The sequence below is a fragment of the Lactuca virosa genome, chromosome 4 (assembly GCF_052849685.1).
Source record: "Lactuca virosa cultivar CGN04683 chromosome 4, Lactuca_virosa_CGN04683_v6, whole genome shotgun sequence".
NCBI lineage: Eukaryota > Viridiplantae > Streptophyta > Magnoliopsida > Asterales > Asteraceae > Lactuca > Lactuca virosa.
In genome coordinates this window covers 4784523-4856611 of record NC_136429.1, presented here as the reverse complement: position 1 = coordinate 4856611, position 72089 = coordinate 4784523, and positions in this window count along the sequence as shown.

The following is a 72089-nucleotide window of genomic DNA, read 5'->3' as shown; positions in this document are numbered from 1 at the left end:
GACAGGGATAAACTTGATTCAAAGACCAAGAAGTGTACATTCATTGGTTACGGGTCAGACAAAATGGGTTACAGACTTTGGGATAGTGAAACCAGAAAGTTAATCCGAAGCAAAAACATCACCTTTAATGAAACGGAGTTATACAAAGACAGAAACAACAAAAATACAGAAGTTAAGAAGGAATATGTTGAGTTTGAAGGTGATGAAAAGAAGAAAGAAGCTTCAGTCGAAATCCCTAATTTTGGGGATGATTCAACTAATAGTAGGAGCTCAGGGGATAATTCAAGTAATGACTCTGAAAATGAAGAAACCAGTCCTCCAACTCCAGAATCCCCAGTCACACCTCAAGATCAACCAAGAAGGTCTTCCAGAGTCACCAGACCACCAGAAAGATACTCACCATCTGTCAACTACATTCTCTTGACAGAAAATGGTGAACCCGAGTGTTACTCTGAAGCTATGGGTTTGAAAGACTCATTGCAGTGGGAGCTTGCAATGAAAGATGAAATGAAGTCGCTCGAGAAGAACAAGACATGGCTTCTAACAAAGCTTCCATCTGGGAAGAAGGCTCTTCAGAATAAATGGGTTTTCAGGGTCAAGGATGAACATGATGGTACTAAATGGTACAAAGCCAGATTAGTAGTCAAGGGGTTTCAACAGAAAGAGGGAATTGATTTCAATGAAATTTTCTCTCCAGTGGTGAAGATGACTACCATCCGGCTTGTTCTCAGTATTGTAGCATTAGAAGGGTTGCATCTAGAGCAGTTAGATGTCAAGACAGCTTTTCTACATGGTGACCTAGATGAAGACATTTACATGACACAACCAGAGGGTTTTAAGGCTAAAGGCAAAGAAAACTTGGTGTGTAAACTGAAGAAGAGTTTGTATGGTCTGAAACAAGCACCCAGACAATGGTACTTAAAGTTTGATAACTTTATGGGTAGAATTGGTTACAAGAGATGTGACAATGACCATTGTTGTTACATCAAGAAGTTTAAGGGTTCTTATATCATTCTACTACTCTATGTAGATGATATGTTGATTGTCGGCTCAGACTTGTCAGAGATCAAGAAGTTAAAGAGGCAAATGTCTAAAGAGTTCGAAATGAAAGACTTAGGAGCTGCAAACCAAATACTTCGGATGAGTATTTCTAGAAACAAAGATGGTTCTTTGACACTATCTCAAGAGAAATACATTAGGAAAGTGTTAAAGAAATTCAGCCTTCAAGGTGCCAAGATCCGAAGCACACCTTTGGGAAGCCACTTTAAGCTTTCTAAAGCTCAATCACCAAAATCAGATGAAGACAAGAAGGAAATGGCTAAAATTCCTTATGCATCTGCAATTGGTAGCCTCATGTATGCAATGGTATGCACGAGACCATACATAACTCATGATGTGGGGGTTGTTAGTCGTTTTATGTCAAATCCAGAAAGAGAACATTGGGAAGCAGTTAAATGACTGTTAAGATACTTGAAGGGAACTTCAAAGATGGCATTGCGTTTTGAGGGGAAAGATGTCATTCTAAGGGGTTATGCAGATGCAGACCTTGGTGGTTGTAAAGATTCATACAAAAACACCACAGGGTATGTCTTTACAGTGGGAGGCACTGCAGTGAGTTGGATGTCTAAACTCCAAAATAGTGTTGCTCTTTCAACCACAGAAGCAGAGTATATGGCAGTTGCTGAAGCAAGCAAAGAGCTTATATGGTTGAAGAACTTTCTCGAAGAACTTAGCAAGGAACAAGTTGATTGTGCACTGTTTTGTGATAATCAAAGTGCAATAAACCTTGCAAAGAATCCCGACTTCCATTCGAAGCCAAAGCACATACAACTGAGATATCACTTCATCAGAGAAAGAATTAATGATGGCACTCTAAAATTGAAAAAGATCAAAGGAACTGAAAATCCAGCTGATATGTTGACTAAGGTTGTTACCTTAGAGAAGTTGAAGCTTTCATAACTTCAACTGGTCTTCAGGTTAATTGAAGAGAAGGCCAGGGTAACTAGGAATGAGCTAAGATCAAAAGTGTTTACAAAATACAGATACGGAGTTGAAGCACTGGTGAAGATTGTTCTGTGGCTTCAAGTGGGAGATTGTTGTGTGTGAAGCCATTTATTGGGTTGGTCAAGAATAAAGATAGTGCCAGAAAACAGGTAGCCATAATTTAAGGGCCATATCTGTTTTTTGTGTTTGGTGAACAACCGTATTGATGACATGCTTTATGGTCCCCTTATCTTTTTGTTTTGACCAGTTATCATTTCAATCTCTCTATATATACGAGACTACTTTCTATTTGTAAAGTGTAGACACAAAAAGAAATAAAACTCCTAGTTACCTGTGTGTGGATGTAGGTCATCAGACTGAACCACCTTAAATCCTTGAGTTCTTGGTTGTTACAACTTAGTAGAGTAATGTTCGTGTGTTAACTGTCTGACCATAACAATTATGGTGGGGATAAGCTAAAGAAGCTAATTTTGAAAAGCTTCCCCCCTTGCTTAAAGCTTATTGCTTATTGCTTATAACCTATTTCTAGTCATTTTACTCATATAAGTTGTTTTGTTTGCCAAACACTTAAATGTTTATCACCTTATTGCTTATCCCACCACTATAAGCTAATCCAAACACTTTTGCAAAAGCTGCTTTCTCACACTGCTATAAGCTAATAAACTATAAACTAATTTATCCAAACACCCTCTAAGATTGGGTTCCCTAGGTTTTATCCAGATCTAATTTTACTATTATTTGATTTTTTATCGTGGGGTAGCTTTAAAAGTTCCAATAAAGTCGATGGTAGTGGTGATTGTTAGGATTTGATTGTTTTGAGATTTGTATCATCATTTGTTATGGGTTACGATAGATTTTAAAGCTTCAAAATTCTTTAATATTTTTCAATGGTATATTTTGAAAGTTTTAAAATCTAGGATTTGTTACCCCTCTTTTGTAATAATAAATATGGTCTTGCTTGCTTACACGAGCTGTTGCATTCTTGAAGGAAATTAAGGATATGCAATTGCATATTTGCTTGTGACGGGTTTTGAATTATGCATTACTCTTTGTTAATGGACTCCAAATGGCCATTCAACATCTTTCTTTGTCACTTCTTGTGCCACCTTGAAGGTTAATAGGTTAATGACACCTTCACAAAGTGTAAGTACATTCTGGTGCGGTTCTGTTAAACATCTTCAAGTAATCATCCATTGCATCAACAGTGGTACTGTATGCATTAAAACAGATTAAATTCCCGTCAAAGTAGTTGTGGACTAAATTAACATTCGTCTACAGCATCCTGATCTCCGTTGAAGGAGTTGTTCCTTTTCTTGGACACAAACTTTCTATTTCCTCTTCTAAAAGCACCGATGCTGCTTTGAGAAGAAAACGCCATAGCCTAAGGGGGGGGGGGGGGGGGTGGGAGGGGGGGGGAGGGGGGAGCTAGGGTGGATTCATACCCGTGAATCCACCATTTCAGCATCACACCACTCGAGTGAGATGTATACCTGATAAGCTTGTGACAATCACGTGGATTAACTCTTGTATTTATCATATGACCTTTTTCAATCTACTTCTACAATATTAGCAAAGGTTACCCACATTAAGAAAAAACAAGAGTTGGTTGCTACACTGTTTTATTTGCCCTTTGGAAAAAATCGTATTCCCGTAAAGACCATTAAAGAACATGTCATGACAAGCAAAAATACAAGCATCAGTGGGTCCAAAAACTATCCTAGATATTTAATTTGCACAAATATCTAGCAGGGCATTTTTATATCCTCTTTTTTGTTGTGCACCTGCCATGAATCAACATCTATAAAGAGTAGGAAAAACTCTTGAGTTCACATAAGAAGCTTTTTCTTCCTTCTTTCTCTATATCAAAGGGTTGATTACAAGCTGAGCACTTTGCCTAATTAAAACCATGAAGGTTTGGTTCTATAGGACTACATCTATAGAAACTCATAAGCTTAGTATATATTAATTTACATAGTACCTAATTCTACCATGACTCATGCTTTATTGCTTATCCTATTGCAGTTGCTTAAAGTTATGCATGCCAAGTTCGCATGTCAATTTACAGATGGTGAACATATGGAAGACGAATCATCTTCTTCTGTTTCTCAACTATTTAATGGATTCCAGACGATCACAACTCTTGAAAAAGATGTATTCGTCACTGATCTAGCAACACCAAATTTTTCCACATATTTTAAGAGTACATCGAAAAATGAAACCGGGACAACAGAAGATGAAATGAAGAAGATGACGAGGGCTGTAAAGTATGAAAACGAAGCAATCGGTAACGCAACTATACTTATAAAGGACCGTAGAACTTCACTATGGGAGCTGTTTCAGAAAACTAAAACGGTAGAGAAAAAAAACGAACCTGTAATGAAAAAGATACTGAAAAGAAGATTGATTCAGCCTTCTTCTAAGGACTATACAGTGGCTCCTGTAGGAACCATAAATTTAGCTAATTCAGCTGATGAAAAACTCCACAAGGTACGCCTATTTTTTTGTAAATATTCTAGACTTTTAGTTTCCTAATTAGTATTAATGTTTAAGTAATACACGCAGATCCTACGTATACTACAGAGAGTTCACCCCGAAGCCTTAGCTATCTCACAAAAATCTCAAAACCTGTGGAAATATGTGATGAAAAGCAACTGCACAAATGAGGGGTGTAGAAACAAAAATCAAATGCTATCCGAAGATATCATTATATTCCCTTTTAGGGCTATTTCTGAAAAGAGTGAAAACCACACAAAGAGCAACATGTCCAATCATCTCATATATGGTGGGGGTGATACCAACTGGAAAACAGAATGCTGGATCAAATCAGATGCAGAATGTAAGTACACAAAAGTAAACCATGATTATAATTCCCCCTTCATATAAACGTCTATGTGACATTTCTTATAAGTCACTCATTCCAGCTATTTCCTATGTAGATCTGATATTGGAATTGTAGAAGAAGATAAACAATGCGTATGGATGATAAATTGGTCGGAAGCAGATCGAGCAAATCTGCAAATGAGGCCGCATAAATTCATCTATTTGTAAATAGTGTGCCTGTTGAAGTAAAGTAGTAACAATGACAATCACCAAACAACATTCAAACTCATCGTTTTTCCTTTATGTGGAAAAAGATTTTGATTAGAAAGAGAGATTATGAGCTAAACTAAACATGGTTATATAATGGTGGTGATGACTTTTGAGGGTTTACATAGATAGACTGCTCCCGTATTGTGCCATAATGAGATTGTGAGAACCGAGAAGTAGAGGATGAAGATGGCCCATCGTTAGTTATCCAAACTCACATGGCTTGAAAAATTATGTAGTAAATAGTAATTAATATATATAATATATTAATTAGCAATGCTTCCCAACGATTTCTTTAGAACGATAAAAATCTAATCTACTCCAAAGCTACTTGTTAATTCAACCAAGGGACTTGAACCCTCTATAACTGAAGGGAGGGCATCACGGGCGGTTCCACATAGTGTCCCACAGTGACACCGGCAACGCCTGATTTCCGTGTACGCAGTGCAAAAAATTTTGATTTTTTACTACTATTGTGTCAGTACGTAAAAAAAATATGCAACCACATAAAAATAAAAGTGTCACACCTAGTATGAAATCATACGCCTATCTCTGGATGACATCTCACCATACTCTTAGGCCAAAGAACTATCGGCTCTGTGCAGAAGATGAATTTAATTAGAAAGAATTTTAAAGCAACAGACTGCTGCTCATATGCCATCTAAATGTTAGGAATTTTTATGGCCCCTTAGATCAAAATAATACGCAAGATGTTCCACACATGTCCAACTCTTGTGAGACTAAAATATTTGAAAGTTCCACCATCCAAGGCAAAAGAAATATGGTAACTATTTAGGACCTTTAGGATCTAATTATAAAGGTGGTATATTTTGTTCATGTTGACATAAGATCGATCGGAGAGAAATAGAAAAAATGATTGAAAGAGATCTTCTTCTCATTAACTAACTGAACAAGTACACGACTATTACATATATCTACAGAGAATAAAATTACACATGAAAACCTTCTAACTTGTAACAACTAGTAAATAGAAAATGACGAAACTATCCTTGGTAGTTAAAAATGGTTAACTATCATATTAGCTAAGTTGTAATACTAGCTAACAACCCCCGTAAGCTTGGATCCCTCTTAAGAAAACCAAGCTTCAATGTAGCATCAATGTGTTTGTTTCCAGGAAGTAACTTTGTGAGAATGTCAGCTTTTTGATCATTAGTAGATACGTGAGATAAGCTGATAAGGCCAGACTGTACTTTCTCACGAACAAAATGACAATTTATTTCAATGTGCTTAGTCCTTTAATGATAAACAAGATTATAAGAAATGTAGATAACAGCCATATTGTAACACCGTAATTTTTCAAACAATTTTTTTTTTCATTTTAAAATCGCATACTTTTCATAACACATTGTATAGAAATCTCGTTTATTCAAATTACAAAATACAACTCCATTAATAATCCAGGATTCTCAAAACATAAGTCTTTCTCTGGTGTGTACAATCAAGCCGGTGCCTTCCCGCGATCCTCTGAGATACCTGAAACACATAACACATAACACGGTAAGCACAAAGCTTAGTGAGTTCCCCAAAATATCACATACAACCCATAAGCCACTCGAGGCTATAACTCGGTATGACCCTCCGGTCAATGTGTCTCAGCCGGACCCTCCAGTCCCGTAGCTCATTGGACCCTCCAGTCCGGTCTAGCTCGTTGGACCCTCCGGTCCGGTCTATATAACACATAGCATACATATATCACAATGCACATAAACTCCAACATACACATAACACATAAGACCCTCCGGTCTGCACATAGTTACCACTCTAGGTAATGTATAGTGAGAAGACTCACCTCGGCTAACAGGTGAGCAAATAACCTCGCGCTCGGATCTCGAACTAGCTTCCTCCTAACACAAAGGACGAATATCTCTTATTAATACTCTTTTCACGACTCAGATAATCGAAGGCGGTTCTTTCTCTTTCTAACTCTTTAAAGTGGGTAAAAGACCATTTTACCCCTCCAAGGTCTCTATCACACATGTTGACCAAAACCCCAAAGTCAACAGAAGTCAAACTCGAGTCAACAGTCCAAGTTTGACCCGACTCGTCGAGTGCACTCCTACGACTCGCCGAGTCCCCTCGTATCCTCAGAAGTCTCAAAAGTCCAGCTCAACTCGTCGAGTTGACCCCCAACTCGCCGAGTTATCGCACAATCAAACCATCAGGACAAATCCTCGTCGACTCGTCGAGTCAGTTCATGGACTCGGCGAGTCCCTTTGATCTGATTTCTCATTCAGACGATTTCAACCAGATCTATCACTCTAAACTATAGATCTATCATCCCAAGGCTCAATAATTACGTAAAGCTTCGATCTTTACGTTCATACATGACGCTATTGCTTCAAAAAGCCAATACATGCTCTTCATGAAGGTTTTTTGCTCATCAACCCTCATTTGGACCACTAAAGCTGAGACATCTAGACTCTAAGGACCTTACGAGGTCCAGATCTGAGGTTTCCAACCACAACCAGGTCTCATTCGACTCGTAGATTCAAAAGGATGGAAGCAAAGCCCTAAAACTCCCAAAATGAGATCTAGTACAAGGAATGAACAAGATGAGGACTTTGTACCTTCTCTTAGCAGCTGATGTTGGATTAGTGTCTAAGCCCGTAACTATATTTGGTAAGTACTTGACCCGGTTGTGCATGGTCCTTTTGGGTTGCCTTCACCATAGCAACTTGACAGGTTGATTTATATAGAGAGAAGAGATATTATTATATTAATATGTTATAAGAATAATATATTAAAGGAATAATAATATTATTTAATTAATATTAGTCATAAATTAATTAGGAATTAATTTGGTGACTAAAAGAGGTTAATTGAATAAAGGGGCTTAAACTGTCAAATGTGTGATAGTTGTGTTTTTGGGCTATGAATCCTTATGGATATTAGGGTGCCCGAATTTTAGGGTTAGGATATCTTAAATTCGTCCAAGCCTCATATCTAGAAGGATCCTTGGATTGCTTAGGGCCTAAGTTATTCAATTAGGGTTAAGGATGTAACCCTAGTAGCTCATAGTATAAATAGTACCTATGGGTGAGGGAAATCGGCCACTCTTGTAAGATTGAAACCCTAGAGCCGATTTTCTCATCCCTCATCTCTCTCCAAATCATCCTCTTGCTAGTTGGTGTTTGTAAGCCATTAGAGGAGTGACAATTGTGACTCTAAGCTCCAAGAACAAGAAGATTCAAGCAAGCAACCTAAGGTATTCTTCTAGATCTGATTTCATGTGTTATGTTTCAATTGTTATCTCTAGATCTAGCATTGTAAGCCTTGGAAACATTGCATGTTCAATTAGAGAAACCTAGATCCAAGCATTAGGGTTTGCATGTGCACATAGGAAAGTTCTTATGGCTCAAACCCATCAGTGGTATCAGAGCCTTGATTGATTTCTATTGAATTGATGCTTTGGTTGATTGCTTTTTGCATGAAAAAATCATTTTTTGTGTCCCTGACTGATGAACTCGGCGAGTCCCATTGTGGACTCGGTGAGTAGCACCAACTCGGCGAGTTCATAATGGAACTCGGCGAGTTCAAGCGTCAGTTAGAGTAGATTTCGGGATTTCTTGCTGTTTTGCTTGAGGATACTTGCCTTAATTGTTTTGGGTCATTAAAATCCGAATTTTATCATATATTTGAGTATATCCTTGACCAAACAAAAGATAATTACCATTTGATTGAATAATAATTTCCTTATATGATTATAATTGATTATTTGAATTAAATTGGTAAATTGTCTTGCAAGTAATATTGACTAGGTCAAATTTAGATAATCATTAAATTAATTAGTTGATTTATATTATTTGCTATTTGATCCTTTATGTTTTGAAAAGTTCAAAACTTGCCCTCAAGTTTTGAAATTTAAGTTTTGTGATTAAAAGTTTAATTTGAATAATTTAAATTTCAAACCCTAGAATTTTACAAGTTTTAAAATTCAACCCTATACTTATAATATTATAAGATTAATATATATATATGTATAACTTAAATGCTAGTCTTACCATTAGTAGGCCTCATTCACGAAGCCAATCTATAAGGAGGGTATAAGGTTATGGCCTATAAAATGGCCGTTTAATGGGTGTCCATTCTCACCCACCGCTTCCTTGATTGGTGGAGGGTCGTTAGCCGAACGGGTAGGATCGGGCAAACCTTTCCTCATTAAAAGTATAATGAATCTATATTAAGTAGCTAAATGTTTTTACAAAATTCCCAATCTTAGTTACTTTAGGCAAAAGTGAATTGATGCAATTCCATGAAATTACACTTTGTACCCTTGCTAAGACGTTAATGAAGCGCGTGTGGTTAACTGGCACATTAATTGGGTTCTAAGCAAAGGTGGCAAAGGGTGACTCGTTGTTTGTTATAGTTCAATGGTGCGTGTGTGGTTAACCAGCACATTGAATAGGTAACTGTAACAATGAGGGCACCATGTACATTTGCATGGTTATTCACACCCACTTTGTGATCCTCGGCATCCCAGTCACAAACGAGAGGGGCATATCGAGATTTAAACATGCCATTGAAAAGTTCAATGTATCTCAAAAGATCTAGGAGTTTTCAATACATTTAAAACCTAATTTCTTTTCGTTTTTCATGGTGGAGAATTAGTGAATCGACATTCACTTGCCTTCAAGTTATTTACTTATTAGATTACGGCATCCCTCTTCTAATTAGCGAATAATGTTGTTGGTTCCTATCCCTAATTTTTCATTTGGGTGATTAATTTGGGAAATTCATTTCTAATCAACTTTGTTCTTTTTTTCATTTCAGATGTCGAACGCAAACAACAACGCTTCTGGGTCAAACTCCTCTGGTTCATTCTCACTCATGAACTTGTGTGGGAAAGTGATCTTCGATGGGACCAATTTCAGTAATTGGATCCGCAACATTCGCATGGTCACTCGCTACGAGGACAAAGAGTATGTCCTCGACGAGAAGCTTAAGGAGATTGACATTGAAACTGCTACTGCCGATGAGATCGCGGCCTACGAGGCCCACGAGCGTGATGCCACGAAAGTCCATTGCATCATGCTCGCGACTATGACTGCTGAACTTCAAAAGTCCTATGAGGACAAGTACCCCTACGAGATGCATCAGGATCTGCTGGAACGCTACCACCAGAGCGCCAGGCAAGAAAGGTATGAGATCATCACTTCGATGATCACTACCAAAATGGGAAATGGAGAGTCTCTTACTGCCCATCTGCAAAAAATGTAGAGATATGTTGATCGCCTGCTGAAGTTGAATGTGAACTTCGATGAAGAGCTAGCAATTGACAGTATCCTTGACTCATTGCCTTCCTGCTATAGCCAGTTCCGCATGACCTATCACATGAATAAGGAAGAAGTATCCTTGAGCAAGCTTCAGGGCTTGTTGAGGACTGCTGAGAGCAACCTCAAGGATAAATCTGTTGCATCACCTCCCACTCCAGCTGCTGCCCCTTTCTTGGCAATAGGGCAAGGGAAGGGTAAGAAGAGGAAGGCCTCCTCAAGGGGCCACCACAAGGGAAAGTCTCAAGATGGCACCTCTTCTAGTGGAACCAAAGTTGGTTCTGCTAAACCCAACTCAAACCCCAAGGAGGCAGAGTGCCACCACTGCCACAAGATAGGGCATTGGAAGAGAAGCTGCCCAGAATATCTGCAGGCCATCAAGGATGGAAAGATCAAGCCATCTTTCGCAGGTATTTACACAATTAAATCTAATAGTTTGTCACATGCTACTTCTTGGGTTCTTGATACAGGATGTGGTTTTCACATATGTTCTAATTTGCAGGGACTAAGAAGAAATAGGGATGTGGAGCGTGGAAGGATGAATCTGATCATGGGAAACAGAAGATCGTCGCCTGTGACCAAGATTGGAGTTTATTCCTTAGTGCTTAGTAATGGTTTAGATTTAAATTTGAATAATTGTTGTTATTCGCCAGGTATGGCTAGAAACATCATTTCATTTCATGGTTTATATAAACAAGGCTTTAGATATTCATTTGATAATGAAAAGGGTTCTATTTATGCTTATTTTAATAATGTTTTATATTTTGAAGCATTGCCTTGTAATGGAATATATGAAACTGTGATGGTTGTAGACAACTTAGGAAATGATGTATTATGTGTGGATTCTTCCAATAGTATGGACAAAGCATGCTTGTGGCATTGTCGCCTTGGCCATGTTAACAAGAAATGCATAGCCCAACTCCAAAAGGATGGAGTCTTGGAGTCATTCGACCTTAGGGACGATGACGTATGCGAATCTTGTTTACTTGGAAAGATGACCAAGTCACCCTTCACTGGCACTTGTGGGAGGGGTGAGGGTTTATTGGATCTTATACATACAGATGTATGTGGACCCTTTAGATCCACCACAAGGGATGCAAATCGCTTCTATGTGACTTTCACAGATGATTATAGCAGATATGGGTATATCTACTTGATCAAGAACAAGTCAGAAACCTTTGAAAAGTTCAAAGAGTTTAAACAAAAAGTGGAGAATCAATTGGGCAGGAAAATCAAGATGCTTCGATCTGATCGAGGTGGAGAGTACCTAAGTCTTGAATTCCACGACTACCTCAAGGAATGTGGAATAGTTTCACAATTGACGCCACCTAGGACACTACAATTGAATGGTGTAGCTGAGAGGCGTAATCGAACCTTGCTAGACATGGTTCGTTCCATGATGAGTCGTGCTTCACTACCTATCTCATTCTGGGGGTATGCCTTAGAGACTGCCGCCCATATCCTTAACTTAGTACCTACGAAGAAGGTTGCCAAAACACCTCACGAGATGTGGACAGGGAAGGCTCCCTCGTTAGCACATATCAAGGTTTGGGGTTGCGAGGTTTTCGTAAGACGGGAAACTCACGACAAGCTCGAGCCTCGTAGTGAGCGATGTATTTTCATCGGCTACCCACAGAAATCCTTTGGATATCTCTTCTACAGACCGAGTGACAATGTTGTCTTCGTTGCGAGGAGAAGGGTTTTCCTAGAGCGAGAACGCATAAGCCAAGGAGACAGTGGGAGGTAGATCGATCTTGAAGAGCTTCAAGAATCGAGCGATGAAGGAACCTCTAACACTGGCGCTCAACCCTAGGAGGAAACTCCAGTTGAACCGATTGACGAATCCTTACCTCTTAGACGTTCCGAAAGAGTTAGTGTTCCACCCCAGTTTTATGGTTTTCATATTACTATGGAAGGGGATACGTTCATTAGTGATAGTATACTAGTGAATATGGACGAACCTAACAGCTATAAGGAAGCCATGGCAGGCCCAGAGTCTGCAAAGTGGAAAGAGGCTATGGATAGCGAGATCCAATCCATGTATGACAACCAAGTTTGGAATTTGGTTGACAATGTACCAGGTCGTAAGACGGTCGGGTGCAAGTGGATCTTCAAGAAGAAGACTGACGTGGATGGAAACGTGCACACTTATAAGGCGCGATTGGTTGCGAAGGGTTTCACTCAAACTCCTGGAGTTGACTACGACGAAACCTTCTCACCAGTTGCGAAGATAAAGTCTATCAGGGTGATGCTGGCCATTGCTGCATTTCATGACTATGAAATATGGCAAATGGATGTCAAAACCGCTTTCCTTAATGGGAAGTTGGTTGAGGATGTTTACATGGCTCAGCCAGAGGGTTTTGTCAATGCGAAGCATCCTAATAGAGTGTGTAAGCTTGAGAAGTCTATTTATGGACTTAAGCAAGCGTCCCGCAGATGGAATCTTTGTTTCGACGAGAAGGTCAAATAGTTTGGTTTTCTGCGAAGCGAAGATGAGTCTTGTGTATATGTCAAAGCCAGTGGGAGTGTAGTAAGCTTCCTCGTATTGTATGTCGATGACATACTACTAATAGGAAACGACATCCCGACACTGCAGGAGGTTAAGTCCTGGCTCGGGAAGTGCTTCGCTATGAAGGACCTCGGAGAGGCTTCCTATATTTTGGGAATAAGGATAGTGAGAGACAGAAGTAAGAGACTAATAGGACTTAGTCAGAACACTTACTTAGACAAGGTACTAAAACGTTTTAGTATGGAGAATTCAAAGAAAGGGGAGTTACCAATCCAAAGTAATGCCAAGTTGAGTAAGACTCAGAGTCCGAGTACTGAAGTCGAGATAGCAGAAATGAGCCGAGTACCTTACGCTTCCGCAGTCGGCTCGATCATGTACGCTATGACTTGCACTCGCCCTGATGTGGCCTTCGCTTTGAGCATGGTCAGCAGATATCAAGGGAACCCTGGCAGAGCGCATTGGATCGCAGTCAAGAACATTCTTAAGTACCTTCGGAGGACCAAGGAATGGTTTCTAGTCCTCGGTGGGAGTAATGACTTAAAGGTGCGAGGGTACAGCGACGCCAGTTTTCAGACCGACAGGGACAACTATCGTTCGCAGTCAGGCTGGGTCTTTACCCTCAATGGAGGAGCAGTAACTTGGAAGAGTTCCAAGCAGGAAACTGTAGATGATTCAACGTGTGAATCAGAGTACATTGCAGCAAGTGAAGCGTCAAAGGAGGCAATATGGTTGAAAAACTTCATTGGAGACCTTGAAGTTGTGCCAGCCATAAAGGAGCCCATGGAGATTTTCTGTGATAATGAAGGAGCGGTTGCCTTGACCAAGGAACCAAGAGATCACGGTAGATCTCGACATATCGACAGAAAATATCACTTTATTCGACATCGGGTGGAAGAAGGACTCCTCGTAGTGAAGAGGGTATCGTCAGAAGATAACCCAGCAGATCCGCTTACGAAGGGACTGAGCAGGGTTAAACATTTCCAGCATGCTAGGAGCATTGGGCTAAAGGATGATATTAGTTTAGATTAGATAGTTTGGAAACATGTAATAGATAAGTTGTTATTAACATTTGATGATTACATAAAGGAGTATTATTTATTAGTAATGTTACTGTCTTATGTTAATATTTTACCTATTGTTTCATTTTGCATGTTTTGACTTCTTGAATAATTAAGTTATTTGATAATAATCGAATTATTCGAATGGTCCACAGTCGTTCATATGTTGGAAGTAGATATGAATGAAGACTGTCATGAATTGGTGTGTAGATTGTCTAAAGTGTATTAGACATAGAAAAGGTTTGCTACAACGTTCATGAGTGCTTATGAACTTGATTTGAGCATTGGAATAAACCCACACTTGCTGGAATCACTTCATGGAATTTATCACGAGTGATCGCAAGATGGTAATATCATATGGTCTTAAAACCTAGATATATGGTTTATTGTTTGTTAATTGGTTATGCATTGATAATGCGCAAACGCATCAGTAACTTGATGTTATAAAACGCATTGTTGTGTGTGATTTGATTAGTGGATAGTAGATGCATATAAGTCGAAGTTTATATATTCCTTTTATCCTAAGAGGGTAAAAGCGATATCAGGGCCCCTCGATGATTTGATTTGACTTATGTGTCGGGCCCGGTCAGGACTGAATTGATGTGTTCAATTAAGTTCTATGTCAAATGAATATGAGATCGAGAAACCAATTGCAGGACAATAAGTATGACCATGTTCCATGTAATTGTCCGCACGATATCTAGAACAGAGGATTATATGATCCCTTATCTGAAGGACATGATACTGATAAGATCAGAGTTTGACAGCGTCTTTGAGAGCTACGATTGCTAATCGGATTGTGTTTGCATCTATAGTTACTAGACTTCTCCAAGTGGGAGACTTTTGGATTAGTGTCTAAGCCCGTAACTATATTTGGTAAGTACTTGACCCAGTTGTGCATGGTCCTTTTGGGTTGCCTTCACCATAGCAACTTGATAGGTTGATTTATATAGAGAGAAGAGATATTATTATATTAACATGTTATAAGAATAATATATTAAAGGAATAATAATATTATTTAATTAATATTAGTCATAAATTAATTAGGAATTAATTTGGTGACTAAAAGAGGTTAATTGAATAAAGGGGCTTAAACTGTCAAATGTGTGATAGTTGTGTTTTTGGGCTATGAATCCTTATGGATATTAGGGTGGCCGAATTTTAGGGTTAGGATATCTTAAATTCGTCTAAGCCTCATATCTAGAAGGATCCTTGGATTGCTTAGGGCCTAAGTTATTCAATTAGGGTTAAGGATGTAACCCTAGTAGCTCATAGTATAAATAGACCCTATGGGTGAGGGAAATCGGCCACTCTCGTAAGATTGAAACCCTAGAGCCGATTTTCTCATCCCTCCTCTCTCTCCAAATCATCCTCTTAGCTAGTTGGTGTTTGTAAGCCATTAGAGGAGTGACAATTGTGACTCTAAGCTCCAAGAACAAGAAGATTCAAGCAAGCAACCTAAGGTATTCTTCTAGATCTGATTTCATGTGTTATGTTTCAATTGTTATCTCTAGATCTAGCATTGTAAGCCTTGGAAACATTGCATGTTCAGTTAGAGAAACCTAGATCCAAGCATTAGGGTTTGCATGTGCACATAGGAAAGTTCTTATGGCTCAAACCCATCAGCTGAAACACTCAATACCATAGATCCACTGCCTTCCTTTGCTCCCCATCATGAAACTCTTCATCCTTCTTCATAGAAATGCACCAAGAACCACCATATGAGCTTCTCTCTCTCATTCTCTAGCTCTAATAGAAATTAGGGTTTCCTCTCAGGGGAAGGTAGCCGAAAATGAGGCTATAAATGCCTTTAAATAGGTCCCAAACCCGAGAAATTAGGGTTTCTCTGCCCAGCACCTACTCGGTGAGTCCCTCCTCTGACTCGTCGAGTCCATTCATTAAATCTACGCGAGCAACTCAACTCGACTCGGCGAGTTGGTCCCTCAACTCGCCGAGTCCCTCCTTAAATTTCAAGATTAACATACATATTAATGTCCCTGAAAATCCGGATGTTACAATTCTCCCCCGCTTAAATTAGATTTCGCCCTCGAAATCGCTCCTTCACAGCATATAGATCTAATCAAATAACCAAACAGCACCATCGAAAGGGTCTCATACCACACAACTATCTTCCTTTCTGGACACCTGAATCCAAACAGGAACTCCTCCCTAGCAAAGGACTGACCCATCTGCCACTATGCTACCCCTTCTGACTCTCAAGAATCTGGAACTCTAGTAGCCTGACACACAGCCAGACCGCCATCTCCAGATGTCACCACGTTATTCGCTCCTCGAATAACAAACCACGATAGCTCACTGCCTCTCTGATTCTCCAGTGGGGACCGATAAAACAAGTCTATGCCCAAAACTGGCTACCGATCACTCGTCCCAGACATGATAAACAATCCAGATCATATACCAAGGAATGAAAGGATAAGATCACACCAGGGACTCATCCAATGTATTGCAATCACAACCCTTCTGAACAACGAACCCTCAACACCCTGTCCTCAGACACGAACAATGACCATGCTTGTTCAGAAGCGTCCTCCGACATCTGACAAACATAAACCTCAGCTCCCTTCTCAATATCCCTTTCAAGACTGAGCACCAGGTCATCTCCCGACCCAGCAATTGAACCTCCAAAGGTTACCCATTGCATGTACCAAAACGTCTCACTGACTTCCTTATCAATACAACTATCTCGGCCCAGTGCGACACACAAGTCGCGAAGTTTGCTTTACCTCAAGCGAATACGGAATTCGACTCACTCTCGAACTCTGCCGTCTACTACTCATTAGTCCATGCGTTTCACGGTTTTCTCATACCAACGAATTGACCCACTCAGGTCTAAGACACCAGATGGAACCAATACCCCCTTCCAAAGGAAATTCATTTCTGAATCTGGAATCTCATTTTTCCTACTCAATACACCACTAGAATCGAACTCAACTCGAGAGTCTGGTCCGGCACAGAGTTGGAACCACTCGTCCCAATGAACCACTCAACTCATGACTCATGACCCGCAACCCATGCGTTCCTCACTTATCCACTTCCCTTTGTTTGCGACACCCACTACTGAATTCAGAATATAACGACTCCCGACAAATATGGAGACCCCAGTCTTGCCCCTGGTTCGACCCCAGGCTTTCACAAACTCAAATATTAGGGCTACCCAAGCCTATAACTCTTCTGCATCAAGCTCTGATCAGAGAGCACTTCATCACAACATTCTCTCGCTGACTAGTGGGTACTACGGCTCCCCGCAGTATCACAACGACCTCTCACTGAATAGTGAGTACTACGGCTTCCCGTAGCATCACCACACCCCTCATTGAATAGTGAGTACTACGGCTCCCCGTAGCATCACCACACCCCTCACTAAATAGTGAGTACTATGGCTCCCCGTAGCATCACCACAACCTCTCACTGAATAGTGAGTACTACGGCTCCCCGTAGCATCACCACACCCCTCGCTGAATAGTGAGTACTACGGCTCCCCGTAGCATCACCACAACCTCTCACTAAATAGTGAGTACTACGGCTCCCCGTAGCATCACCACAACCTCTCTGCACTGACTTATTGAAACTGCAGCTCCCCGCAGTCTTACCGCACTTACTCTTACCACTTCACAATCTCATCCTCAGGTTGACACCACACTGCGATCATTAACTCATGCTCTGCGGCCCAGCATAGATAGGTACACACACACCCATCCAGGCTAAGCATCACTACTTCGGACGACCACCGTCGTGACAAAACCTCTTTTTCTCGCTGCAATTCACATTCTCAAATAAATCCATTTGATGTCAATTAGCTGAAGGCCCCCCACCGGAACCATAGACACTTGATACACCACTCGTCATCTCAAACTCAAACTCAAAATAATCCGAGATTTAGGACATTAAACTCGGATACCCCGGAATACCATCACAACGACTCGCAGTGTCTTGACTCTACCACTGATCTCATACTCATGGCATCATACTCAGATACCGCATTGCTTCCTCGGGACTTTGCTACCGGTCTTTCTCTCGTGCCACTTGTAACTCCGGAATACTCCATCTCCCAAATTAAAACACGGAGAAATTGCTAACGACTCAGAACATGAAGATGACAATCCGAAACTTTCTCCTCTATTGCTCAAAACTCATGCAAGAATACTCATAACGACCCTGAAGTTGGTTGCCCAATCAACTTCTTCCCTTCCCATACTGCATATAATAGCCTATACTCTGAACCAGAAATTCTCAACCGCCGAACTAACCTTACAAGCCAACCTCCTCGAATTCACCATTTTAACCTTGAAGGATTCCTAACCACCACAAGGTCTCCGACCAACGGCCACTTGCCGTGGAGACACTCGTCCTCTCCCAAACACGTACCACATGCATTATCTCACTCTGCACATCTCTTTGACCACCAATAACCCTGGTCTCAGGAATCCGCACCGCAAGCCTCTCTATCCAGTTCTCTAACCGCTCTTGAACAAATCTCTGGTCTCCTCAAAAGTACCCGGTTCTCCCCCACTCAGGGTTCGAACCATCACAAATTGGTTCGCCAACAATCTAACCCACAGACTGTTTTTCCCAATAACATCGCACCTACTCTTGGAAGATGATACGCATTGCTCGATGATCTCCTCGATGGAGGTCAAGCAATTCCAAATACCCTGAATCTCCGATGAAATCCTCAGAAACTCCTCATCATGACTACCTCTTAGTCATTCAGAATCTCGTACCATCCCACTACCGGACATCTCAACTGTCCAGTCGTAACCCTGACTCTCAGTCTGAAAATAACGAACTAGCATATTCCTCATCCTCGACTCTTCAACCAACATTCCATCACGTGGGTTGTAATAAGAGTGGAGTCCTCATTACCACACTCGATATTCATCAAAGACAATAAGAGCCACCGCCCCAAAATCCTCTTCTTGATTGTCTTCCGTTGCAGCTAATACATGCCCTACTATGCTCAAATAGGGTGTACCCTTGTCCTTAACCATCCCAGTCCCCGCTGACAACCTGCTCATGCTCTAACATTACCGCTCAGCAGACATACTGCCCAAATATTCAGATGAAAGATCGAAACCAAAGCTACCCCACAGGGCTCACCCCCAACCTTTGAAACCAAAAATCTCAATACCTCTCCTGTTTCCCCCAGGAACAGAAATAGCACCGCTCAGGTCACATAAAATGACATCTCCACCATCGGCCGGTCGCTCAGCCCAGACCGAATTCTCCTATAACCGCCATCTCTACTCATCCCTGAGTCTTGCGACTCCAACTGGCATCTCACCAACAATCCCTCGGAGCTAACTCGATTTCCCTTTTAAGGGATGCTCCACTAAACTCGTTCATCATGGCCCTCTGGCCCCATATTCTTTCACATCTGATCTCAGTCTAGACAATCACAACGGAAAAACTGGTAGAGCCAGCAACACTAACCGCCACGGGTCATGGTACTCGAACCATGTGGCCACCTCTCGATCTGCTATGAATCATGGTACCCGAACCATGTTATCTCTTCTCAATCCGCTACGAATCATAGTACTCGAACCATGACATCACCTCTCGATCTGCTACAAATCATGGTACTCGAACCATGAAATCACCTCTCGATCTGCTACAAATCATGGTACTCGAACCATGAAATCACCTCTCGATCTGCTACTTAAAACCTCCGGAATGTTCCCTGTATCAAGTATGGGTCCTCTGCTTTCAGTAGTACGGGCCCATACTACCTGCCACATCTACCCATACTTTCCACACAGACCATCCCCGAGTTACTAAGTAGCTGCTCGACCTCCTCAATCACCAACCGCGTCATGCGTGTTCGCTCCTCTACGAAATATCCTACTCTGTCAGCGCACTCATCTGACTAGGGTCACCCTTTCCTAGGCTCTTCCTAGGTTCTCACACTTTCCCGCCATCAGCTGCTGAAGAACTCCTTATGATGCCAACCATCTACCTCCTGAATATCGTCATATTCACTTAGTAGCTGACTCTCGTCATCAAGAGTTCCACAAAGCACGAAGCAAGCAGCATTCGGGCATCGAATAATCTCTACCCACATGTAAAACCACTCTAGGTCATTACCCACTTGCTCTCCTCATACTCTAAGGATACCACCGAACCCAAGCAACTTTACCCCACGCGGGCATCTGACTACTCCCTCAGTAGACTCCTCAAATGCTCATCTAGGTATCTCTCCTAGATTACTCCCCTACTCAAATCCCTCTCTAGAGGATTCCTGCTGGATACTCTTACTCAGCACATGCTCGAAAGCACATCACATATAACAGTAACTCTTAGGCTAAGGCATCACAAATCAGGCCACTATAGTCCTAACATATGAAATACCTAGCCTATCTCTAGCATGCATAATATCTCATAGCATATCTCATAAATATCTCATAACACAAACGTAAGGGTATTTTGGGAAATCACCATTCGGGCTCTGCCCGATTGTACACACTACACCTTCTCGTTTTCTCTTAGAAACTCTTGTTCGCTTTAGAAAAAAACATTTCTTTGAAATTTTTTCTCAAATCCTCAGTTAGAGTCCAGACTTACCCGAAGGCGCATCCGAATCCCTCAAACCAAGGCTCTGATACCAACTTGTAACACCGTAATTTTTTTTTCATTTTAAAATCGCATACTTTTCATAACACATTGTATAGAAATCTAATTACAAAACACAACTCCATTAATAATCCAGGATCCTCAAAACATAACTCTTTCTCTGGTGTGTACAATCAAGCCAGTGCCTTCCCGCGATCCTCTGAGATACCTGAAACACATAACACGGTAAGCACGAAGCTTAGTGAGTTCTCCAAAATACCACATACAACCCATAAGCCACTCGAGGCTATAACTCGGTATGACCCTCCGGTCAATGTGTCTCAGTGGGACCCTCCAGTCCCGTAGCTCATTGGACCCTCCAGTCCGGTCTAGCTCGTTGGACCCTCCGGTCCAGTCTACTCGAGGACCCTCTGGCGTCATAAGTCGTTGGACCCTCCGGTCCGGTCTATATAACACATATCATACATATATCACAATGCACATAAACTCCAACATACACATAACACATAAGACCCTCCGCTCTGCACATAGTTACCACTCTAGGTAATGTATAGTGAGAAGACACACCTCGGCTAGCAGGTGAGCAAATAACCTCGTGCTCGGATCTCGAACTAGCTTCCTCCTAACACAAAGGATGAATATCTCTTATTAATACTCTTTTCACGACTCAGATAATAGAAGGCGGTTCTTTCTCTTTCTAACTCTTTAAAGTGGGCAAAAGACCATTTTACCCCTCCAAGGTCTCTATCACACATGTTGACCAAAAGCCCAAAGTCAACAGAAGTCAAACTCGAGTCAACAGTCCAAGTTTGACCCGACTCGTCGAGTGCACTCCTGCGACTCGCCGAGTCCCCTCGTATCCTCAAAAGTCTCAAAAGTCCAGCTCAACTCGTCGAGTTGACCCCCAACTCGTCGAGTTATCGCACAATCAAACCATCGGGACAAACCCTCGCCGACTCGTCGAGTCAGTTCATGGACTCGGCGAGTCCCTTTGATCTGATTTCTCATTCAGACGATTTCAACCAGATCTATCACTCTAAACTATAGATCTATCATCCCAAGGCTCAATAATTACGTAAAGCTTCGATCTTTACGTTCATACATGACGCTATTGCTTCAAAAAGCCAATACATGCTCTTCATGAAGGTTTTTTGCTCATCAACCCTCATTTGGACCACTAAAGCTGAGACATCTAGACTCTAAGGACCTTAGGAGGTCCAGATCTGAGGTTTCCAACCACAACCAGGTCTCATTCGAAAGGATGGAAGCAAAGCCCTAAAACTCCCAAAATGAGATCTAGTACAAGGAATGAACACGATGAGGACTTTGTACCTTCTCTTAGCAGCTGAAACACTCAATACCACAGATCCACTACCTTCCTTTGCTCCCCATCATGAAGCTCTTCATCCTTCTTCATAGAAATGCACCAAGAACCACCATATGAGCTTCTCTCTCTCACTCTCTATCTCCAATAGAAATTAGGGTTTGCTCTCAGGGGAAGGTAGCCGCAAATGAGGCTATAAATGCCTTTAAATAGGTCCCAAACCCGGGAAATTAGGGTTTCTCTGCCCAGCACCTACTCGGCGAGTCCCTCCTTAAATTTCAAGAGTAACATACATATTAATGTCCCTGAAAATCCGGATGTTACACATATTATCACACTTTAGCAGAATTGGAGTGACATTTGGAACCTCTAATTCTTCATAAAGTCTGCTAATCCATGCAAGTTCTGTTGTGAATTTGCGCATTGAGCGATCAACTGCTTCAACTGATGACAAGGAAATGGTGACTTGTTTTTTATACTTCCATGAGATAGGTGATCCTCCAAACATGATAAAATACCCACTTAAAAACCTGCGAGTAACAGGACAAGCTGCCAAATTAGAGTCACAATAAGCTTTTATTTAATAAGAAGACTTGTTGTTAAAGTAGAGAGCTTGATCAATAGTGCCTTTCAAGCATTGAAGAACATGTAATGCAGCTTGATACTGTTCTTGACATGGAATTTTCTTGAATTGACTAAGGTATTGAATGGTGAATGCAAGGTCAGGGCATGTATGAAGTAGAAAATTATGTTTGCCCACCAATTGTCTATAGACAGTTGCATCAGGAAGAGGATCACTCATAACATGTAGCAACTTGAGATTAAGTGGCAAAGGAGTTGATTTGGTTGTAGAATCAAGCATTCCATAGGATGCTAACAATTCATTGATAAAATTTTTTTGATTCACTACCATTCCTGTGTCAATCTTGTCGAACTCTATCCCCAAAAAAATAATGAATAAGGCCCAAATCCTTAATCTTGAATTGCTAATCAAGAAAAGTTTTCAAACTTTGAATTTCCTCAACGTTATTCCCAGTAACTAATATGTCATCAACATAAATGGCAACAATGACAATAGATGAAGTAGTTTTCTTTAGGACAAGAGAATGATCATTGTGTGAATGAGAAAATCCTTGAATTCGTAAAGCAGATGATAACTTTGAATACCATTGTCTGCTGGCCTGTTTCAATCCATAAAGTGACTTCTTTAATCAATTTGAGAAAATCCTTGAATTCGTAAAGCAGATCATAACCTGGTGGAAGCTTCATGTAAACTTCTTCATGTAGCTCCCCATGAAAAAATGCATTATTAACATCAAATTGATGTATGTACCACTTGTTCTTGACAGCTAAAGCAATAAGACTTCTAACTGTTGTAAATTTGACCACAAGGGAAAAAGTTTCATGGTAGTATATACCCTCTTTCTGTGTGAAGCCTTTAGCAACTAGTCGAGCCTTGTGTCTTTCAGTAGAACCATCAGCACGATACTTCACTTTATAAACCTATCTACAAGCAATTGGTCTTTTCCATTTTGGCAATTTAACAATGTACCATGTGCCATTAGCTTGCAAAGAATCTAACTCATGTTTCATTGCATCTTCCCAGTGAGTAATTACTTTAGATTGATGATAAAAAGTTGGTTCAGGATCAATAGTAGAAGTATGAAAAGCATTGGAGGTTTTAATAGAAATGAGACAAAAGGGTATTTTTGGAATTTGTGGATTGACACAATAATTGGTAATTAACACAAAAAGCAGTATTATCAGTGGAAGTAACATTGTTACAAATGTAATCTTGCAAATAAGATGGTGGTCCACGAATTCTAGTAGTTCTCCTTGGGACTTGATCATTATTACAATGAGAATGATCAACAGATGATGCTGGAGTAGGTGCTGTAGAAGGAGAAATGTCTTGTTCATTCATAGGCATGTATGATGGTGGATTTTGTTTGAAAGATGAATCTTTTAGGCTATAAAGTAGGAAGATATTCTCAAAAAATTTCACATCTCGTGAAACTATGATTCTTTTGGTAATGAGATTGAGCAATTTATAGGATTTTTGACCAAATGGATAACCTATAAAAATACATGGATGAGCTTTACTCATAAATTTGTCATGCCCAGCTGGAATTGACGAAGCAAAAAACAAGCATCCAAAAGTTTTAAGAAAATCCCATGAGGGTGTTGTATTAAACAGTAGTTCAAATGGATTCTTGTTATGAAGAACACTAGATAGTGTGCGATAAATCAAGTATACTGCAATTTTCACACACTCTCCCCAAAAATGCAGTTCCAACTCCTGATTGAAAATATAATTCTCTTTCCACTTCCAAAATGTGTCTATGCTTTCTCTCAACCAATCCATTTTGTTGAGGTGTGTAAGCAGTAGAATTTTGATGTAAGATTCCCTATTCTTGAAAGTATAGTTGTCCAGAATTATAGGAACCAAGCTCCATTGCATTATCAGTTCGAACACATATAACCACAACATGAAATTGTGTTTTAATAATTCGAATGAAATCTTGAAGAAAAGTAAAAGCATAAATCTTTTTATTAAGTAAATGGTGTCGGATTAGGTGTCCAAGCCCATAACTATTATTGGTATGTACTTGACCTGATAGTAGCATGGTCCTTTTGGGTTGCCTTCACCATAGCAACTTTGACTGGATGAGTTATGAGAAAGAAGTTGATAAATGATTTATTAATATATTATAAGAATAATATATTAATTGAGAAATCATATTATTTAATTAGTATTGATCAGAAATTAATTTGGTGATCAAAAGAGACTGATTAAATGTACGGGGACTGATATTGCAATTAACTGTTAGTTGCAAGTTGGGCTGTGGAGTCCTAATAGAAGGAGGTGGATGAATTATATGGGAAGCCCATAGGAGAATTCTTCCATAGGGCCTTCTAGAAGGATTCCATAGGTTGCTTAAGGCCTAAGCAGAGAATTAGGGTTTTAGTCTAAAACCCTAGCAGCACAACTATATAAGGACCCCTTGGCATGAGGATTTTAGCCACTTGATCCTTAGAGGAAACCCTAGCCGAAAATTCTAGCCTCCCTCACCTCTCTCATATTCTTCCATTGCTACTTGGTGTTTTTGATTCCATTAGAGGTGCAACAATTGAGGCACTAAGCTCTTGAAGGTTAAGATCAACAAGCTACAATAAAAGGTATTCTTCTAACTATGTTTATGTTATCAATTCTGAAAATTGTATGCTAGATTAGGGTTTATACTTTGGATAATTATTTGCATGTATGACTCGAGAAAAACATAGATCCAAAGCATTAGGGTTGCATGTGCACCATAGGAATGTTATAGTGCTCTCAAAACCCATCAGTGGTATCAGAGCTTAGGGCGTTTTTCTGTTATATGATGCAATTGTATTGTTTTCAAAGCTGAAAATTTTTCGATTTTTGGTCTCTGACTGGTGGACTGAACGAGTCCTATGAAGGAACTCGACAAGTTGGACCATCTCGACGAGTCTATGCCCTGACTCGACGAGTTGGTTCGTCAGATGGCAGATTTTTGGCCTAAATTAGATTTGGATAATTACCATAAAATTTTTAACTGTTAAAATTCAAATTTTCTGTTATGGTAATGATTATCCTCATTTAATTGAAAGATAATTGTCAAATTTTAAGATAATTACAAGATTATGTGATAAATTAATTATTTGTAAAATTTGATATGAATTTTCTTACCAAGTTAAATGGATTAGGTCAAATTTCATGATAAGGATAAAATTATATGATTAATTTAAATGTTTTAAAATTTGATCTAGAAAGTTTTGAAAAGTTTCATAACTTTCCCTCGAGTTTTGGAATTTAAAATTTGATTAAAAGGTTTTAATTTTGATATATTAAATTCTAAAACCCTAGTGTTTTTAAAAGTTTAAAATACAACCCTTATATTATTATAATATTAAAAGTTTAATACTTATATATTTGTATAAAATGAGTCAGTCTTACCGTTAGTAGAGGGTTGTTAGACAAATGGGTAGGATATGACATTAATTCCTCATTAATAAGTATAATGAACATTATAAAGTAACTAAATGTTTTTGCAAATTCCCAATCTTAGTTACTTTAGGAAAAATGTGAAAATAATGTTATTCCATGAAATTACACTTTGCACTTTGCCAAGTCGTTAGTGGAGCGTGTGTGGTTAACCGACACACTAACTTGGACTAACAAGGGTGGCAAAGGGTAGCTCGAGAATTATCATAGATCAATGGAGCGTGTGTGGTTAACCAGCACATTGATTAGGTGGGAAATGACATCGAGAGTGTCAAGCTAATTTTCATGGTTATTCACACCTTGTTTGTGATACTCGGTATCCTAGTCACAAACTTGAAGGGCATAATCGAGATTAAACATGTCATTGAAAAGTTCAATGAATCTCAAAAGAATCTAGGAATTTCATTCCATTTAAAACCTAATTCTTCATTTCGTTTTTCGTGGTGGAATTGGTAAATCGTCATTTACCTACCTTCAAATAATTTGCAATTTGATTACGGCATCCCTCTTCTGAATTGTGAATTATTGTGTTGGGTCCTAGCCTTAATATTTCATTTGGGTGTCATATTAAGGATTGCTTATCTAATCTAAACTTGTTCCTTTTCTTTTCAAATGTCTGGCTCAAACAACGCTTCCGGCTCAAACTCCAACTCTTCCAGCTTCTTCTCTCTTATGAACATTTGTGGGAGGGTCACCTTCGATGGATCCAATTTCAATGATTGGATTCGCAACATTCGAATGGCCTTTCGATACGAGGAGAAAGAATATGTCCTCGACGAAAAGCTCAAATAGATAGATGAAACCAAAGCAACTGAAGAAGAAATAGTTTAGTATAGGGCTCATGGAAAAGACACGACAAAGGTGTCGTGTATTATGGTGGCCACTATGACTCCTGAGCTCCAGCGGTTCTACGAGGACTACTGGCCTTACGAGATGTTCCAATACCTGATGGAAAACTACCATCAAAATGTTGGATAAAGTGTCTAAGTCCATAACTATATTTGGTATATACTTGACCCGGCTTGGCATGGTCCATTTGGGTTGCTCGGCATCTCAACAATTGGATAGACAAAATGAGAATAAGGACACTTATGATTTGTTAATATATTCTTATATGTTAATATGAAATCATATTATTTAATTAGTGTTGATCAAGAATTAAGTTGGAATTAATTTTGTGATCAAAAGAGACTAATTAAATATATGAGGATTGATTATGTAAATATTTTATTCTTATACAGTGGGCTTTTGGTTCATGATTCACTAGATTGGGCTAGGACCCATTGGGTGCTCCATGGATCATGGGGGAAATGAAAAGCCATGCACATTAGGGTTTACATGGTGTAACCCTACATGTGACACACTATATAAAGAACCTCATAGTAAGCAAAATCGGCGACTAAGACTAAAAGGGTGAGGGCTAGCCGATTTTTGAGTGAAATTGTTTTACTCTCAAGTTATTCCAAGAGTTGTGGTGTTGTGTGAAACATTTGAGGCATCACATTTGCGGTGCTATACTCACAAGGTCTTAAGGAATCCAAGCAACAACAAAGGTATGTCATTCTACTAATTTTTATAATACAAGTACCCCATGCCATGCTAGTTAGGATGAGAACCTTGAAAAATTCTTATTTTCATGTATATTAGAGAAAACATAGATCTAAGGTTTCTAGGGTTGCATGTACACCATAGGAGTGTTAGAATGCTCAAAACCCATCAATGGTATCAGAGCCTAGGCTTGTTTTCTATATACTTGATGCAAAATGCTTGAAAAAGTCGAAAAATCTGCAAACTGTTCAGTGAACTCACCGAGTCCATGGGGGGACTCGACGAGTCCATGTATTAATTCATCCTACTCGTCGAGTAGGTTCTTTCACTTGTCGAGTAGGAGCCCCTGTCTGCAATTTTTCGAGTTTTGCTACTGGAAATGGACTAGAATCATTACCCTAAACTGTTTTGGACTTATAAAACCTGTTTTTCACGTGGTAACGATTATGCTAATCCATTTACACTGGTTATTATCAAATTTTTAAGTTTTATATATGTTTATATGATTCTTGAAATTGTTGATATAAATGTTCATGCTTATGAGTTTTGGTAGATCATAGGAATTATTTGCAAATTATTTGATGATGTAATTCTTGATCTAAATGTTATTGATGGAGTCCATAATTTGTCCTCAAGTTATGCATTACCAAAAGTCACTTATTTAAAGAGTCATTAAAGAACCATAGGTTACATAAAATGAAGAGTCTTCATTTTAATAGACCATTAAACTCATAAGTTATGAAGTTGAAAGGTTTTGAATAGTTTCAAAACTTGCCCTCAAGTTTTGGAATTTGTAAAGTCCTTTAGAAAACTTTAATTCCAAACCCTAGAGTTTTAAAAGTTAAAATTCAACCCTTATACTCTATAGTATTATAAGTTAATAATTAATATATATATATATATATATATATATATATATATATATATATATATATATATATATATATATATATATATAAGATCAAGTCACTCTTACCGTTAGTAGGCCTCATTCACGAAGCCGGTCTATAAGGGGGTTATAAGGTTGTTGCCTATAAAATGGCAGCTTAATGGGTGTCCACTCTCACCCACCTCTTCCTTGACTGGTGGAGGGTCGTTAGCCGAACGGGTAGGGCAAGGACTATAATTCTCATTAAAAGTATAATGATAAATATAAAGTAACTAAACCTTTTATAAATTCCCAATCTCAGTTACTTTAGGAAAATGTGAAATTGGTGCTAACCCATGAAATTACACTTTGTACCTTACCAAGTCGTTGGTGGAGCGTGTGTGGGTAACCGGCACACTAACATGGACTAGTAAGAGTGGAAAAGGGTGACTTAATATTTATCATAGATCGGTGGAGCGCGTGTAGGTAACCGGCACATCGATTAGGTGATAAAGATTAAGGGTACCAAGTTAATTTGCATGGTTATTCACACCTTGTTTGTGATCCTCGGCATCCCAGTCACAAACTTGAGAGGGCATAATCGAGATTTAAACATTTCATTGAATAGTTCAATGAATCTCAAAAGATCTAGGAGTTTCAATCCAATTAAAACCTAATAATTTATTTCGTTTTTTTTGTCATGGTGGAAATTTGTGAATCGTCATTCGCCTACCTTCAAATATTTTATAGCTTGGATTACGACATCCCTCTTCCAAGTTATAAAGTATTGTGTTGGGTCCTAGCCTTAATATTACATTTGAGTGTCTTATTAAGGATTCTATATCTAATCTAAACTTGTCTTTCTTCTTTTCAGATGTCTTCCAACAATGTTGCTTCTGGCTCAAACCCTACCGGCTCCTTCTCTCTCATGAACCTTTGTGGGAGAGTCATCTTTGATGGTTCAAACTTTAATGATTGGATCAGAAACATCAGGATGGTTACACGTTATAAGGACAAGGAATATGTCCTCGACAAGGAGCTGAAGGAAATTGATGAGTCTACTGCTACTCCAGAGGATATCGCTAACTTTAGGGCACATGAGAGAGATGCTACCAAGGTGGCATGTATCATGTTGGCCATAATGAAAGCTGAACTCCAGAAGTCCTATGAGGACTTTTACCCTTTTGAGATGCACATGGACCTGATGGACCGCTACCATCAAAGTGCTCGTCAAGAGAGGTATGAAATCATGTCTTCCATGATAACAACCCGAATGAAGGATGGTGAACCTATCACAGGCCACATGCAGAAAATGCAAAGGTTTGTGGACCGTCTGCTAAAGTTTAATGTGAACTTCCCTGAGGAGTTGGCTATTGATATCATACTGCACTCCTTACGTGCTTGTTATGATCAATTCCGAATGACCTATCACATTAACATGGAGGAGGTCACACTTAGAAAACTTCAAGGGCTTTTGAAGACTGTTGAAACTGGTCTTATAGGCAAATTGGTTGTTATCATTCCTACTCCTACCGCCGCCCCTGTTCTGGTAATTGGGCAAAGTAGAGGGAAGAAGAGGAAGACCCCTTCGAAGGGTACCAAGGGAAAGTCTCTTGATGGCTCCTCTTAAAGTGGAACCAAAGGTGGTTCTGTCACTCTTTCTGCCAACCCAAAGTAAGCTCAATGCTTCTATTGTCAGGAAAAGGGGCACTGGAAACGAAACTGCCCCAAGTACCTGCAAGATGTTAAGGATGGGAAGGTCAAACCTACCCATGCAGGTATTTACACTATATTGTCTAATAACTCACCACATACTACTTCTTGGGTTCTTGATACAGGTTGCGGTATTCATATATGTTCTGATTTGCAGGGCCTAAGAAGAAGTGAGGATGTGGAGCACAGAAAGATAAACTTGATCATGGGGAATAGGAAAGCTTCACCTGTCACCAAGATTGAAGTTTATTCTTTGTTGCTAAGTAGTGGGTTAGTGTTAGATTTGAATAAGTGTTGTTACTCGTCTGAAATGGCGAGAAATATTATTTCTTGTCACGGTTTGTACAAACAAGGGTTTACTTTTTCATTTGATAATGAATGTGGTGGTATTAATGCTTTTTATAATAATGTTCTTTATTTTAAAGCATTACCTTGTGATGGTGTATATAAAACTGTGTCGGTTGTAGATAACTTAGGAAATAATGTGTTACATATCGATTATTCCACTAGTTTGGATAAAGCATCTTTGTGGCATTGTCGTCTTGGACATGTCAACAAGAAGCGCATAGGCCAACTCCAAAAGGCTGGATTCTTGGAGTCATTTGACTTAAAGTCGGATGATAGTTGTGAGTCTTGTTTGCTTGGAAAAATGACAAAGTCGCCCTTCACTGGTACTTGTGCTAGGGTTGAAGGTTTGTTGGACCTCATACACACAGATGTGTGTGGACCCTTCAGAACCGCCACGAGGGATGCTAACCGCTTCTATGTGACTTTTACTGATGATTACAGTAGATATGGTTATGTCTACTTAATCAAGCATAAGTCAGAAACCTTTGAAAAGTTCAAAGAGTTTAAACAAGAAGTGGAGAATCATTTGGGCAGGAACATTAAGATGCGCCGATCCGATCGAGGATGAGAGTATCTTAGTACAGAGTTCCTTGATTATCTTAAGGAATATGGAATTGTTTCACAATTGACACCTCCCAGAGCACCACAGCTTAATGGTGTGGCTGAGAGGCGCAATCGAAACTTGTTAGACATGGTTCGTTCCATGATGAGTCGAGCTTCGTTCCCAATCTCATTATGGGGGTATGCTTTAGAGACTGCCGCCCATATCCTTAATCTAGTCCCTACCAAGAAGGTTGCCAAAACACCTCACGAGATGTGGCCTGCGAAAGTTCCCAATTTAGACCACATCAAGATTTGGGGTTGTGAGGCTTTCGTGAGACGTGAGACTCAGGACAAGCTCGAACCTCATAGTGAGCGGTGTATTTTCATCGGCTACCCACAAAATTCTTCTGGTTACCTCTTCAACAGACCCAGTGAGAATGTGGTCTTTGTGGAAAGGAGATGGATCTTTCGAGAGAGAGAGATAGAGAGAGAGAGAGAGAGAGAGAGTTTATAAGCCAAGGAAACAGTGGGAGGCAAATTGACCTTGAAGAACTTCAAGATTCAAGCGGTGAAGGAACCTCAAACCCTAGCAGTCAACATGAGGAGAAAACTCCTGTTAATGAATCCGTACCTCTGAGGCGTTCCACAAGAGTTAAGAATCCACCTGAGCATTACTATGGTTTTCATATTACTGCAGAAGGTGATGCATTTATCAGTGATAGTACACTGGTAAATCTGGATGAACCTAATGATGGGTTTTGAGCATTCTAACACTTCCTAAGTGTACATGCAACCCTAATAACCTTGGATCTATGTTTGTCTAATTATCATGCAAAGTTGAATTCCAAGGTTATATTCCTATCTAGCATACATGGGGAACAAATTTTAACTTGCATGAAAGATAGAATAACTTACCTTGTTGTTGCTTATGATCCTTGAAACCTTGTGAGCCTAGCACCCCAAGTGTGATGCCTCAAATGCTTCACACAACACCAAATGCTTTTGGAATGACTTTAGAGAGAATACACACTTCTAAAATCGGCCTAGCCCTCTTGTTTCTTATGTGTCACCGATTTTGGTGGAGAACATGTTGCTTATATAGTGTGTCACATCTAGGGTTACACCATGTAAACCCTAATGTGGCATGACTCTTCATTTCCATGACCCATGGGTTTGTAACTCCCATGGAGCCTCCATGGAGCATTCAATGGGTTTAACCCAACTTGATTATCCATGGAGCCTTTTAGCCCACTATACAAGTTATGGATGATTTACATGATCAACCCATATATTTAATTAGTCATCTTTTGATCACTTAATTAATCCTAGATTAATTCTTGATCAATACTAATTAAATAATACTATTAATATATTAGAACTTATAATATATTAATAAACCACAAGTGTTATTTCTCTCATTTAGTCTATCCAAATGCATGATGCCATGCAACCCAAATGGATCATGCCGGGTCGGGTCAAGTACATACCAGAAATAGTTATGGACTTAGACACCTTATCCAACAGTCTCCCACTTGGATAAGTCTAATAACTATAACTGCAAGTATGACTTCAGGAACCGATCAGCAATCGTAGCTCTTTTCAAGGTTTCTCGGAACTGAGAAGATGATGATACGCTATTTCAGATAAGTGATCATATAATCCTCTGTTCTAGATATCAGCCGGACAAATACATGGAACAATGTCTTACTTTGTGTCCAACAGTTTGTTTCCCGATTTCCGATTTGTTTGACATAGAACTCAATTGAACATATCAACTTAGTTCTGACCGGGCCCGGTACATAGGTCAAAACAAAATCATCGAGGGGCCCAGATATCAACTTCTAATCCAAGAAGGAACAGATAAACTTCGACTCATATGTTTGTTCTACTACTCATTGAATTATACACAAGAGCACGTTTTATAACATCGAGTTACCAATGCGTTTTCGTACAATCAATGCATAACCAACTCATAAGTAACAAATCATATATCTTGGTTTGAAGACTTATATGATATTACCGTCTCACGATCACTCGAGATAAATTCCATGAAGTGATTCCAGTGAGCGTGGGTTGAGTCCAATGCTCAGAACTTATGAGCACTCATGAGTGTTGTAGCCATGTCCAACAACTTAGACCTCTGCAACCAATCATGACAGTCTTGATTCATACCTACTTCCGACATATGACCGACTGTGGAGGTTCGAATAATATGATATACCAAACATAATTATTCTAGAAGTCAAAACATGCAAAAGAAATATAGTAAACGATCGACAAGAGATAGCAACACTTTACTTATAAATAAAACACCTTTTATTCATCATCTAATGTCAATTACACTTTACAAATTTCAAGGTTATCTAACTACTAAATCTAATATCATCCTTCAGCCCTATGCTCCGAGCATGCTGGAGATGCTTAACCCGAGTCAGTCCCTTCGTGAGGGGATCTGCTGGATTCTCATCCGATGATACCCTCTTTGCCACGAGGAGTCCTTCTTCTATTCCATGTCTGATGAAATGGTATTATCTGTCGATGTGTCTGGATCTCCCATGATCCCTTGGTTCCTTGGCTAAGGCAACTGCACTTTCACTATCACAGAAAATTTCCATTGGCTCTTTAATAGCTGGTACAACTCCAAGGTCTCCAATGAAGTTCTTCAGCCATATCGCCTCCTTTGCTGCCTCGCTAGCTGCTATATACTCTGATTCGCAAGTTGAATCAGCCACTGTCTCTTGCTTGGAACTCTTCCAAGAAATTTCTCCTCCATTTAAGGTAAAGACCCAGCCTGACTGAGAGCGGAAATTATCCCTATCAGTCTGAAAGCTAGCATCACTATACCCTACAACTCTCAAGTCTTCACTCCCACCGAGGGTAAGGACCCAGTCCTTAGTCCTCCGTAGGTACTTGAGGATATTCTTTACCGCAGTCCAGTGTGCCTTGCCAGGGTTCCCCTGATACCTGCTAACCATGCTCAAAGCAAAGGCTACATCAGGTCGAGTACACGTCATAACATACATGATCGATCCTACAGCAGAAGCATAAGGTATTCGACTCATTTCTGCTATCTCAGCCTCAGTACTAGGGCTTTGTGTCTTACTCAATCTGGCGTTACTCTGGATGGGTAACTCTCCTTTCTTGGAGTCCTGCATGCCGAATCTCTTCAGCACCTTATCCAAGTAGGTACTCTGACTAAGTCCAATTTGTCTTTTACTCCGGTCTCTCAAGATCCTTATCCCTAGAATATAGGCAGCTTCTCCTAGGTCCTTCATAGAGAAACACTTCCCAAGCCAGGACTTAACTTCCTGCAGAGTTGGGATGTCATTTCCTATGAGTAGTATGTCATCTACATACAATACCAAAAAACTAACTATACTCCCACTAGCCTTGACATATACACAAGATTCATCTTCACTCCTAGAAAAGCCAAATTCCTTGACTTTCTCATCAAAGCAAAGATTCCATCTGCGAGGTGCTTGCTTTAACCCATAAATGGATTTCTCAAGCTTACACACTCTATTAGGGTACTCTGTGTTGACAAAACCCTCTGGCTGACTCATGTAAACATCCTCAACCAACTTTCCATTAAGGAAAGCAGTTTTGACATCCATTTGCCATATTTCATAGTCATGAAATGCGGCTATGGCTAACAGAACCCTAATAGATTTAATCTTGGCCACTGGAGAAAAGGTCTCATCATAATCAACTCCCGGAGTTTGTGAGAAACCCTTTGCAACCAGTCGTGCCTTATAAGTGTGTACATTACCATCCATGTCGGTCTTCTTCTTGAAGATCCATTTGCACCCTACAGTCTTACGACCTGGTACATTCTCAACCAAGTTCCAAACTTGATTGTCATACATGGACTGTATCTCGCTGTCCATTGCCTCTTTCCACTTGGCTGACTCAGGGCCTGTCATGGCTTCCACGTAACTGTTAGGTTCATCCAGACCTATCAGTGTCTCATCACTGATAAGTGTATCACCTTCCGCAGTAATATGGAATCCATAGTAATGCTCAGGTGCATTCCTAACCCTTGTGGAACGCCTCAGAGGTACAGACTTGTCAATTGGCTCAACAGAAGTTTCCTCCTCAAGTTGAGTGCTAGGGTTTGAAGTTCCTTCACCACTTGACTCTTGAATTTCTTCAAGGTCAACTTGCCTCCCACTGTCTCCTTGGCTTATGAACTCTCTCTCTCTCGAAAGAAAGCCCTCCTAGCTACAAAGACCACATTCTCACTAGGTCTGTAGAAGAGGTAACCAAAGGATTCTTGTGGGTAGCCGATGAAAATACACCTCTCACTTCGAGGTTCGAGCTTATCATGAGTCTCGCATCTCACGAAAGCCTCGCAACCCCAAATTTTAATGTGGTCTAGTTTGGGTACTTTACCAGTCCACATCTCATGAGGAGTTTTGGCAACTTTCTTTGTGGGAACTAGATTAAGGATATGGGCGGCAGTCTCTAAGGCATACCCCCAAAATGAGATTGGTAGCGAAGCTCGACTCATCATGGAACGAACCATATCCAACAAGGTTCGATTACGCCTATCAGCTACACCATTCAACTGCGGTGTCCTGGGAGGTGTCAATTGTGAGACAATCCCACATTCCCTAAGATAGTCGAGGAACTCTGAACTAAGATACTCACCACCTCGATCGGATCGAAGCATCTTAATGTTCCTGCCCAATTGATTCTCGACTTCCTGTTTAAACTCTTTAAACCTCTCAAAAGTCTCTGACTTATGCTTGATTAAGTAGACATATCCATATCTACTGTAATCATCAGTAAAAGTCAAATAATAACGATTAGCATCCCTTGTGGCATGTTTAAAGGGCCCACACACATCCGTGTGTATAAGATCCAACAAACCTTCACCCCTCTCACAAGAACCTGTGAAGGGTGACTTTGTTATTTTTCCAAGTAAGCATGATTCGCAACTATCATCTGACTTTAGGTCAAATGACTCCAATACTCCATCCTTTTGGAGTTGGCCTATGCGTTTCTTGCTTATATGTCCAAGACGACAATGCCATAATGATGCTTTATCCAAGTTATTATCATTAACAGAATCAATACACAATACATTATTTCCTAAGTTATCAACTACAGATACAGTTTCATATACACCATCAGAAGGTAATGCTTTAAAATAAAGAACATTATTAAAGAAAGCATTAATCGAACCAACTTCATTATCAAATGAAAAGGTGAAACCTTGTTTATACAATGCATGAAAGGAAATAATATTTCTTGCCATTTCTGGCGAATAACAACATTTATTCAAATCTAAACTAAACCCACTACTTAGCGATAAAGTATAAACTCCAATCTTGGTGACAGGTAAAGCTTTCCTATTCCCCATGATTAAGTTTATTCTTCCATGCTCCACATTCTCACTTCTTCTTAGTCCCTGCATGGTTGGGTTTAACTTTCCCATCCTTCACATCTTGCTGGTACTTTGGGCAGTTCCGCTTCCAATGTGACTTTTCATGGCAATAGAAGCATTCAGCCTCTTTAGGGTCAGAAGAAGGAGTGACAAAACCTTTCTTGGTTCCACTTGAAGAAGAGCCATCAAGGGTCCTAGCCTTGGTACCCTTCGAAGAGCTCTTCCTCTTCTTCCCTCTACCTTTCCCGATTGCCAAAACCGGGGCGGAGTTTGGAGTAGGAGTGTTAACAACCGACTTACCCTTAAGACATGTTTCTGCGGTCTTGAGGAGTCCCTGAAGTTTGCTGAGTGTGACCTCTTCCTTATTCATGTGATATGTCATGCGGAATTGATCATAGCACGATGGTAAGGAGTGCAAAATGATATCTATTGCAAGCTCCTCAGGGAAGTTCACATTAAGCTTCAGCAACCGATCCACATACCTTTGCATTTTCTGCATGTGGCTCGTGACGGATTCCCTGTCCTTCATCATGGTTGTTATGATAGAGCATATGATTTCATACCTCTCTTGTCGTGCACTTTGATGGTATCTTTCCATCAGATCTTGGTGCATTTCAAAAGGGTAGAAGTCCTCATAGGACTTTTGGAGTTCCGCTGTCATGGTGGCCAACATGATGCATGCCACTTTTGTAGCATCCCTTTCATGTGCCCGGAAGTCAGCGATCTCCTGGGGAGTTGCAGTGGTCTCATCAATCTCCTTAAGCTCCTTGTCAAGGACATATTATTTGTCCTCGTAGCGGGTAATCATCCTGATGTTTCTAATCTATTCATTAAAGTTGGATCCATCAAAAGTGACTTTCCCACACAAGTTCATAAGGGTAAAGGAGCCATTAGGATTAGAGCCAGAAGCAGCATTGTTTGAAGACATCTGAAAGAAGAGAACAAGATTACTTTAGATATTAAGAGAGTCCTTAATAAAATACCCAAATGTAATATTAAGGCTAGGATCCAATCACAATATATTATAACTTAGAAGAGGTATGCCGTAATCCAAGCTATAACATATTTGAAAGGTAGGTGAATGACGATTCACCAATTTCCACCATGAAAAACGAAATATAAATATTAGGTTTTTAATTGGTTCTTAGAAATTCCTAGATTCTTTTGAGATTCAATGAACTTTTCAAAGGCATGTTTCAATCTCGAGTGTGCCCTCCAAGTTTTGTGACTGGGATACCGAGGATCACAAAACGAGGTGTGAAGTAACCATGCAAATCACTTGGTACCCTCAAGGTTTATAACTCAATCGATGTGCCGGTAAACCACACACACTCCACCGATGCTATGGTAAACCTTAAGTCACCCTTTACCTACCTTGTTAAGTCCAAGTTAGTGTGCCGGTTAACCACACACGCTCCACCAACGACTTAAACAAAGTGTAAAGTGTAATTTCATGGATTAGCACCTTATTCACATTTTCCTAAAGTAACTAAGATTGGGAATTTAATAAAAGCATTTAGTTACTTTATAATATTCATCATACTTTTAATGAGAATTTATAAGTCCTTGTCTTACCCGTTCGGCTAATGACCCTCCACCGATCAAGGAAGCGGTGGGTGAGAGTAGACACCCATTAAGTTGCCATTTTATAGGCAACAACCTTATACCCCCCCTTATAGACCGGCTTCGTGAATGAGGCGTACTAGCGGTAAGACGACTTGACGTTATACATATATATATTAGTAACTTATAATATTATAAAGTATAAGGGTTGAATTTTAACTTTTAAAATTCTAAGGGTTGGAACTAAAGTTTTAATCAAGACTTTACATGTTCCAAAACTTGAGGGCAAGTTTTGTAAACTTCCAAAACTTTTCATTTCTTATAACTTATGAATTAATTGAGTAATAAAAATGAAGACTCTTCATTTTTATAACTCTTGTGTTCTTTTAATGGCTTTAATAAAAGTGAGACTTTTGGTTTTCCATAACTTGAGGACAAGTTATGGACTCCATTAAAACACATTATGATCATGAATTAAACTACCATGAAGGTTACAAACAATTCCTATGATCATCTAATCTTCATAAGTTCAAGAACATGAATATGAACACTTTCAAGAATAAAAATTACACTTAAAAAAACTTGTAATTTTAATAATTGCCATTGTAAATGGATTAGCATAAACATTACACCATCTAAAACAAGCTTTAAAACATCAAAACAGTTTAGGGTAATGTTTCTAGTCCATTTCCAGCAACAAATGTGCAAACTTTCATACGAGCAGAAAACAGAAAAACGATTTTTTTTCAAGCTGTTTGCACACAAAAAAAAAACAACAAACGAACCATGCTCTGATACCACTGATGGGTTTTGAGCATTCTAACACTTCCTAAGTGTACATGCAACCCTAATAACCTTGGATCTATGTTTGTCTAATTATCATGCAAAGTTGAATTCCAAGGTTATATTCCTATCTAGCATACATGGGGAACAAATTTTTAACTTGCATGAAAGATAGAATAACTTACCTTGTTGTTGCTTATGATCCTTGAAACCTTGTGAGCCTAGCACCCCAAGTGTGATGCCTCAAATGCTTCACACAACACCAAATGCTTTTGGAATGACTTTAGAGAGAATACACACTTCTAAAATCGGCCTAGCCCTCTTGTTTCTTATGTGTCACCGATTTTGGTGGAGAACATGTTGCTTATATAGTGTGTCACATCTAGGGTTACACCATGTAAACCCTAATGTGGCATGACTCTTCATTTCCATGACCCATGGGTTTGTAACTCCCATGGAGCCTCCATGGAGCATTCAATGGGTTTAACCCAACTTGATTATCCATGGAGCCTTTTAGCCCATTATACAAGTTATGGATGATTTACATGATCAACCCATATATTTAATTAGTCATCTTTTGATCACTTAATTAATCCTAGATTAATTCTTGATCAATACTAATTAAATAATACTATTAATATATTAGAACTTATAATATATTAATAAACCACAAGTGTTATTTCTCTCATTTAGTCTATCCAAATGCATGATGCCATGCAACCCAAATGGACCATGCCGGGTCGGGTCAAGTACATACCAGAAATAATTATGGACTTAGACACCTTATCCAACACCTAACAGCTTTAAGGAAGCCATGGCAGGCCCTGAATCTGCCAAATGGAAAGAGGCCATGGATAGCGAGATTCAGTCCATGTATGACAATCAAGTTTGGAACTTGGTTGACAATGTACCAGGTCGTAAGACGGTCGGGTGCAAATGGAGATTCAAGAAGAAGACCGACATGGATGGGAATGTACACACTTACAAAGCACGACTGGTTGCGAAGGGCTTTACTCAAACTCCGGGAGTTGACGATGATGAGACCTTCTCACCAATAGCGAAGATTAAGTCTATTAGGGTTTTGCTAGCCATAGCTGCATTTCATGATTATGAAATATGGCAAATGGATGTCAAAACCGCTTTCATTAATGGAAAGTTGGCTGAGGATGTTTACATGAGTTAGCCAGAGGGTTTTGTCGATGCAAAGCACCCTAATAGAGTGTGTAAGGTTGAGAAATCCATCTATGGATTGAAACAAGCATCACGCAGATGGAATCTTTGTTTCGATGAGAAATTCAAAGGGTTTGGCTTTTCGAGGAGGGAAGATGAGTCTTGTGTATATGTTAAGGCTAGTGGGAGTATAGTTAGCTTTTTGTTATTGTATGTGGATGACATACTACTCATAGAAAATGACATCCCAACCCTGCAGGAAGTTAAGTCCTGGCTTGGGAAGTGTTTCGCTATGAAGGACATTGGAGAAGCTGCCTATATCCTAGGGATAAGGATATTGACAGACAGGAGTAAGAGACCAATTGGACTTAGTCAAAGTACCTACTTAGATAAGGTGTTGAAAAGGTTCAGCATGCAGGATTCCAAGAAAGGTGACTTACCAATCCAGAGCAACGCCAAACTAAGTAATAATCAGAGCCCAAGTACAGAGGCTGAGTTAGCTGAGATGATTCGAGTGTCGTATGCTTCCACTGTAGGCTCGATCATGTATGCTATGACTTGTGACCTTTGCTTTGAGCATGGTCAGCAGATATCAAGGGAATCCGGGCAAGGCTCACTGGACTGTAGTGAAGAATATTCTCAAGTACCTACGGAGGACTAGGGACTGGGTCCTTACCCTTGGTGGGAGTGTTGACTTGAGATTAGTGGGGTGTAGTGATGCTGGTTTCCAGACTCATAGAGATAATTTCCGCTCTCAGTCGGGCTGGGTCTTTACCCTAAATGGAGGAGCAATTACTTGGAAAAGTTCCAAACAGGAAACAGTAGCTAATTCAACTTGCGAATCAGATTACATAGCAAGTAGCGAGGCAGCAAAGGAGGCAATATGTCTAAAGAACTTCATTGGAGACCTTGGAGTTGTACCAGCTATTAAGGAGCCTATGGAGATTTTTTGTGATAACGAGGGTGCGATTGCCTTAGCTAAGGAACCAAGGGATCACGACAGATCCAGGCACATCGACAGAAAATACCACTTCATTAGACATCGGATAGAAGAAGGACTCCTCGTTGTAAAGAGGGTATCATCGGATGAGAACCCAACAGATCCCCTCACGAAGGGACCGTGTAGGGCTAAGCATTTGCAGCATGCGAGGCGCATCGGGCTGAAGGATGATATTAGTTTTACAGATTAGATAGTTTTTCTATAACACCTGGTTCAGGTGTTGGTTGGAAAGTTGCCAAATTGGGGAGGTTTTATGCATGGACTCGGCGAGTTGGGAGATCAACTCGTCGAGTAGAGTCGATACATTTTGGACGCGGGTCGAAACTGACTCGGCGAGTCGGAAGGCTCGACTCGGCGAGTCCGAGCTGTTTAAAGAAAACCCTAATTTTGGGGTTTTTCCCTATATATAAACATCATTATAAACCCTTGTGGCCTCCCTTATCACGATAAAAGACCGTTTACGGCCGCAAACTCTCAAAGGTGTGAAGTGAGTGCATTTGGGGGCTATCTTTGGGAATTGTGGGGAGAATTCCAAGCTTAAAGAGGAAGTACCAAGAGGAAAAGCACTAGATCAAACGTCTATTTCGTGTTGGGCATTTGTTTGAGGTATCAATCTGTCACTTTCAGTTTAAGATCCTTAAATTTCTTTTGAAAGATTATGGCCATCATAGAAGGAAAGGGAAACAAGGTTGGATCTGGACCTATCACTAGGATATGGTTCCAGATCTGGACCTTCTTAGGTCCCAGAAGTCATATAGTTACATCTTTTTACGAGCTCATGTAACAACCCGAAACTTTTTCGTTCAAATCGTTAAAAGAATAAATCAATTTGGAATTTATTTCTGCTCTTGCTGTCATTATTTTGAGCTTAATTAAATATTCTAGGCTCGGTCCAATTAAGTTTTGGGTTCAAAAATGAGGTTTCTAAGTCAAATCATAGCATCCGGGCCAAACACCCCTTCGAGAGGAGTTTACGGCCGCAAACTCAGTTTACGACCGTAAACCCTATTCACGGCCGTAAACCCCCCACCACCCCCTTGGCCATAAACTCACCCCTATATAAAGGGTGAGTGGCTTTCATTTCCGGCTTTAAGCACTCAAAGTATTTTCTCTCTCTACTCTCTCTCTCGCTCTCTCTCTCTCTCTCTACAAAATTCGAGTTTTGCTCAAGGATCTTCAAAGTGTAAGTGATTCTTCACTTCTATGGTGTTTTAATCCCTTTTCTAGTGATGAATCCATGTTACATCTCATAAAGTTCATCTTTTTCTAGATCTTCTCTCTCACCAAAAACACCAAGAACACTCACTAGTTCTTGGTGGCTAAAAACCTCATTCCAAGCATCCTACAGTAAGTAACTACTCCCTATGCTTGTTATCTACTAGGAATCACTTGTTTTCACCAAGAATTCGACCTGAAATCACGAACACGAGAGGGGTTTACGGCTGTAATTCCATCAATGGCCGTAAACTCCATTTTCGGTCGATTATTGGCCTTTAAGCTCATCCTTAAGTTGGGCATAAGGCTTAGAACACTTCCAAGAGGCTAGATAGGACCTTAAAACACCAAAAATCGCACCTTTCACCAAGTGTTTACGGCAGTAAACATATGGGCCGTAAACCCACAGGCCGTAAACCCATGGACCGCAAACGCTTGGGCCGCAAACTCATGGGCCGTAAACCCTGTTGGGCCGCAAACCCCTGACCGTACACTCCTGATTACGGCCGCAAACTCCCCATCTTCAATCGTGTGATTCTAACACTTTGTTTCAAGTGTTTTCCTAGTCCCAAAGGTGGTTTCATTCCATAACAAATAATGTTATGTCCCCATCTAATGCATATATGTGTTACCATATGTTAATAGGATCCACTTGCGTACGAAACATCAGTTGACACTCAGCATCCACACCGACCTTACGTTCGGATCTTACGACAAACTGTGAGTTCATACCCCTACATTTTTTCGTGTTTTTAATATTTTCAGGGGGGAATACAAGCCAAACTCAAAGTATTTTATTAAGTTTTAAACTTATTAATACAACTCAACGATTTCCTTGTTTAATAACTTACTCGGATATTTTATCCCTTTTGTAACATGTTGAGCATAAGGGAAATTGTTATTTTGGAAATTTAACTTCACGGCTTTCAGAAAGGTTTTACAAAGCATTTCCATATCAACTCTAATAAACTATAATGGGTATAGTTTGGGATAACCCTCTAGACAGTCTCTACTAAATCAGATTTCATGGATGAATATATATAAACTACGACAGATTTAGTTTATGTTATATATGTTTTCTCAGAAGTATAAAGTACATTTATTCAAGGATAATTACTCTTTTATACTCTTTCCCGCTAGTAAACTAGATTATACAGAATTGTGAGGCTCTACTTTAATACTGTACTCTTCGGTGTACAGTGATAAATCCTTTTTGTATAACCAGAGTATCCTGGAGGGAGAGCGTGAGATTTGTGAATAGATCTATTCGGGACTGACAATCCCACACCTGAACTGCTAGCTACAGTTAGGCGGGCACGCCTGGGGTGAACAAATGTCATTTAGCTTAACGCCTGAAGAACGTTATAAAGGTCTCTTGGTCATATCAAGTATGGTTATACGACTCGCAAATAAGTATAAACTAACTCCGGTTTACGGACTCTACTCTTCATTGTGTTATTTTGAGTAGTAAAACCACTTTTATACATACTGATAGTAATCAGAGATTTCTAAACTGACTTCTCTACCCCTAGAACGGATAACTTGTTTTTAGGGAAAATATAGGATTTTCCCAGGATAACACTAGCATTTCTAAAACTGACGATTTACTTTCTACTAACAGATACTCTTCCAAAAACTGCTTTCGATAAGAAAATATAGGATTTTCTTGAGGAACACTTTTCAAAAAGGATCAAAGAAACATTTTCCACAAAAGCTAAATGCTTGTGAACTCACCAGCTTTATGCTGATATCCTTTCAAAACTGCTTGTATTCTCAGGAAATCAGTAGACAAGTACCTGTTGGAATTTGAGAAGCTGGAGCAATAAGAGTCTTATGTTATTACTTTATATACTTTTGACGTACCTAAAACAAGATTTCAAACTGATGTAAACATTTTACTTATATATGTATCCACTGTATTGGTTGTGTTGCTATGTTTCCTATTATCCATTGGTTGTGATGCTAAACATGACGTCCTCCGCCCCCGAACGTTTCCGCCGTTCCGGTTTGGGGGTGTGACAGATTGGTATCAGAGCCCTTGTTTATCGCGAACTAGTATACCGAACCTTACGTGGCATACAACTATAAACACTAAGGGGCCTAAATGCTCTACGCTAAAAGTATACTTTTGAAAATATAAGTATTTTTATAAAAAGTATACGAGCATGCATACATAACAAAATCCGCGTCACTTGTAGAACAGAACAAAAGTATTTGGATGTTGGAACGCTGCGGTTAAGCCTGGGCAGTTATGTAATCATGTCTAGGGTGAATATAGCCTGATCAACTATATTCAGTCGAGACATAACCAACATGTGCTTGGGAGTGACTGTGGTGTTACAGCAGGCCTAAAACTTACCAAAATTATCCCACATAAAATACTATAGGAGTATTTTAGCTAGAGCCAAACTCAGCATACAGATTCACTCCAAGTGTTGCTACCTCTTCTTCCTTAAGCGATAACTTACTTGCATTAGGAGTCTTCCTACAAGGACTTCATGACTGCAAAACCCAAGTCCTTCGACGGAAATGGAGGTGTCATCGCTTTGACTCGATGGTTCGAGAAGATCGAATCCATCTTCGAAATTTGCGCCTGTTCCGAAGCAAACAAGGTGAAGTTCGCCGCCTGCACCTTCACCGACAGGGCCTTGACCTGGTGGAATGGTCGAGTCAAAACCCTAACCCTGCCAGTGGCTAATGCCATGGGTTGGGAAAGACTGAAGGAACTCATGCTTGCGGAATACTGCCCGAGAGGCGAAGTGCAAAAGTTGGAGCACGAACTCTGGATCTTGAAGATGAAGGGTTCCGACATCGCTGCCTACACCGCTAGATTCTGTGATCTGGCTCTCCTATGTCCGGGAATGGTCACCCCGGAAAGCAATAAAATCGAGAGGTACATTTGGGGACTGACGCAACCAACCAAAGGAAATGTCTTGGCTGCTAGACCGGCCACGTTTGAGGGCACCAAGGATCTGACACAGACTCTGATCGATCATGGGATCGATCTGGATGAGGCATCAACGGTCGCCGAGCCCCAAAAGGAGAGTGGTGAAAAGAAGAAGAAATTTTGGAACAAACGCAAGGGCCAGTCTCCTCAGGAGCCCTCCAAGAAGCAACAAACAGTGGCAGTCCACGCTGCTACTACTCCTACTGCTGCTCCAACCACCGAAGCTCCTACCGGTGGTTATTCAGGGAAACTACCTCTGTGCAACAAGTGTACCTTTCATCATCACGGACCTTGCCGTGATATGAATTGCAACAACTGTGGAAGGAAGGGACACACGACCCGATACTGCAGAGCACCAGTCCAACCTACCAATCCGGCTCCTGGGGCGGGTGCTGGTCAAGCCTGTTATGGCTGTGGAGAGGTTGGACATTTCAAAAGAAATTTCCCCAAGGCAGCAGTAGCTGGCAACACTGGAAGGGTACTAGCTATGGGCCAGGAGGAAGCGGTCGCTGATCCTACAGTCGTGACGGGTACGTTCCTCCTTGACAACTCTTATGCATGCATTCTTTTTGATTCTAGTGCGGAGAGAAGCTTTGTTAGTCATGCATTTAAACATCTAATCAAGTGTAAATCCCAACCTCTAACCGAAACATTTACCGTCGAGATGGCTAACGGAAAGAAGGAGAGCACTAACGATATATTCATAGGCTGTACTCTTACCCTAGACGGTTATTCCTTTCCCATCAACCTTATGCTGGTATCCATTAAGAGCTTCGATGTCATAATCGGTATGGATTGGTTGAGCCCTAATCGTGCTGATATTCTTTGTTACGAGAAAGCTATCCGTCTCAATCTTCCCTCTGGCGAAGCCCTCACTATTTACGGTGATAAACTCAGTTAGAATCTTCGTATCATTTCATGCATCCAAGCCCAGAAGTATTTGCGGAAAGAGTGCCATGCATTCCTAGCTCATGTTGTCGATGAGACACAAAAAGTTAAAGACCTCGAGAGCATCCCCGAAGTCTGTAACTTTCCTGACGTCTTCCCTGAAGATCTTCCAGGAATTCCTCCCGAGCGTCAAGTCGAGTTTCGCATCGACTTAATCCCCGGAGCTACTCCCGTAGCTAAATCTCCCTATCGTTTAGCGCCGGCAGAAATGCAAGAATTATCCAGCCAGCTTAATGAGCTGATCAGCAAAGGATTCATAAGGCCGAGTTCCTCACCCTGGGGAGCCCCGATTCTATTCGTAAAGAAGAAAGATGGATCCTTCCGAATGTGCATCGACTACCGAGAGCTGAACAAGCTTACCATCAAGAACCGTTATCCCCTACCCAGAATCGACGACCTCTTCGATCAACTTCAAGGAGCCAGTTATTTCTCCAAGATAGACCTTAGGTCAGGGTACCATCAATTACGAGTTCACGAGAATGATGTTCCCAAAACGACATTCCGAACTCGCTACGGACACTACGAGTTTGTAGTAATGCCCTTCGGTCTAACGAACGCACCGGCAGTATTCATGGATCTGATGAATCGAGTGTGCCGCCCTTTCCTAGACAAGTTCGTGATCGTGTTCATTGACGACATACTTGTCTATTCACGGAGCGAGGATGATCATAAACAGCACTTGAGGCAGGTGCTGGAGACATTAAGGACGGAGAAGCTATATGCAAAGTTCTCGAAGTGTGAGTTTTGGATCAGGAAGGTGACTTTCCTTTGTCACGTGGTTAGCAAGGAAGGCATACACGTGGACCCCTCCAAAATCAAGGCGATAGAGAACTGGTCAGCACCGAAGGCGCCCACAGAAATCCGTCAATTCTTGGGTCTCGCTGGCTATTACCGCAGGTTTATCCAGAATTTCTCCAGAATTGCCAAACCCTTAACCACTCTGACTCAGAAAGGTGTACCTTTTTGTTGGAGTGAAAAGCAAGACACTGCGTTCCAAACATTAAAGCAGGCCCTATGCAGCGCACCTATCTTGTCCTTGCCCGAAGGGACGGAAGACTTCGTTGTCTATTGTGATGCATCCAACCAGGGCCTAGGCTGTGTGCTCATGCAGCGAGGAAAGGTTATCGCCTATGCCTCGAGGCAGCTGAAAACACATGAAGTCAATTACACAACTCACGATTTAGAGTTGGGAGCAGTGGTCTTTGAGTTAAAGATCTGGAGACAATATCTCTACGGAACTAAGTGCACTATCTTCACCGACCATAAGAGCTTGCAGCATATCTTTGATCAGAAGGAGTTAAACATGAGACAACGGCGATGGGTAGAGCTACTCAGTGACTACGAGTGCGAAATTCGTTACCATCCCGGCAAGGCCAATGTGGTAGCAGATGCCCTCAGCCGAAAGGAGTATTCAGGGCGTAGGGTGAAGGCACTAACAATGACCATCCATTCCCACCTGTCCGCCCAGATCAGAGAGGCTCAGCTGGAAGCCTTAAAACCCGAGATCATGGCAGATGAAGCCTTGCGGGGAATGGAAAAGAACTTAGAGGTCAAGGGAGACGGAGTGTACTATTTTATGAACCGGATTTGGACCCCGAAGTATGGCGGGTACAGAGAGGTTGTCATGAATGAGGCTTACAAGACTAAATACTCCGTTCACCTAGGTTCGGATAAGATGTATCTGGATCTCAAACGACTCTATTGGTGCCCAAACATGAAAGCGGAAATTGCTACTTTCGTGGGCAAGTGCCTGACTTGTGCCAAGGTAAAAGTTGAATATCAAAAGCCCTTAGGTTTACTTCAGTAGCCGGAAATACCTGAGTGGAAGTGGGAAAGGATAACCATGGATTTTATCACCAAGTTACCCAGATCTCCGAGTGGGCACGACGCCATCTGGGTAATTGTCGATCGGTTGACAAAATCCGCCCACTTCCTGCCAATCAAGGAAAAATTCAAGATGGAGAGACTCACCCGAATATACCTTCGATAAATAGTTCGCCTTCATGGTGTACCTGCATCCATTATCTCCGATCGAGATAGCAGGTTTACATCGAGGTTCTGGCAGTCACTACAGAAGGCTCTTGGAACTCAGCTGGATATGAGCACAGCTTATCATCCACAGACAGATGGACAGAGTGAGAGAACAATTCAGACATTGGAAGACATGTTGAGAGCCTGCGTCATCGACTTCGGCGCGCCATGGGACACTCATCTTCCTTTGGTTGAATTTTCCTACAACAACAGCTACCATACTAGCATCAAGGCTGCGCCGTTTGAAGCCCTCTACGGTCGTAAGTCCAGATCCCCTCTGTGTTGGGCTGAGGTGGGTGACGCGCAGCTAGCCAGGGGTCAAGTCCCCGACAGTACTCTCACTGGTCCTGAGATCATCCGAGAGACAACTAAGAAGATCGTACAAATCCGAGAACGACTGAAAGCCTCCCGAGATAGACAAAAGAGCTACGCCGATAAGAGACGAAAATCCTTGGAATTCCAGGTTGGTGACCTCGTCCTTCTGAAGGTCTCGCCCTGGAAAGGCATGATACGTTTCGGAAAACGTGGAAAGCTAAACCCGAGGTACATTGGACCGTTCGAGATCCTTGCTAGGATCGGTCTCGTAGCATACAAACTCCATTTACCACGGGAGCTCAGCAACATCCATCCTGTCTTCCACGTATCGAACCTAAAGATTTGTCTGTCCGATTAGACACTTGTGATTCCTCTCGGCGAGATTGAAATCAACGAGAACCTCAACTTCATGGAAGAACCGGTCGAAATCATGGACAGAGAGATCAAACGAACGAAACAAAGTCGCATCCCGATAGTGAAAGTTCGCTAGAGTGCCAAGCGGGGACCTGAATTCACTTGGGAGCGCGAGGATCAGATGAAACAGAAATATCCGCATCTCTTTCTAAATCCATGATTTGTATTCTATGTTCGAATTTCGGGACGAAATTCCCTCTAACGGGGGGATGATGTGACAACCCGAAACTTTTTCGTTCAAATCGTTAAAAAAATAAATCAATTTGGAATTTATTTCTACTCTTGTCGTCATTATTTTGAGCTTAATTAAATATTCTAGGCTCGGTCTAATTAAGTTTTGGGTTAAAAAATGAGGTTTCTAAGTCAAAGCATAGCATCCGGGCCAAACACCCCTTCGAGAGGAGTTTACGGCCGCAAACTCAGTTTACGACCGTAAACCCTGTTCACGGCCGTAAACCGCCCACCACCCCCTTGGCCGTAAACTCACCCCTATATAAAGGGTGAGTGGCTTTCATTTCCAGCTTTAAGTACTCAAAGGACTTTCTCTCTCTACTCTCTCTCTCTCTCTACAAAATTCGAGTTTTGCTCAAGGATCTTCAAAGTGTAAGTGACTCTTTCACTTCTATGGTGTTTCAATCCCTTTTCTAGTGATGAATCTATGTTTCATCTCATAAAGTTCATCTTTTTCTAGATCTTCTCTCTCACCAAGAACACCAAGACACTCACTAGTTCTTGGTGGCTAAAAACCTCATTCCAAGCATCTTACAGTAAGTAACTACTCCCTATGCTTGTTATCTACTAGGAATCACTTGTTTTCACCAAAATTCGACCTAAAATCACGAACACGAGAGGGGTTTACGGCCGTAATCCCTTCAATGGCCGTAAACTCCATTTTTGGTCGATTATTGGCCTTTAAGCTCCTCCTTGAGTTGGGCATAAGGCTTAGAACACTTCCAAGAGGCTAGACAGGACCTTGAAACACCGAAAATCGCACCTTTCACCAAGTGTTTACGGCCGTAAACATATGGGCCGTAAACCCACAGGCCGTAAACCCATGGCCCGTAAACCCGTGGACCGCAAACACTTGGGACGCAAACTCATGGGCCGTAAACCTTGTTGGGCCGCAAACCCCTGACCATACACTCCTGATTACGGCTGCAAACTCCACATCTTCAATCGTGTGATTCTAACACTTTGTTTCAAGTGTTTTACTAGTCCCAAAGGTGGTTTCCTTCCATAACAAATAGTGTTATGTCCTCATCTAATGCATATATGTGTTACCATATTTTAATAGGATCCACTTGCGTACGAAACATCAGTTGACACTCAACATCCACACCGACCTTACGTTCGGATCTTACGACAAACTGTGAGTTCATACCCCTACATTTTTTCGTGTTTTTAATGTTTTCAGGGGGGAATACAAGCCAAACTCAAAGTATTTTATTAAGTTTTAAACTTATTAATACAACTCAACGATTTCCATGTTTAATAACTTACTCGGATATTTTATCCCTTTTGTAAGATGTTGAGCATAAGGGAAACTGTTATTTTGGAAATTTAGCTTCACGGCTTTCAGAAAGGTTTTACAAAGCATTTGCATATCAACTCTAATAAACTATAAGGGGTATAGTTTGGGATAACCCTCTAGACAGTCTCTACTAAATCAGATTTCATGGATGAATATATATAAACTACGGCAGATTTAGTTTATGTTATATATGTTTTCTCATAAGTATAAAGTACATTTATTCAAGGATAATTACTGTTTTATACTCTTTCCCGCAAGTAAACTAGATTATACAGAATTGTGAGGCTCTACTTCAATACTGCACTCGTAGGTGTACAGTGATAAATCCTTTTAGTATAACCAGAGTCTCCTGGTCAATTCGGGACTGACAATCCCACACCTGAACTGCTAGCTACAGTTAGGCGGGCACGCCTGGGGTGAACAAATGTCATTTAGCTTAACGCCTGAAGAACGTTATAAAGGTCTCTCGGTCATATCAAGTATGGTTATACGACTCGCAAATAAGTATAAACTAACTCCGGTTTACGGACTCTACTCTTCATTGTTTTATTTTGAGTAGTAAAACCACTTTTATACATACTGATAGTAATCAGGGATTTCTAAACTGACGTCTCTACCTCTAGAACGGATAACTTGTTTTTAGGGAAAATATAGGATTTTCCCAGGATAACACTGGCATTTCTAAAACTGACGATTTACTTTCTACTAACAGATACTCTTCCAAAAACTGCTTTCCATAAGAAAATATAGGATTTTCTTGAGGAACACTTTTCAAAAAGGATCAAAGAAACATTTTCCACAAAAGCTAAATGCTTATAAACTCACCAGCTTTATGTTGATATCCTTTCAAAACTGCTTGTATTCTCAGGAAATCAGTAGACAGGTACCTGCTGGAATTTGAGAAGTTGGAGCAATAAGAGTCTTATGTTATTATTTTATATACTTTTGATGTACCTAAAACAAGATTTCAAACTGATGTAGACATTTTACTTATATATGTATCCACTATATTGGTTGTGTTGCTATGTTTCCTATTACCCATTGGTTGTGATGCTAAACATGACGTCCACCGCCCCCGAACGTTTCCGCCGTTCCGGTTTGGGGGTGTGACAGATCATTCCCTCTCCATGCATGAAAACCTTGTTAAGGGTTAGTTTTGAGTATTATGGCCATGAGAGGCCTTGCATGCACGTAAAGTTTGCAACTTTACGTGTTATCTGCACTAGTAGAGGATAGATCTGAAGTTTGGGACACTGAGTCCCACTGGAAAGGGCAGTAAACATAAGGGACTAAGGGGGACTCGGCGAGTCGAGAGGGTTTTCCCCATTCACGGCAAAGGGTTCACGACCAAGGGTTCACAGCTAAGGGTTCACGGCCAAGGGTTTATAGCCAAGGGTTTACGGTAAAGGGTGTTCAGTTGGTAGATTACATTCGTGAACATCAAGGAACTCGACGAGTCCCTTTGGTGACTCGGCGAGTCGATGAGTTAAACAGGGACCCGGCGAGTGACTGATTGTACTCGTCGAGTCAAGGTCAATAAGGATTGTTGACGTTGACTATTGACCTAGACTTTGACCAGGTTTGACTCAGAGGAACCTTAGGGGCTGAGTTAAGATAATTTACTTATTGGTTATAGGCAGTTTGGGAAGAGCAGCAGGACATATCTGAATTCAGTTGCCGATTCAGCTTTGTGAGGTGAGTTTTCTCACCATACCAATGGGTCTAAGGCACCAAGGCCGGCCCATTTTACATTAGTTGGATTACTTGCTATGTAGAGATGTGATATGTGTGTATGCATGGTATGCGGTAGAGATAGCCCTTTAAGGGTAATGGTAGAGACAGCCTTTATGGCTGATGGTAGAGATAGCCTTGTGGCTAATGGTAGAGATAGCCTTGTGGCTAATGGTAGAGATAGCCCTTGTGGAAAACGGTAGAGATAGCTTCATAGCTAATTGACGTGTGATATGTGGTAGAGATAGCTTTATAGCTAATGTGATATGTAGTTTGTGTGGGGTATGCTCTGGGGGACTCACTAAGCTTTCAGCTTACCGTTTGTGGATTTGTTTCAGGTACATCGGAGCCCAAGGGCAAAGGCAAGGCGTGATGATGCGGCGTGCACTCTATCTCTCTTTTCCGATACGGGTTGGGGGACACTCTGATGTTTTGAAAATAATAATGTTGTAATGATGGTGGTTTTGAAAAAAATTATTGGGATTTTCATGTTTTATGAAATATGGTTGACTAATTAAAAGTGAAAATTTTCTTTGTAAAATTTGGGTCGTTACAAGTTGGTATCAGAGCCTTGGTTTGAGGGATTCAGGCATACTCTCGGGTGTGTCAGGACTCAAACTAAGGAAATGGTAAATTGGTTTTCAAAAATGACATAAAAAGCTTTTGAAAGAAGGAAAAGAAAGAGATCTGGACCTTAGAGACTAGATGAGCACGTAAAGTCTCTGACTTTCTCTCCATGCATGGCCTTTTGGAGCTCAAAAGGCCAAAATGACATCCTAAAGCTTGCATGGGGCTTCAATGGCCATAAAGTTTGCACCTTTATTCCATGAAAGCCCTTCTAGACGCTAGATCTGAAAGGGTATTCACTTGGGACGTCCAAGTCCCAAAATCTAACATTCTTGGACCAAAATATGGAGAAAATGCCCTAAAACTAGATCTAAGCATATAATAGACAATGTATGAGCTTTATACCTTTGATGAACCATAAATGAAGCTAGACTTCTAGATCTACTCTTCTCCAACACTTCCTTTCTTCTTCTTCAAGTATCTTCTTCTTCAAAACCTCAAAGAATTCACCAAGAATGGGTCAAAACTCTCAAAAGTGTATTAGGGTTTTGTGGCTAGGGTTTGGGGCGATGAAGGCTGTAAATGAGTCCAGGTTATGGGGGTAAGGTGTTTAAATAGGGTGCAAAACCCTTAAAATTAGGGTTTCATTCTGCCATTCCTACTTGTCGTGTTGAGGCTCCTCAACTCGTCGAGTAGACTTCATAATCCGCGTCCCAAATCTATCTCTACTCGACGAGTTTGGCGCCTCCAACTCGTCAAGTTTCTGTACTAAAATGAATAAAATATGAATTAAATACATACCAGGAACCGGTCGTTACAAATCTCCCCCACTTATCTTAGACTTCGTCTTCGAAGTCTGCTGCGTGTGGAAATAGCTCCGGGTAGTGCTCCCTCATCTCCTCCTCCGGCTCCCATGTCCATTCCAAGCCCTTGCGGTGCTGCCACTACACCTTCACTAACTCTACCTTCTTATTTCTCAAATCCTTCGTCTTCCTGTCGAGAATGGCTACTGGTCTCTCGTTGTATTTCAGGCTATCATCCACCTGAATATCCTCTAAGGGCACCGCTGCGGAGTCATCTACCAAGCACTTCCGCAACTGGGAGACATGAAAGGTGTTGTGGATCTGACTAAGCTCGGCTGGCAGATCCAGCTGATACGCAACCCGGCCCACCCGGGCCAATACCCTAAATGGAACAATGTATCTGGGGCCCAACTTGCCCCGATTCCTGAACCGAATGACACCTTTCCAAGGTAACACCATCAGGAGGACCATATCTTCTACCTGAAACTCCAGATCTGATCGACGTCTGTCGGTGTAGCTCTTCTACCGACTCTGGGCTGTTTGGAGTCTACTCCGGACCTGCTGGATCTTCTCTGTCGTCTTGAGTACCACTTCGGTACTCCCCATGACCCTTTTTCCAACCTCATCCCAGCATATCGGAGTTCTGCACTTCCTCCCATATAGCATCTCTAAGGGAGGACGGTCGGTGGCGTGGTAGCTATTATTGTAGGAAAACTCTGCCAATGGAAGGTAGGTATCCCAGCTACCACCAAAGTCTAAAACACACGACCGCAACATATCCTCTAAGGTCTGGATGGTCCGCTCGCTCTGACCATCCGTCTGCGGTTGAAAAGTCGTGCTAAAGTGCAGACGGGTACCCAACTCGTCATGAAATTTCTTCCAGAATCTGGAAGTGAACCGTATGTCTCGGTCAGAAATCACGGAAACTAGCACCCCGTGACGAGCTACTACCCCTCTGATGTAGATGTCGACCAGCTACTCGGTTAAAATGCTCTCCTGAATCGGAATGAAATGGGCACTCTTGGTCAACCGATCCACGATGACCCAAATCGAATCCACTCCGCGTGCGGTCCTGCGAAGCTTCATGATGAAATTGTTGGGTTTTGAGCATTCTAACACTTCCTAAGTGTACATGCAACCCTAATAAACCTTGGATCTATGTTTGTCTAAGGTACATGCAAAATATTAATTTCCAAGGTTTATAACCTATCTAGCATGGCATGGGGGTACTTTTAAACATAAAAGGACTAGATGAATTACATACCTTTTGTTGATTGTTGATTCCTTGGAGTTTGAGAGCCAAGCACCAATAATGTGAATGCCTCAAATGGAAATCACAAATCACCACAAACTTGGAAAATGTATGAGAGAGTATACTAACACTTAGAAATCGGCCACCACTATTACACACACACTAGGGGTCTTATTTCATGCAACATGTGCTTGTTTATATAGTGTGCATGGTTAGGGTGAAACCCTAATAACCCATGTCTTTTGCTTTCCAAGGATCCATGGGTTAAAAGCTCCATGGATCATCCATGGACTTCCACATAAGCTTAGCCCATTAACAAATGAGTATTAGCCCACACCATATAAATATAATAGCCCATGATTTAATTAGTCTTCCTTTTAATCACTAAATTAATTCATAATTAATTCAAGATTAAAACTAATTAAATAACATGACTTTATATTAATATATTATAACTTATAATATATTAATAAATCGTAAGTATACAATTCTCATAAAATTATCCATAAACAGTTTGGGTGAAGTGCAACCCAAATGGACCATGCCGGGTCGGGTCAAGTATATACCAAATAAGTTATGGACTTAGACACCTTATCCAACAGTCTCCCACTTGGATAAGTCTAATAACTGTATTTGCGTATGTTACTTCAGGAACCAACCAGCAATCGTAGCTCTCGAAAACTCTGTTGAACTATGAAGCGCCATTTTAGATAAGTGATCATATAATCCTCTGTTCTCATGATATCAGCCGGACAAATACATGGAACAAAGTCGTACTTATTGTCCAGCAGTTTGTTTCCCGATTTCCGATTTGTTTGACAAAGAACTAAATTGAACACATCAATTAGGTTCTGACCGGGACCGGTACATAGGTCAAAACAAAATCATCGAGGGGCCCAGATATCGCTTCTAATCCTCCAAGGACTAGAAGGAACAGATAAACTTCGACTCATATACTTGTTTCTACTACTTTTTGAATTATACACAAAGGCACGTTTTATAACATCAAGTTACTGATGCGTTTACGTGCAATCAATGCACAACCAACTCATAGGTAACAACTCATATCTCTAGGTTTGAAGACTTATATGATATTACCGTCTCACGATCACTTGAGATAAATTCCATGAAGTGATACAAGTGAGCGTGGGTTAATTCCAATACTCATAACTTATGAGTACTCATGAATGTTGTAGCAACCATTGCTATGTCTAAACACGTTTAGCCATCTACAAACTCGATTCATGAAAGTCTTAATTCATACCTACTTCCAACATATTAACGACTGTGGAGTGTTTAAATAACTTAGTCATTCGGAAAGAATAACCTAGCTATTCTGGAAGTCAAAACATGCAAAGTGAAACACAATAATAATTGAATCCAATATGGTCTCAGAACCCTTTTGAATATAAATAAAACCACCTTTTATTTATCACCATATTGATTACACAATACTCATTTTATAATGTTTCAAATAATCAACTTAATACTTGAACAAAAACAACAGTCGTCCCATGCTCCTAGCATGTACACTTTGTTTTTCTAAACAATAGTTATGCCATACAACAAGTATGCACACTATGTTTGTCTATGATCTTTACTTTGTGAAATAGATCAATTGAACATGATTCCAATGATGCTCATTTCACAATCCCAAATCCTTATTGTAAATGTAAGAATTCCTAATTCCTACCATTTACCAAAAATCTGTTAGATTTTAAACTTATATGCACTGATCCTCTCGTAATGATTATGCACAAGGTCACCAAAACCTTGTCATCAGTCATTACAGAGGATACCAAAGGAGATCAACTCTATGGAAACGAACTCTCATATTCAAAGTACATTGCTTTGAACATCCTTCTTGCATAAAAGTTTCTAACTTTCTCATAGATTCTTAATATCCAACTCCCAATATGGAAAATTTTCATATTCCTATTTTGATTATCATATCTAAACAAGAGCTACCTCTTTTCAGAATATATCCATATGGTCCTTCCAAAATTTAACACTATACTTCCAACTGTCCCTGAGCAACCAATCTTTGGTGAGCCTTAGATAGTCCTCGACAATTGCTTAATCATTTTAGTCTATCCAATTCTAGACTTTTTCCATTCTTAATGCTCTGAGCATTTGGAAAATTTAGAAAGGATGAATACTATAGCACATGTGACCGATCCTATACCCGAAGCATATGGGACACGATTCACGATGTCTCACATAAAGACCTGATACTGGATCAGTCTTTTGCTACAATATTTTTTATTTTCCATGTTTTCAAAAATCGACTATGAAGAGGGATGTCGTGATCATAATCGAACTTGAGATCGCAATAGAATTTCCTTATGTTGAACCATTCCAACATAAAATTCATATATATATCCTTGACTAAAGATGATTAAGAACTCAATCTAAGCTTTTAGAATTGAAATGAAGTATAATTTCCTCTCCCTTAATTATAGCAAAACAACTTTTTCAACCTCTACAACTTTACGAATTGAAACTTTTGTTTTTCTATAATTAACATTGCTAACTTGCAACACTAAACATAATAATCATGCTCCCACTAACATGATGATTATCAGCATAACACTTATGCTCCCACTAGCTCTGACATATTTCCAGAAATCAGCTGGACTTCTGAAATTTAGATTCGTACACCCTTTCTTAGATAGCTCACATGTGTGTCTAAACAATTTCCAGAACTATGAAAAGGGATGTCGTAATCATAGTCTTAATTGTTTAGACCTTTGCCATTTCTCACAAGTCCATGTTAGTGTGCCGGTTAACCACACACGCTCCACTAACGACTTTGAGAATGCAAACATCACAATTGCTATCTACTTAAAATCTTCTTAGTGAAAGCATTTCCTCACCATCATTTTCATGAATCGGAGAGAAACCTTATGACACTTAGATTTTATAGTGTATGAGTTTCTATCCATGTGAATTTGTCAAAACCATAATCACAAGACAAGGTTAGTAACAAATTCAGCCTTACATGGATTGAACTTGTTCAATCTTAATTTCTTGTCATCTGGTAGCACAAGGCCCACCAATGCTTCCAAGCTGTTATGCACACAGTTTAGAACTAACAGAACTCATATGCATAGTCAACTTAATAGGAACAGACATAGAAACAAGAATTATGTCAACTTAATAGGTTTCAAACCTTAAGTCGTGTGCTAGTGATAAAACTCAGGTTTTACTCTTGATTTAAATCTTGAAATCCTTTCAGGATCTTTAAGACTCCCACTGTCCTCTTGACATATAAGTTTCCCTAGTCAAGAACCATTCCTTGACAAAACAAATATTCAAGGGATAGTGCAGATTCTTATTAAGATAAACACTTCACACAATTGGTCTTAGTTGGTCTTTGTCTTATCCAAGACATCACAACTTACCAATTTCAAATGTACAGGAGTAGAAAACATTTTACACTACATTTGATAAGTGTTTTAAACCTTACTTTATGTCACTCAATGTTACAATCTTGGAGTATGACTCTAAGAGTTGTTTTGGAACGAAGTATGATCCATCTTCTTGATTTTAACCATTCCAACAATTCATGACCCCTCATCTTAGTCATAACAATGCACTAAGATGTCCTTAGAGTATGAATTTGTGATATGGTTTCATAATCATTAAGATGATTATAAAAACATGTATGATCCATCTTTTTGATTTTAACCATTCCAACAATTCATGACCCCTCATCTTAGTCATAACAATGCACTAAGATGTCCTTAGAGTATGAATTTGTGATATGGTTTCATAATCATTAAGATGATCATAAAAACATGATACTAAAGTACTCTCCCATCTTTTCAGATTTGAGAAACTTTTATCTTTCTGCCAAATTTGATTCATCTCATCCGTTCTGCCATACATTGAAACTTTTCCAATGTTACAGAATTATACTTAACCTTATAAGTATAACCATATTTACTAATCTCTAGTAAATCATGACGAATTGATCTTTGTGGTGGACCTTGACCAGCACACACCCAGTGTACCTAATTCCTTAGTCCTTCAATTGACTCACATATGCATGTGATCAATGAATTAGTCTCAATTTTTACAAAGATGAAAATTCTCATTCATCATACAATACAACTTGTATGATTCCAAGTTTCTGTCTAACTGAAGCTTGGGTGATGAGAACCTTTCCTCATTTGGTAAATTCAGACACTACCACATTTGAGAGAATCAAACTCATATTTCCAATATTGCTAGAAACATACAAACATCAATTTTCCATAAATGCCATTGTAAGGGGATATAATATAAAATAAACTAAACAAAACTTTTATTTCTTTATTAAAATGCGGAAAAATATTCCTTACAATGAAACTTTAAATGAAAACTATGCTATTACATATTTCTTAGCAATCTATCATAACTTTTAAGTAGTGGCTCAGATCCGATCCTCGAACCATGCGATAGAAATCCATCTTCGTGATCAGATTCAACACACTCTTCTTTTAACCTTCCTTTTGCTCGATCCTGCTAAACATCAAGATGCAACCTAGTCACATCATGTAATAAGAATCAACAATTAGGAACTTTAACAAAGTTAGATAGTGGACTTACCTGAAGCCGAGTCAAACATTTTGTCTCTACTTGCTTTCAAATATTTCAGGTATTCAGGGCAGCTTCGCTTCCAATGTCCCTTCTCATGACAATAAAAACATATAGACTCTTTGGGAATGGTACACGAGACAATCACAGACTTAGCCGTTCCCTTTACCTTTTGATCAACCGGGTCGACCAAGGCCGATCCCCTTCCATTGGGACGAGAAAGCTTTTCTGGACTTCCAATGTTACCATTGTCCATGTCCATGGAAGTTTGAGAAATAGATTTTCCATCAATATTTGCTTGACCATTGCGCCAAATCATTGCTGATTCAGCAGCAACAAGCAAATAAGAAAGATCTATTAGGGTTATGTCAGGATCTGTCATATGGTAGTCTTTAATAAACTCACTATATGACTCAGGAAGTGACTGAAGAACCCAGTCAACAGCGAACTTCCTTGAAATAACAACACCCAACATTCTCAACCTGTCTATGTGTGACTTCATTCCTAAGACATGAGTGAACACAGGTCTTCCATCTTTATGTTTCATTTCTAGTAGAGCTTGAGTGATCTTGAGCCTTTCAAGTCTTCGGGCTTGTGGGTCAGGGAGAATAAATGGAGGAGGTGGGGGGAGTGAAGCATGATGTTGAGGGACATCATCTTCAGGAGGAAAGCTTGTTTCAAGCGATTTTGGAAGATCATAGTTGTCTGAACCAGACATCTACAATGGGAGAAAATCAAGTTAGTTGATTCAAGTCCTTAATATAACACCCAATATGTTTCTAGTCCGTTTCCAGCAGCAAAAGTCGAAAGTCGAAAATCTGCATTCTGAGGCTCCTACTCGCCGAGTGCACGAACCTACTCGGCGAGTAGGATGAGTTTACACATGAACTCGGCGAGTCCCCCCATGGACTCGGCGAGTTCATCAGTCAGACAGCAAAAAATCGACTTTTTATCACTATTTTGCATCAAGTATCAAACAAACAAGCCTAGGCTCTGATACCACTGTTGGGTTTTGAGCATTCTAACACTTCCTAAGTGTACATGCAACCCTAATAAACCTTGGATCTATGTTTGTGTAAGATACATGCAAAATATTAATTTCCAAGGTTTATAACCTATCTAGCATGGCATGGGGTACTTTTAAACATAAAAGGACTAGATGAATTACATACCTTTTGTTGATTGTTGATTCCTTGGAGTTTGAGAGCCAAGCACCAATAATGTGAATGCCTCAAATGGAAATCACAAATCACCACAAACTTGGAAAATGTATGAGAGAGTATACTAACACTTAGAAATCAGCCACCACTATTACACACACACTAGGGGTCTTATTTCATGCAACATGTGCTTGTTTATATAGTGTGCATGGTTAGGGTGAAACCCTAATAACCCATGTCTTTTCCTTTCCAAGGATCCATGGGTTAAAAGCTCCATGGATCATCCATGGACTTCCACATAAGCTTAGCCCATTAACAAATGAGTATTAGCCCACACCATATAAATATAATAGCCCATGATTTAATTAGTCTTCCTTTTAATCACTAAATTAATTCATAATTAATTCAAGATTAAAACTAATTAAATAACATGACTTTATATTAATATATTATAACTTATAATATATTAATAAATCGTAAGTATACAAGTCTCATAAAATTATCCATAAACAGTTTGGGTGAAGTGCAACCCAAATGGACCATGCCGGGTCGGGTCAAGTATATACCAAATAAGTTATGGACTTAGACACCTTATCCAACAGAAATCCATAGTAATATCCTCCCATTTCCACACAGGGATATCCAACGGCTGCATCTTGCCATGAGGTCTCTGGTGTTCGGCCTTGACCTTCCCGCAGGTCAAGCACCTCTCAACGTACCAGGCTACATCCCACTTCATGCAAGGCCACCAATAATCAGGACAAAGATCTCTATACATCTTTGTCGCCCCGGGATGGATAGAAAACCTGAATTTGTGCGCCTCCTCCATCAGAAGCTAGCGCACACCTCCATGATATGGAACCCACACTCTATGAAGGAGTGTCAATAGCCCACGACTATCATAGTCGAAGGAGGAAATCTGACCCACGATACGCTCACTCTTCCGGTGTTCCTCCTTCATAGCCTCTCGCTGGGCTTCCCGGATCTGCTCCAAAAGCGGAGTCACTACTGTCATCCTCAGGCAGATGTTTCTGATCGGGACTACGAATGCCTTGCGGCTAAGTGTATCGGTCACCACGTTGGCCTTCCCCGGGTGGTAGAGGATCTCACAATCGTAATCCTTCATCACGTCCAACTACCGTCGTTGTATCATATTCATATTTGGCTGGTCCATCATGTACCTCAAACTATTGTGCCCGTGTAAATGGTACAACGGACCCCATAGAGGTAATGTCGCCAAATATTGAGGGAGAAAACAACCGCCCCCAACTCCAGGTCATGCGTAGGGTAGTTCTGATGGCTTTTATACAAAAGAACAATCCTATGTGCTCATGCAAAACCCTAAAGCTTGGATCTAGGTTTCTCTATTGTACATGCAATTCATCCAAGACTTGAAACCCTAATCTAGCATACATTGAAATCGAGATCTATAACAAAACAGGTTTAGATGATACCTTTCAATGTTGGCAAGAATCCTTTGATCTTCAAGAAGCTTAGTGTCACAAGTGTAACACCTCTAATAGCTCACAAACACCACAAGCAAGAGAATGATGTGTAGGAGAGAGAATGAGAGGCAAAAATCGGCTCCAAGCTTCCAAGGGATCAAGTGGCTAATTTTTCTAGCCCTAAGCGTCTTTATATACTTGAGCTTTCGAGGGTTTTAGTCAAAACCCTAATTGGATGACTTAGGCCCTAAGTAACTTGAGAACCTTCTGGAATAAGGCCCCCTTGGACGATTTTAAGAAGGATTCCTCCTTAATTTCGTCCAAGCCCTATTCCATAAGGATTCTCAACCCAATATCAACTATCACACAATTGACAGTTCTAGTCCCCTTTTATTAATTAATGTCTTTTAGCCACATAATTAATTCTTAATTAATTCTTGTCTAATATTAATTAAAGTATATGATTCCTCTTTTAATATATTATTCATATAATATATTAATAAACCATAATAACCTCTCTTTCTCCATAAATCATCCTATCAAGTTGCTTTGGTGAAGGCAACCCAAAAGGACCATGCACAACCGGGTCAAGTACATACCAAATATAGTTACGGGCTTAGACACTAATCCAACAGTCTCCCACTTGGATAAGTTTGGTAACTATAGTGCAAGTACAATCCGATTAGCAATCGTAGCTCTCAAAGACGTTGTCGAACTCTGATCTTATCAGTAACCTGTGCTTTAGATAAGGGATCATATAGTCCTCTGTTCTAGATATCGTGCGGACAATCACATGGAACATAGTCATACTTATTGTCCAGCATTTTGTTTCTCGATCTCTGATTCGTCTGACATAGAACTTAATTGAACACATTAATTCAGTCCTGACTGGGCCCGAGACATAAGTCAAACCAAATCATCGAGGGGCCTTGATATCGCTTTTACCCTCTTAGGATAAAAAGAACAGATAAACTTCGACTTATATGCATTTACCATTCACTCATTAAATAATGCACAATAATGTGTTTTATAACATCAAGTTATTGATGCGTTTACGCATTATCAATCCACAACCAACTTGCAAATAACAAACCATATATCTAGGTTTTAAGACCATATGATATTATCGTCTTGCGATCACTCGAGATAAATTCCATGAAGTGATTCCAGCAAGCGCGGGTCTAATCCAATGCTCAAATTCTGTTCATAAGCACTCATGAACGTTGTAGCAAACTTTTGTTATGTCTAATACACTTTAGACAATCTACAAACCAATTCATGATAATCTTCTTTCATACCTACTCCCAAAGTATGAGCGACTGTGGAACTTTCGAATAATCTTATTATTCAGGAAGTCAAAACATGCAAAGTGAAACAATAGGTAAACAATCAACATAAGACAGTAACTTTACTCATAAATAATACTCCTTTATTTAATCATCAAATGTCAATTACATTTATCTATTACATGTTTCTATACTATCTAATCTAAACTAATATCGTCCTTCAGCCCAATGCTCCTAGCGTGCTGTAAGTGCTTGACCCTACTCAGTCCCTTCGTAAGGAGATCTGCTGGGTTATCTTCTGACGATACCCTCTTCACTACGAGGAGTCCCTCTTCCACCCGATGTTGAATAAAATTATATTTCCTGTCGATATGTCGAGATCTGCCATGATCCTTCGGTTCCTTGGTCAAGGCAACCGCTCCTTCATTATCATAGAAAATTTCCATGGGCTCCTTTATGGCTGGCACAACTCCAAGGTCTTCGATGAAGTTCTTCAACCATATTTCCTCCTTTGACGCTTCACTAGCTACTTTGTATTCTGATTCACACGTTGAATCAGCTACGGTCTCCTGCTTGGAACTTTTCCAAGTTACTGCTCCTCCATTTAAGGTAAAGACCCCAGCCCGACTGCGAACGGTAGTTGTCTCGGTATGTCTGAAAACTGGCGTCACTATACCCTCGCACCCTTAAGTCATCACTCCCACCGAGGACTAGAAACCATTCCTTGGTCCTCCGAAGGTACTTAAGAATATTCTTAACTGCGGTCCAATGTGCTTTGCCAGGGTTCCCTTGATATCTGCTGACCATGCTCAAAGCTAAGGCCACATCAGGGTGAGTACAAGTCATAGCATACATGATCGAGCCAACTGCGGAAGCGTAAGGTACTCGGCTCATCTCTGCTATCTTGACTTCGGTACTCTGACTTTGAGTCTTACTCAGCTTGGCATTACTTTGGATTGGTAACTCCCCGTTCTTAGAATTCTCCATACTAAAACGTTTTAGTACTTTATCCAAGTAAGTATTCTGACTAAGTCCTATTAGTCTCTTACTTCTGTTTCTCACTATCCTTATTCCCAAAATATAGGCAGCCTCTCCGAGGTCCTTCATAGCGAAACACTTCCCAAGCCAAGACTTAACCTCCTGCAGGGTCGGGATGTCGTTTCCTATGAGCAGTATGTCATCGACATACAATACGAGGAAGCTAACTATACTCCCACTGGCTTTGACATATACACATGATTCATCTTCGCTTCGCAGGAAGCCAAACTCTTTGAATTTCTCGTAAAAACAAAGATTCCATATGCGAGACGCTTGTTTCAATCCATAAATGGATTTCTCAAGCTTACACACTCTATTAGGATGCTTCGCATCGACAAAACCCTCTGGCTGACTCATGTAAACATCCTCAGCCAGCCTCCCATTAAGGAAAGCAGTTTTGACGTCCATCTGCCATATTTCATAGTCATGAAATGCAGCAATGGCAAGCATCACCCTAATAGACTTTATCTTCGCAACTGGTGAGAAGGTCTCATCATAGTCAACTCTGGGAGTTTAACTAAAGCCCTTCGCAACCAATCGCGCTTTACAAGTGTGTACCTTCCCATCCATGTCGGTCTTCTTCTTGACGATCCATTTGCACCCGACCGTCTTACAACCTGGCACATTGTCAACCAAATTCCAAACTTGGTTGTCATACATGGACTGAATCTCGCTGTCCATAGCCTCTTTCCATTTCGCAGACTCCGGGCCTGCCATGGCTTCCTTGTAGCTGTTAGGTTCATCCAAATTTATCAGTGTACTGTCACTAATAAACGTATCACCTTCACTTGTTATATGAAAACCATACAACACAGGCGGAACACTAACTCTACTGGAACATCTAAGAGGTAGGGACTCGTCAATTGGTTCAACCGGAGTTTCCTCGTCGGGTTGAGTGTCAGTGTTAGAAGTTCCTTCATCGTTCGATTCTTGAAGCTCTTCAAGATCGATTTTCCTCCCACTGTCTCCTTGGCTTATGAGTTTTCGCTCTCGGAAAACCCCTTTCCTCGCAACGAAGACAACATTGTCACTCGGTCTATAGAAGAGATAACCAAAGGACTTCTGCGGGTAGCCGATGAAAATACATCACTCACTACGAGGTTCGAGCTTGTCGCGAGTCTCTCGTCTTACGAAAGCCTTGCAACCCCAAACCTTGATATGTGCCAATGAGGGAGCTTTCCCTGTCCACATCTCGTGAGGTGTTTTGGTAACCTTCTTCGTAGGGACTAAGTTAAGGATATGGGTGGAAGTCTCTAAGGCATACCCCCAGAATGAGATAGGTAGCGAAGCACGACTCATCATGGAACGAACCATGTCTATCAAGGTTCGATTACGCCTTTCAGCCACACCATTCAACTGCGGTGTCCTAAGAGGTGTTAATTACGAAACGATTCTGCATTCCTTGAGGTAGTCGTGGAATTCAAGACTAAGGTACTCTCCACCTCGATCGGATCGAAGCATCTTGATTTTCCTGCCCAACTGATTCTCCACTTATTACTTGAACTCTTTGAACTTTTCAAAGGTTTCTGACTTATGCCTGATTAAGTAGATATAGCCATATCTGCTATAATCATCGGTGAAAGTCACGTAGAAGCGGATTGCATCCCTTGTGGTGGATCAAAAGGGTCCACATACATCTGTATGTATGAGATCCAATAAATCCTCACCCTTTCACAAGAACCAGTGAAGGGTGACTTGGTCATCTTTCCAAGTAAACAAGACTCGCACACCTCATCGTCCCTAAGGTCGAATGACTCCAATACTCCATCCTTTTGGAGTTGGGCTATGTGCTTCTTATTGACATCTCCAAGACGAAAATGCCACAAGCATGCTTTATCCAAACTATTGGAGGAATCAATACACAATACATCATTTCCTAAGTTATCTACAACCATCACAGATTCATAAATTCCATTCCAAGGCAATGCTTCAAAATAGAAAACACCATTAAGATAAGAATTCATAGAACCCTTTTCATTATTAAATGAATATCTAAATCCTTGTCTATACAAACCATGAAAAGAAATGATGTTTCTTGCCATATCTGGCGAATAACAACAATTATTCAAATCTAGTCGTAATCCATTACTAAGCACTAACGAGTAAACTCCAATCTTGGTGACAGGTGACGATCTTCTGTTTCCCATGATCAAGTTTATCTTCCCATGCTCCACATCCCTATTTCTTCTTAGGCCCTGCTAATCAGAAAAAATGTGAAAACCACATCCTGTATTAAGAACCCAAGAAATAGCATGTGATGAATCATTAGATTGAATAGTGTAAATACTTACGTAGGACGGCTTGATCTTCCCATCCTTTATGTCTTGTAGATATTTCGGGCAACTTCGTTTCCAATGCCCTATTTCGTGGCAGTGATGACATTCTGCATCCTTGGGGTTGGAGTTGGGTTTAGCAACACCAGCCTTGGTTCCACTAGAAGAGGTGCCATCATGGGACTTTCCCTTATGGTGGCTCTTTGAGGGAGCCTTCCTCTTCTTACCCTTTCCTTGCCCAATAGCCAAGACAGTGGCAGCAATAGGAGTAGGAGTTTGTGCAACGGACTTGTCTTTGAGGTTACTCTCGGCAGTCCTCAATAGACCTTGCAGCTTGCTTAATGTGACCTCCTCTTTTTTCATGTGATAGGTCATGCGAATCTGGTTGAAGCAGGGGGGCAGTAAATGAAGGATGATGTCAATCGTTAGCTCTTCATCGAAGTTAACATTTAACTTCAGCAGGCGGTCAACATACCTTTGCATCTCCTGGTGCATTTCGTAGGGATAGAAGTCCTCGTAGGACTTTTGGAGTTCAGCAGTCATGGTCGCCAGCATGATGCAATGGACTTTCGTGACATCACGCTCATAGGCCTCGAAGGCATCGATCTCCTCGGGAGTAGCATTATTCATATCCACCTCTTTCAGCTCCTTTTCGAGGACATATTCCTTGTCCTCGTAACGGGTGACCATCCTGATGTTACGAATCCAATCGTTGAAATTGTTTCCGTCAAAGATCACCCTCCCATACAAATTCATGAGTGAGAATGAGCCAGAGGCGTTTGAACCGGAAGCGTTGTTGTTCAAGTTCGACATCTGAAAAAGGAAAAGAGACAAAGTTTGATTAGATAAGAATCCCCAACTAAACACCCAAATGAGAAATTAGGGCTAGGATCCAACAACATTATTTACAACTTAAAAGAGGGATGTCGTAATTTAAATTGCAAATAATTTGAAGGTAAGTGAATGACGATTCACTAATTTCCACCATGAAAAACAAAAGAGAATTAAGTTTTAAATGTATTGAAAACTCCTAGATCTTTTCAGATTCATTGAACTTTTCAATGGCATGTTTAAATCTCGATATGCCCCACAAGTTTGTGACTGGGATGCCGAGGATCACAAATCGGGTGTGAATAACCATGCAAATGTACATGGTGCCCCTAATGTTACAGTCACCTAATCGACGTGTCGGTTAACCACACACGCTCCATCGATCTATGACATACATCGAGTCACCCTTTGCTAACTTTTCTTAGAGCCAATTAGTGTGTCGGTTAACCACACACGCTCTACTAACGTCTTAGCAAGGGTACAAAATGTAATTTCATGGAATTGCATCAAATTCACTTTTGCCTAAAGTAACTAAGATTGGGAATTTTTGTAAAACCGTTTAGTTACTTTATAAATTCATTATACTTTTAGTGAGGAAAGGTTTGCCCTATCCTACCCGTTCGGCTAATGACCCTCCACCAATCAAGGAAACGGTTGGTGAGAGTGGACACCCATTAAACGACCATTTTATAGGTCATAACCTTATACCCCCTTATAGATCAGCTTCGTGAATGAGGCCTACTAACGGTAAGATTAGCATTTTAAGTTATACATATATAATAATTATTCTTATAATATTATAATAGTATAGGGTGAATTTTAAACTTGTAAAATTCTAGGGTTTGGAATTTAATTATTTCAAAATTAAGCTTTTAATCCAAAAAATTTAATTCAAAAACTTTAGGGTAAGTTTTGAAACAATTCAAAACAATCTAGATCAAAATTCAAATAAATAATTAAACAATTAGTTATGGTGATTATCTAATTTTGACCATATCCAATTTTATGCAAGATAATGATCAAATAAATTCAATTAATTAACTTTTATCATATAAGGAATTAATTATTCAATTAATTTGAAAATATCTTTTATTTTGGCAAGGATAATCATCCAATATTAATAAAATTCGTATTTTATCAGTTAAAAACAATTTGGTAATTATCCCACAGCAAAATAGGCATAAAATCCCGAAAATCCCTCTGTGTGACGGCCGGACTCGCCGAGTCCCCTTATGGACTCGTCGAGTTCATCCTACTCGTCGAGCCCACTTTGGGACTCGCCGAGTCTGTCAGTCATGGGGCCAAAAAATCGATTTTCAAGCAAGAATGAAGACAGAAAGCATCAAATACAATAGAATCCAATCAAGGCTCTGATACCACTGATGGGTTTTGTACAAAAGAACAATCCTATGTGCTCATGCAAAACCCTAAAGCTTGGATCTAGGCTTCTCTATTGTACATGCAATTCATCCAAGACTTGAAACCCTAATCTAACATACATTGAAATCAAGATCTAAAACAAAACAGGTTTAGATGATACCTTTCAATGTTGGCAAGAATCCTTTGATCTTCAAGAAGCTTAGTGTCACAAGTGTAACACCTCTAATGGCTCACAAACACCACAAGCAAGAGAATGAGAGGCAAAAATCGGCTCCAAGCTTCCAAGGGATCAAGTGGCCAATTTTGCTAGCCCTAAGGGTCTTTATATACTTGAGCTTTCTAAGGTTTTAGTCAAAACCCTAATTGGGTGACTTAGGCCCTAAGTAACTTGAGAACCTTCTGGAATAAGGCCCCCTTGGACGATTTTAAGAAGGATTCCTCCTTAATTTCGTCCAAGCCCTAATCCATAAGGATTCTCAGCCCAATATCAACTATCACACAATTGACAGTTCTAGTCCCCTTTTATTAATTAATGTCTTTTAACCACATAATTAATTCTTAATTAATTCTTGTCTAATATTAATTAAACAATATGATTTCTCTTTTAATATATTATTCATATAATATATTAATAAACCATAATAACCTCTCTTTCTCCATAAATCATCCTATCAAGTTTCTTTGGTGAAGGCAACCCAAAAGGACCATGCACAACCGGGTCAAGTACATACCAAATATAGCTATGGGCTTAGACACTAATCCAACAAGTTCGCCTCGTGAGGCTTCAACTGCCTCGAGGCGTAGGAGATTACATGCCCCCTCTGCATCAACACTGCGCCCAAACCCGAGATGGACGCATCACAGTACACTATAAAATCCTTAACGCCCTCTGGTAGGGCTAATATCGACGCATTGCACAACCTCTGCCTCAAAGTCTCGAATGCTGCCTGCTGCTCAGGCCCCCAGCGAAAGACTACAGCCTTCTTCGTCAGTCGGGTCATGGGTACCGCTATCTTGTAGAAATCCTGAATGAATCTCTAATAATAGCCTGCTAAACTGAGGAAACTCCGAATCTCAGATGGAGACTTCGGAACCTCCCATCTCATCAAGGCCTCCACTTTGGCCGGGTCGACCACAATACCGTTCTGGTTGACAAGGTGCCCCAGAAACTGCACCACGCACAACCAAAACTCGTACTTAGAGAACTTGGCATACAAGCTCTCCAACCTTGTGCTGCTCCTGCATCTTGGAGTAAACCAAGATTTCATCAATAAAGACTATCACAGACCGATCCAACATCGGTCTGCATACGCGGTTCATGAGGTCCATGAACGCGACAGAGGGATTAGTGATCCCAAAGGGCATAACCACGAACTCGTAATGACCGTAGCGAATCCGGAAAGAATTCTTCTGTACATCCTCATCTCTGACTCTCATCTGGTGGTATCATGAACGCAAATCGATCTTGGAAAACCAAGATGCCCCCTGAAGCTGATCGAAGAGATCGTCAATCCTTGGGAGTGGGTGACGGTTCTTCACTGTTACCTTATTCAACTCTCGGTAGTCTATACACATTCGGTGAGACCCGTCCTTCTTCTTCACAAACAGGATCGGGGCTCCCCAAGGTGAACTACTCGGCCTGATAAATCTCTTGTCTTATTTCTCCTGCAGCTGTGTAGACAACTCTTGCATCTCGGGAGGAGCCAACCGATATGGTGCCTTGGCTATCGGTGTCGCACCAGGAACTAGATCAATCCGGAACTCCACCTGTATCTCCAGAGGTATCCCAGGCAACTCCTCTGGGAACACATCCGGGTACTCCCGCATAACTGGCACATCGCTCACGGTCGCCTTACCCTCCTCCCGGGTATCAATGACATAGGCGACATAACCTGGGCAACCCTGCTGAAGGTAGCGCCTAGCCTTCACTGTTGAACACATAGTCACCCCACACTGCGGCCTCTCGCCCTAAATCACCAACTCTCCCCCACTTGGGGTCCTGACACGAACCAACTGTTGCTCACAGTCGATCACCACCACATTAGGGCTCTACCAATCCATGCCTATGATGACCTTTTTCCCACGCAAAGGAATGGGAACCAAATCCACTAGGTAACGCTCGTCATACATCCTCAGGACACAATCTCTTTAAACCTCTGATACTCGGACAGATCGGTCGGCCGCAATCTCGACCTCTAAAGGACAATCCAACATGCCTGAAGACTCCGTAAACCTCTTGCTGAGTGCAAGAGATACGAATGATCGAGTAGCCCCCGAGTCAAATAACACCAACTCTAGGAAACCGTTCACATGGAACGATCCTAAAACACAATACATGGAACATGAATATCAAAACTGAAATATAATGAAAGATAGGGAAAAGAAACATACCAGTCACCACATTCGGTGTGGTACGTGTCTCCTCGGCGGTCAACTGGAAGGCTCGGCTCCTCACCACTAGAGCATCTGGCTTTCCCTGTCGGCCATCTGTGATCCGCAGGGTCGCTAGAGCTGGCGCCATCACTGGCGCTCATGATGTCAATCTCAGGCAGTTGGCCTTTTTATGGCCCTTTTGATTGCAATGAAAGCAAATTAGGTCTGATGTCTGAATGGTGGGGGTAGGAGCAGTACAATCCCTGCCAAAGTGCCTAAGCATTCCGCACTTATAACAACCCGATGCCCCCAATCTGCAAACTCCCTCATGCGTTTTGCCGCATTTTCCACAGTGGCTCCGGCCCTGCTGGCCCTTCGACCTCGAGTCGAATCCCTTGGGTTTCTTCCCCGAAACCCCAATCGTTTGCACAGTCTCCGTCTTCCTCTTCCTGATGTGCTCTATATCAATCTCCCTCTCCCATACTCTGGCTATCATGTCCTCCAAGATCGGGGATGCATAGTAACTGACATGTTTCCGAATGTCAGCTCTCAACATATCATGTTACCGGGTTTTCTTCATCTTCTCATCACCTGCGTACTGAGGCACCAGTAATGTCCTCTCCCTGAACTTGGCAGGAATCTCCGCCACTAACTTAGTAGTCTGTCTCATATCCAAGAACTCCCTGGCTAGCTGCTGGATCTCCACAACTGGTGAAAACTCAGCCCTAAATCTGGTCACAAAGTCCGACTAGGTCATAACCTCCACGACTGGGGCTCCCAAAGTGTCACTGACTGCCTCCCACCAGTCTCTAGCTCTATATCTCAAACAACCAACAACATACCCGACCTTCGACCCCTCAGGGCAGAAGCTCGTCAATTGTGCAGACTCGATGTCTGCAATCCATCTCCTGGCCACATCGGGGTCCTTCACCCTGTGAAAGTCTGGCGCACCACATCCCCTGAAATCCTTGAAGGAGAGCGTGCGAGTCCCTGACTGGCCCAGTGCCATGTCGCTCCTGAATGCCCTAAGACGATCCTCCATCAGCTCAATGATACCTTCCTTGATCGACCCGAAAATCACCGGGGTCGACTCAAGGATGCCTCTCGTAATCTCGGATGCAATAAACTCGCGTAATCCATCATCATCCGGTTCGG